At 40.3% G+C, this 72,089-nt stretch overlaps 1 long non-coding RNA gene and 1 pseudogene across 1 annotated transcript; both read left to right on the top strand.

Annotated features, from left to right (window-relative positions):
• Window positions 1–27,656: 27,656 nt before the first annotated feature.
• LOC131239408 (uncharacterized) lies at window positions 27,657–34,461 on the top strand. The gene is made up of 6 exons (XR_009168210.1): window positions 27,657–30,406; window positions 31,156–31,215; window positions 32,092–32,168; window positions 32,806–33,152; window positions 33,242–33,514; window positions 34,363–34,461. It is a non-coding gene; the product is annotated as an uncharacterized LOC131239408 (long non-coding RNA).
• Window positions 34,462–34,493: 32 nt separating this feature from the next.
• On the top strand, window positions 34,494–45,981 carry LOC131238782 (probable protein S-acyltransferase 7; annotated as a pseudogene).
• The last annotated feature ends 26,108 nt before the right edge of the window (window positions 45,982–72,089 follow it).

Below are 72,089 nucleotides of genomic sequence, written 5' to 3'. Positions count from 1 at the left end.
AATCCTCCATCCTAAGGAGGGTTAAGGTCTAAGCACATAGGCAGGTGTTCTAAGGAGAAGAAAAATCTTCTAGTGGGAGCCCGGTACTTTGGGATGACCCACAAGCTAAGAGAGAGTCATGATCTTAAAAAGGAACGGTCCTACCCAGGCCCAAGGTGGACCTTCAACTACTTATAAGGGCCTCTATGGGCCTACCTTAGGGCCACCAAGGAGGACATCCAATGTTAAGCCCCAAACTCGGAAACTGGGCTCACAAAATTTCTGATCACCGAATCCTGTGCCAACAGCCTCCATAGTACCTCATTCTCGATTCCCAGTGTCCATACGCTAGATTCCGATCCTAGGATCCTACCAGGAGGTTTTTTCAATGTACATTTAACTCATAATAAGCATAACCACAAGTTTACCCAAATCACAAAGGCAACATCATCATCACATATCCACTAATATAAATATTTGAATACAGTGCTGAAAGGGAAATACATATGTCAAAAATCAAAGCTCCAAAAGTCCGTTGCATGCTCCAAGCTCAACACTGCTACGCCCTAACGCCACTTGTACGCATCTATCATGCATAAGCTTATAAAAAGCTTAGAGGGTGGTGTAAGTGTGTGCATAAGGTAAGTGTCACATATTTAATAAATGCCATAATAATACAATACCGGAAATAGTGGTAAGATCATGAATCACACAATATCAGAGTAAGCGGAAATACTGACAAGTCCATGAGTAAATCGATATTAAAATACGCGCCCAATACAAATCAGCTATGCAAATGAGGAATCATAAATAGCCAAATATCATATGCCGATAATGTAATGCAATATACAATTCCTAATGAGTTCACGAATAACGTCAGTCGTACCTAGACCACATAAATATGAAAACACAGTAATCTAAAATGCCATATGCTGCGAATGTAATGCAATATACTGTATGAATGGAATGACCATGCTGAAGTGTAAAGTCGGGATGATAGTACGTAGTATCGCAAGCTAAGGGGTCCATCACAAGGGACTTCTATCCAAACTAGTCCCATACCTAAATTTGGATAGTTAAACTCAATGTGGTAAACTCCTGATCTTAGGTTAGTCGCGCGCCCCAATTGAAATTCTAGCCACTGCGAAGGTACACATAACAAATACTTGCGCACCATCAGCCCGAGTGGATAGTGAATGAATGAATGAATGAATATGCAACTTCTGCTCAATAAGTCCACATAACAGTACAATTCATCTTTGGGATCATCACCGGGGTCTAGTACACTCTACACCAGCTTGCTACCCCATCAATCGCACAACTGGGTAAGTGAAAAGGACCTCACTATCTGCCTGGCCAATAGTCGGCCAATATCTACTCGGCACGTTGTTAGCGGACCTATTCATGAGCTAGTCAAACTCAACCTAGCAATGCCTACTCCCTCAGGCGGGTAAGGCCACACCCTCTCTCAACCGACCACGACACAGTGGGAGACGCGGCCTACTAGTATACGACCCTCATGCGCTCATATATATATATATATATATATATATATATATATATATATTCACTCGGTCTCGACGTTGGGGCATCCTCTGGTACCAAGAGGGTTTAGAAATTTTCACCTAGAGCCATCTATGGCAGCCCAATGCTAGTATTAGATTTTCGGTGTCCCCTCTGGCCATCCACAATATGTCTATGGAGGTTACAACCCTGATGTTGCTAGGGTGTACAGCAATCATAATGCAAGATGCATAAGTTATACAATCCAGTCATGCATCAATCCTGCGCATACCGTGCGCTCATGTGAGATAACCTCCACCTATCTGGGAGTCTCATAACAACCTGCCCAATGTCATATACAATGGTCAATCACATCTCATAACAAACATGCAGATGATGCGTATGGGCATGTATCATAATGTTATGCTGTCACATACTTATAATCGGTATCAATAACCGTCATCGACAATCGACCTCAATAATGTGGACATTTAACCAACATTGCCCCCAAGGAATGGCCCACATAGAGCCTAACATATAGTGGGCCCATGACCTCACACAAGGGCCAAATATATAACACCATGGGCCTCACTCAAGAGCTTATTACATATCACGATGGGCCTTTCACATGGGCCTAACATACATTACAATGGGCTCCATTGCCTGGCCCTCAAAGTATCGCAATAGGCCTCATCACATAGGCCTCATATACATCACATTGGGCCTTAAACACGGGCTGAATACACATGACAATGGGCCTCAAATACGGGCCGCATATATATCACATTGGGTCTCAAACACGAGCCGAATGTACATCACAATGGGCCTCAAGTATGGGCTACATATACATCACATTGGGCCTCGACAATCGGCCTCGATATCTGGCCTCAACAATCGGAATCGGCAATCAAAATTAGCATCGATAATTGACCTCGACAATTAGCCTATACAATCGGCCTCAACAATCGGACTCGACCTCGATGATCGGATTCAGTAATCGGCCACAACAATCGGAATTAATCGATAATCGGCCTCGATAATCGGAATCGGCAATTGGCCATGATAATCGGAATCGATCAATAATCGGCCTCGATGATCGGAATCGACAATCGACCATAACAATAGAATCGACCTCGACAAACGGAATCGGCTTATACAATCGGCCTCGACAATCGGAATCGACCTCGATACTTGGCCTCGACAATAGGAATCGGCCTCGACAAACGACATATAAACAAGGCAGGGTTCATAGATGAACAGCCGATCAACCATAATATGAAGATCGGCTCTCGGCCGTGGTCATATCAAATCCGATAGCACAGAGCCGTCTGTCTTTGGTGAATGGGGCCCACTTATTTGGGTTAACGCATGAAAAGAATGAGCCTAACAAGGCCTAAGGGAAGGTCACAATGAGGACATCTAACCGTCATTGCCCATCAATGTGGACAACTAACCAACATTGCTCCCAAGGAGTGACCTACATAAGGCCAAACATATGGTGGGCTTAGGCCTCATACAAGGTCCTAATACACATCACTATGGGCCTTACTCATGGACTGCATATACATCACAATGGGTCTTGGCACAAGGGCCATAAATACATCACATTGGGCCCCAACACATGGGTCGGGTATACATCATATTAGGCCTTAAACATGGGCTTCATATACATCAAGTGGGCCGCATTACATGGGCCGCACCAATGGACCTCATATACACAACAGGTGGGCCCTGCTCATGGGCCTCAAATACATAACATGTGGGCCCTACACATAGGTCTCGGCATCAAATGGGCCACGTATCAGGGTCTCAAATATATCAAATGGGTCACGTGTCATGGGCCTAATACATAGAAAAATGGGCCTTGCCCATGGACCTAATACATATCACAATGGGCCTTGCCCATAGGCCGCGGATACATTACAATGGGCCTTGCCCATGGGCCTCAGATTGAAGTAGGTGCGCCCCATCATATGGGCCACAAATATATCACATGGGCCATATCTCATGGGCTTCAATTACATAATAGGTGGGCTTGATAAAACACATGCCTCTAGTGGGCCTGAAAATTAATGGACGGCAAGGATAAAACAATTATCATACTATCCAAAACTTCTGTACTCCCAGGAGGGTTTCAATGGTAGCCGTTTAATCCCCACTGATTTGGTAGTGTGGTCCACCTGATATATGGATTTGCCTCATCATTTTTTTTAATCTTAAGCCTTAGTACAAGCTCACCAAATGAATGGACGGTTTGGATGTGTATGGGTCTTATCACACCATCCAGATGGCTGGACGATGGGACCCATCGGTGATAAGACCCATACATCATGTGTGGCCCATCCAGCACAAAACAAATGGATAGTATAGCTGCAAAGTATAGACATCACGGTGTGTCCCACAGCACACCGTCCGGGGATGGACGGTGTGGGTTAACATATACATTACAGTGGTACTCACCGTCCAGATTGATGGTGAGATTAAAACATACACATCACGGTCTTCTCACTGTCTAGATGGATGGTGGGATGAAAACAAGTACCATGAGGGACCCTCAGAACTTGTTGACGTCATGTACACCAACTATATAGCTGGTATATGGCACTCCAGCCAATTTGTTACCACGTCAGGTGGGTCCCACGTGGGCCACCACATATAACATATTATATATTATATATATACGTAATATATTATATATATACATTACTATATATATATATTATATTAATATATCTGATGCATATGTATAACACACTCCACCGTCCAGTGCAATGGACGGCCTGGATATGGATATCATCAGGTGGTGGGGTCCACGTCCTTAGCGGACGGACGGTTGGGATATAACCCACACCTCGTGCTAGTTCCATACAACTGACTTACTGACGTCAATACCACAGCTATACGGCCGTGTAACGGAGACTAGCCAATACATTCAAGAAATGTGGGTCTCATTTGGGGCCCACCATAACGTTTATTTGCAATCTAAGCCGTTGATAAGGTCACACAGACCCAGCTGAAGAGGAAAAAAACAAATTTCATAATGATCCAAAGCTACTGTGAGATCCAAAAGGATTTCAATGGCAAACATTCAACCCTCACTGTTTCTTGTGACGTGGGCCACCTGAGCTCCTCATACAACTGATTTTTGGGACGACCCATTCTCTAAAGGGGTCCTATCAAATGCACGGTTTAGATGTTTGAAAGCCATCAAGGTGGGACCTGTGGTGGGGCCCATGGTCCCTGCCCGCCAAACACAACAGCGTCCAACAGCAGCAAGTGCTGCATGCTATTTTTTTTGAAAAAAATAGTTTTTTTGCTGTTTTTCGTATGTGGGGCCCGTATCAGGTGAATCCACTCCAACCATTGCATTTCATGGCTCAAGACCGATCAAACAAGCCCAATATTCAGTATATTTTGGCTCAAGGTGGGTCCTAGTCGATTTTAACGATAAAAATCCATATTCTCTATACTATGGCCCGCCAGAAAATTGGATTGGGTTCATTTTTCAGACCACTGGATTTGAATCAATCTGATCCTTGTGTTTTCCTCCACCATAAGGTAGGGTCCACATGACTTGGACGGTTTGGATAAGAAATACATTAAGGTGGGATCCATCCTAGTGGGCCACACATTACACAAAAATGAAAAGAGAGAGAGAGAAGCACCCACATCAAGATCTTCCCCTTTAACTTCTACCCTTATGCTCAAATGCCCTTATGAAGCTTCCTCAATGGTGGAGATGATGATATAAAGGTTGGATTGGTGAGGATCTAAGGTGGAAGATCGTTGGATTTTTGGGATAGGTATAACGTCCATGGTTCTTGCAATGGAGAATGAGGAAGAAAGAGGGAGGGAGAGAGAGATAAGAGAGAGAGAAGTTATGGCTTGAATTAATGATGTAAGGCCATCATTAATTGCTTGGTAAGGGAGGGTGTTGGCTTTTGAGAAAAGGAGATGAAATGATTACCTAGCACATCACCCCATAATGGCTTAGAAAATTGTACCATTGTATTAAGTGGGTCCCGCAACGTGCAGTCTACAATCATTACAATGTGCGGGTCACAACTTATGATCTAAGCGTCACATTGACGCACGAGACGCAGCGTTGGAACCACTGTGACAATGCGGTTATGACAGTATAAGTTTCAAGTCGAGCCGACTCAGATATACTGGACACGACTCAAGATCACGCGCAAATGCCGATAATAAATCGCAGGTTACCGGATTTCGACCTGGAGGACTGCGAAGCCTAAGGAATGATATAGTATAGGATATGGGTCTTACATCCAACTTCAATTGGGTCCCAAAAGGTAGCCCACTACGCATATAATGTAAGGTCTAAGGCCTAAGTAATGTATGGTCTAATGGGCCATACTCCAAGCCCAATCTCATAAACCATATAGTGGGCCCTCAAGTGAGGTTTGGGCCCAACCATAAGGGTCATAAACCCATATGTTGTGGTGGGCTTCATGGGCAGCCAGGTAGTTCATTTACATGGGTAATTCTCACATTTAACACAAGTGAGTTGGACCTCACTTTTTAGCCCAAGTATAGGGTCAATTTTAATGGGTGGCCAAAGGCCCAACTTCTTGCATATTCTTACCCCTAAGCCCATCACAATAGATGGGAGAGTATAGGCCCAAGATCAATGGGCCTATCCAAAAGGACTTAGTCCACAAGGCCTAATTACCAACATAAAAGGACGGCCATGCATATATATAATATCACATAATAGGCCTTGAGAAAATAGCCTAAAAGCCATTCAATTCATGCTTTATGGTGGACTTAGAGAGTAGCCCATAAACCCAAGAATACACATGGGCAGGGCCTAAACTGACATTGTGAACCTTGCCATACCAGTCCAAAGGCTTAACAAGACCCTCCACAACATGCATCAAGGTGGGCCTTGCAAGTCAGCCCATAATTAAGTACTTCATGAGGGCACCAAGGCCCACAATACACATGATTAGCTTATAGATGGCCCATTGGGCTCACAATTCAATAAGGTCAGCCTTTGAACAATGTTGGTCTCAAGGAAGAGGTTTACAGTCCATTAGGCCTATAAAACTACTTAAAATCTGGTTAATGCTAACCTACAATATCACCACAAAGGTGGGCCTCAAGGGGCACAAATTAAGCCTAAAAATGTCTAAGGAAAGGAGGCTAGAGTGTATGCAATACTCCCTTAAATCTGGTGGGCCACATCAGCCCCAAAAAGGTCGACCATGCAGCAAAATTTTGGGCCCCTTACTGGAATTTCAGCCCACCCATTTCCTGGGCCTCCTGGAGTCCACAAATTTATTTAATCTAAATGGGTTACTGACCCATGGTGACCCACACATATTACAATGGGCCCCACTAGATGAACGGTGTGAATACAACACGTTTAGGTGGGCCCACAAAGTAGGCTGGATGGCCCGCCAAGGTTGGACACCCCAGCCTGGGCGTCCCTATTTGGTGGGCCACTCCAGGCCACACCACAGTCAGCTTGAATGTCTGTTGGGTTTGAAATTTTGCAAAATGATACTTCCATGGGTGAGACACACCCCCACAAAATTTCAGAATTTTAAAATATTCTTAAGTAATTTAATTAATTTAAATAAAACAGTCTGTCTAGAAAATCAAACTGACCTGGATGTCCCAACGTGGTGGGCCAGTCCGGCCCTTGCCACGGTGTGCACAGGGGTCTATTGGCCCTGAAATTTTTTATGTGGGTCCTACCATGAGTGGACCAAACCTCCACAAAATTTTAGAATCTTTATACATCTATAAATATTTTAATTCATTTAAAGAAGTCATTCTATCCTGAAAATTGGACTGATCTACACACCATATAATAGTGGGCCGGTCCAGCCACCACCATGGTGTGTACAGGAGTCCATTGGCCCCAAAATTTTGTAGGTGGGTCCTACAATGAGTGTTACACCTCTCTATAAATTTTCATAATTTTTAAACACCTAAAAGTATTTTAATAAATTTCAGAATTCCAACCTGTCCAGGGTGGATTGTTGCTGGAATTGTATCTGCCCCTATGATTGGGATCACATGGAGTGGGCCTGGACCCACTCAAACCCTTGAAAAATTGGGAGAAAAGGTGGCCCTACATCTAGAAAATAAGTGGGGTCCACTGGAGTGGCCCACTTCTTCCAAAAAGTCAGGTAAATATAGTGTTTTCCTACATACTGTATTGCTGAACTGTCCAGAAATTTCTGGACAGTTAGCCATCTTTGGCCCAACCCATGGGCCTCAAACATGGGAGGTAGGGTGTGCACCCCATAACACATCAAAGTGGGGTCCACACACTAGAAAACTCCTAAATAATTTGGGATTAAAAGGCCTGCAAATAGGTCTAAACAGTAACTCAAAACACATGCTCCAACTGGGCCTGAAATCTGAACAGCAATATAGGCTGTCCATATTTCAACCCATGCAAATAAATCAAGGGGGTCCATAGCCCTGATTCCTCATGTGGGGTCTACCTTGATAGGTTCACAAAATTTCAAATCCATCGGAGCTCTCAAGCCTCTATAAAAATCCATCTTAGAGGTCATCCAAACCATGCATGCATGATTGGGCCTGGACGTCCAATCAAGGTAGGCTTGGACGTCCCATCTTACTGGGGGCCTGGGATGTTGCTGACCTACTTTGGTGGGCCACATATCATCAAAGAATGTACAGAGGAAGATAAGGGACAGGAGGGAGAGATGGAGCAAGATCGGCCATAGGTGGGAGGTCCCCCCACTAATGGGTCACCCACACACAAATCCACATTATCACCATATCATACACTTACATGCAAGCCAAGATGCATTAAAATAAGTTGCTGGATGTAGGGATCCCTTCCCTACATGCATGCAAAGGCCTAGGTGGCCCATGTGATGCAAGAATTAAGAGAAAATCATCATAGTGGGTCCATGGAAAATGGCCCACCATGGAATGGATTGTGAAGGTCTAGGCCCTTGGCCTTCATCTTAGGAGCCATATAGGGCCTCCACCATGGATTGGTGGGCCCTACATGCTTCCATGCATGTAAGAGAAAGAAGAGAAGAAAAGAAAGAAGAAGAAGAGATGAAGAATGTTGATGAAGCACCCACCTCAAAGCTTATCCTCCTTCTTCCACACTTGGGTTCTATAGCTCCAATGGTGAAGTTTTAATGGTTGGGATGGGTTTTTGAGGGTTAGATTGGGAGAGATCTAGCTTGGAAGGGGTTGGAGAATTTGAAGATTTTTGGAGGAAGATTGCTAGCTAGAAATGAGAAGGAGGGAGTGATGGGGTTTTCCTCCTCAGTTCAGAGGAGAGGTAGCGTAGTTTCCTTATTGGACTCTAATTCCTCCGCTTATGTGCAGTTTCCTTATGTGACTCTAATTCCTCCGGTTCTCTATTTAAGGGGTTCCAAAATGTGATTAGGGCATTCTATTCTAAGGTATTGTAAGGTTTCCTAAAGGTTTTCTAGAAGGGCTTAGGGTCATCAAAGGTGAGAGAGAGCGAAAGCTTGTAGAAGGGAGGCTCTGCTCGTAGAGGTGATCTACCATATCTTAGCACTTCTACGTCCTCGTAATCAGTGAGATCTCTCCATTTTTTTATTTCTCTTATTGTTTATCCACTTCTACGTGAGTGAAGAAGGTTGTAACGTTCTACTTCATAGTGGATTGTTGATCTGGACGAGGTCCCGTGGTTTTTACCTCTTTGAGGGTTTTTCACGTAAAAATCTCTTATGTGGTGTGTGGTTTACGCTTTGATTTATTTCATTGCTTTATTATCTATAATTTTGGTTTGTTTTGGGAGGTTAGATCCTAAGATTTTGTGCAAGGCCCCCAACAGGGAGAGATAAGGAAAGAGAGAGAGAGAGAGAGAGAGAGAGAGAGAGAGAGAAACCATGATGGGTTTGTAAGAGAATCTATCATTACCATAGGGAGGAGTTTACAAAGTTGTAGGTTAGACTAGGTGTAGCGTCTCAAAAAAATTCGTATAAAGACCCGAGTACCACCTTAGGCAGAAATCAATAAGGACCAAATCCTTTAGAAATTAGACGAGAATTAACTAAGTGCTAAATGAGATTACCTATGAAATTAGTACTAATCACTTTAAATACGATCTGTAAGATCCAAAATGAGTAGAACCGTTAACGCTACATTACCTAAAAACCTATGATCCATCTCAAAACCCAGTTGCTCTTGGGAGCACATTGAAACTCTGTATCAGTCTGGACCGCGCGTCGAAAGTCTGATTATCGCGAAACTATATGGTTATGACCGCCTTGCTGGACTTGAAAACCATCTCAGAAATCAAGTCCAAACGATATCCTGAAACGCATAACTTAAGCCAGGAGCGAATTGTGTGAGAAACACAAATATCTTTAGGAAATTAACTGGAACTTAAGTGAATTGAGTCGTTCACTTGCAGGACAAATCTAAGGGTTCAGACCGTCAGAATCTGACCCAATTACACCCTCAGATCAGGAAAAATTTTCAACATATGTCAGTGTACTTGTGGCCCTGATTAAGTAACGGTGACTGTTGAACTGAAACTAATCCTCCGTGGTCGATTTATAAATCTGATCGGACCGAAAACTTAACTTGACCTAGATCCAATGTCAGGGGGCTTACTCCAGACCGTACACAGAAAAGGGGCCTCCACATGTGCTTCGTTGGACCGAAACAGCCAACTTTTGACTATAACCTAAGTATACCATGGCCCTGGGGCTAATCTCATCAGTTCTGGGCCTATATAAGGGCCTTAAACCCTCTCTCTCCCTTCACATATGAATTTTCAAATCCTAAGAGAGAGAAGAGAGTAAAGGGAGAAGGAAAGAGAGAGAAAGTGAGAGAGAGTGGGAGAGAGTTCTGGGGATTCGATCCCGCCGCTCTAGGTGCTGAAGTAGCTGTTCACTCCCCAAGTATAAGGTTGTGATGTAGTAATAAACTCGGTGAGACCGAGGTCGAATCCCAAGGGACTGATACCTGTATGTTATCTGAAACTAAGTAGAACTAGAACTAGACTAAGATGAAATCTAAATCGAATGTAATTTGATGAATAATGATGAAATAATTATCTAAATTTTAAAAAATTCAGGGAAAGAAAACTAGGGATTCAGAGGATCCACTTGTAGAGATCAAGGAGATCTTAACTTAGAGAGTGCATTTTCATCTAGTTGAAGGGTGTAACCATCTCTCTCTCTCTCTCTCTCTCTCTCTTCTCTCTTTCTTTTCACGTGCAAAGAATGGCCTCCACGACTGCCCGTCCCCCTTCCCCCACGGCTGCCCTATTTCTTCTCCTTTTATAGAGGCAGCAGGGGCGGTGGCTGGTCTGTTGGAGCTTTTACGCAGCCCTTGCGTGCGTAGAGACAAGGGAAGAAAAACGCAAATCACTTGCGTTTGGAGAACTTTTTCGGACCATGGGCGTTTCAAATGCAAGATCTAAGCCGTTCAGGCTTCTTGGCCCTAGTTGGATCAACCTTGGTGATGTTTTGGACGGTTTATATCTTCAAACCGATCATGAAGTTGATCACCGCACGGACGTGAAGATCCGGCTTTCTCGGACCCGCGTATACCTTACGCAGGTTATGCTGATGTGTTCGATGGGCCCCATAATGATGTCTCTAAAGAAATCCACTCCGTTCATTGGATTCCTGATGAAAAAACAGTCTGGAAGGAGTGGTTTTGGTCAGGTTTTAGTGCGGCCCACTGTATCTTTGGTTCCACTGTTCATTCTGCGTTTGATGGTGATCTTACACGTTTACATTTTCATAAGGACAAAGAGAAAGCTTGGAGATAGTTTTGGCCACTCTCCTAAGTGAATGGATGGTCTGGATCATCCATTTGGATGATGAGTGGGCCCCACTACTGAAAAACTGACGGATAGCGTCCGTCCACTGTTCCTGCGCAAGAAGAAGACGGGTCAGCCCGTCTTTGACCGGGCTGACCATCCGGTGAACGGCGGCTGTGCGTGTGTTGTGCACATGCACCATGTAAGGTGGACCTCATGGTGATGTATATGAGAAATCCACACCATCCATCTTGTTTCTCTTCTACTTTAAGTGGTTGCGACCAAAATTGAAGCATATCTAGATAGCAGGTGGGCCTCAGTTTAACGATTTGTGGGCTGATTTGGCTATTAGGCCTCTTTCACAAGGATCTGAGGGCTGAAATTCAATGTGTACGGTTAATTTGTAGTCCCTTGGCCATGTATGAAGTTTCGAGCCGAACGGATGGTGGGAACCCTGTGATCTTGCATTGTGGATGATTTTCGGGCCCGTTTAACGTGACATACTGGATTTCTCGAATCTCGGGTGTGTAAATCCTTTGATCTCGGTCCCCTGGAGTCTATCCCATACTTTGGTGTCATCAGAGCGTCAAATCCATGCTTTTAGTATCCTTTTTCAATCCAAGCTGGTAAATATACCTTGCAGCATAAACACAGTTAAATTGGGCCATTAAACAGTACCATGTTCGTAAATCCAGATAATAACTGGGGTCTAATATGCAATATTTGACCCTCAACAGTAGCCTGTCTGTATCGCTATTCCGGTGATTCCGACTCCGTTCTTGGGTAAGAAATCCTAAACCTAACCTATTTTAGGGATTCAAATAGAGCAGATAGTGGAATAACTAACCTATTTCATGCTTTAGGTTGTTGTGGTGTCGTAGACAAAGACTTAGTGTTTAAACTGAGTTTGTTACGAGTCTACCGACAAAAGGTGCGGACTATAAATGTTTAGGTTATGGTTTTCAAGGTTTTCAATGTCAGTTAATGATTTATGACTGACTTGATTGCTATCACATATGCTTAGATACGATGTTTTCCATATATTACATATATATATAATCTATGTTGAATAAAATGCATTCTATGTATTTGTTGAAATGTTTAAATGAATATGGAATTATGATTCGTGTTTGTTATGATTGTCGTTAGAGAATACGTGATTGTTGTAGATATGACAACCCCTATGTAGAAGGATTTGCTATGATATGCGTTCTAAACTAATTAAGTACATGTGTGTAATATGTGTAGTCTAAGTGTTTGATAAAATGCCTAAATGAGAAAATGCTTGTTTAAATGTATGTAATGAGGGTGTTGAGATAGGATTCTCAAATCCCTTATCTATAGTTACAGCTTCCTCTATTTAACCTATCTTACTACTATGTGGTTTATGGATGAAATGCCTAAGTGTGGTAACATATGTAGTGTGTGTTTTGTTGAAATACTTAAATATGATGTATATTCAGATTTAGTTGTCACATGCTGTCCTTGGCTATTACATGCAAATGCTATTGTTTGGAGTGTGCTTAGGGCTACGATGTAGTCCAGACAATCGGTAATGGTTTTCGATCGGTGGCCGAACTATTTAGCCCTGTCGACAGTGGTTAGGTCACGAGGAGTGCTTACGCGCTCCATGTCGATCAGCTCGACGTACGCTCGTACCAGTTGAGCTTGTCAAGCAACCCGATTGGCCCAATGTATGTTCACCATGTATGGACGCTACCACTTGAATCTAAGGTACCAACTTACCAGTGAAAGTCCCGTTTAACCTTGGTACCTTGATCCATTAAGACTCATGAGCCAGGCATGGTGGTATGGGATACCGTGGTCGAGATGTCGGCCTACGCTGGGGTGACGAGCCTCCCCGTAGTGTCCAGTGAACAAACGAAGTCATGAGCCGAATATGGTGGTATGGGACACTGTATTCAAGTTGTGGCTCTACGATCAGGTGACGAGCCCATAGTGACCTCGAGTATACACTAGGACTACGCTAAGGCGATGAGCCTTTCCGTAGTTACTTTGGGTATAAACTAGGCCTGCGCTGATGGTGACGAGCCTCCCCGTAGTGACCTAGAACTTGCCTATCGTATGTGATTAACTAGGTTTGACGACCCTAGATGGATCAATGTTGGGTCAATGATATAAAGGGAGGTACCTTAGCTTCCTAATACTGATGTATGAAGAGGTATAATTAAGAACTTGGTTAATCACGCATATGCACCGCATTGCATGTGCCTTTGGCTTTGAGGTGAGCACAGCGGGAGTGTTGCATGCCGCGATCGTGAGATGATGTCTCAGAGGGAGTGCAAGCGAGGGCATATATCATTATCGCATATCATCCTTGCATTAACAAGAGTATTTTGAACATGAGTGTTGTACTGCTTTATCATTACTGCTTGACTGAATTGATAACATGTTAACATTTGCTTTATACCTCCACTGAGTTGCTCACTCACTCCCACGTTCTAAGATGGTGCTTTAAACACCAACTAGACCCTTTTGTAGTTGCAGATGATGGTGATACTTACGAAGTGGAGCCGGACTTTTATGATGATGAGGAGTTCTCCTATATGTAGCTATCATGCGGGTCTATATAGACCATGTTCTAATCGACGGGGTTACAGGGATGCTGATTAGACGCCACTTGTCATTTTACACTTTTGGAACACCCATGTATATTCATTTTGTTTAGTTTTAGAGTATACATGTATATATTTAGCCTAGTAACATGTTCACACTCTGAAGACTTACAACAGTTTATATATCTTATATATCTATCACAGTCTTCCGCTTACGTAATTTAACTGTCTTTGGAATATGATATGTTGTTTGGTATAATCTCATTCATGTTTAAGGCACTAATACAGACAACATTTAATCATCATTATCTATGTTGTATAAGTGATGTGTTAGAACTTGGGAGTTGGGCTCCTGCTCAACCCCCAATTTTCAGGGCGTTACACTAGGCCTCTTGGTGGTGATTGTGGTTGGTGGTGTTAGTTATGGATCTTTATGTAGTGTGTGGGTAGTGTACCTTGGAACTTGTGCTAAGGGTGATGGTAGTCCACATGCATTCCACCTAAGTGGGCCACATGATCAATGGTCATATAATGAAATGTACACAACTTTTGATCTACATATCGGATTTATACGCAAGACACGGCGTTGGAACGGCGGCAATGATGCGGTCGTAATGGCATAGGTCTCGGGTCAATCTGAATCTGGTCTACATGACCAAACTCAAGGATGACCGCAAACACTATCCGAGGGTCGCGGGTCTCCAGAATTTGACCAGTAGGACCGCGGGACCAAAATAAATGAGATGCATACTCACACACACACATGCACACATGCGATCTCGGGTTGGGTCTCATAAAATCTCAGGTTGACCACACCACCGAGAAACAATAGTGATTAGATATCCACCATTAAAATCGTCTTAAGGCCCATTGTACTGTTATTTGACATCCAATATGATGCTAATTATGTTATGTTAATTATTTTAAAAATGATGCTATGTTAATTATGTTATGTTAATTATACTATGTTAATTTGGAATAATTATGCTATGTTAATCATACTGTTAACATCTAACATGACCAAATTAACATAGCAACCGTTGGAAGTAGGGGATTATATTATTTCAAATGATGGCCATGATAGTTAGCCCAGTTGAAGATGATAAGCTTATCATTTGGGGTGGGTATGCTACCCGCGTAGCCAAATCACATGGGTACCGCCTCATACGGGCCGCCCACCCCAAGTGTGTCCCCACATCCCACAGGATACCGCATTTGAGCCCAGTGTGAAATGCGCATTAATCACATCTGGTGAGGGAGTCTTGAACATGAGACCTCCCCCGCGAGCCTCGCCCACCCCGAGTGTGCCCCTGCATCCCACAAGCGACCCCACTCGAGCCGAGTGTGAAAATGCCCCTGCATTATCTAGTTGCTAGCTTTGGTCGTTATCTCATCTTTTGAACACGTTATGCTTGTGGCTGCCGTTTCATCACGACATCCTGCACATTGTTTATAGTGTTGGATTTGAGAGCCATCATGGAGTCTAACCAAGACATAATGTGCATGTAATTGCATTATTTGTTTCACGATGTTTTCAACTCCTGTGTGGTGATCTGTTATGATTTCTTCATGAAATTACTTATAATGCTCTCATATATTTTTCTGTTACCATTTGTCGATTCCAACTTTATGTATATTAAAATTTCTTTTTTAATAGCTTTACATTTGTGGTATACCTCTCAGTATCATACCTCACATGCTTTCGCATTTTCACGTGTCTATTTTGTGGCATTTAATAGATTTTAAAGGTAAACCTGCAAATTGTTCATAACATATTGGCTTTGCAGCCGTATTGTGGCTCCTAAATAATAATCTCATGTGTTATTTAGCCAACAATAGAGTAACTTTATGTTCTTCCACACATTTTCCATGTTGTAATTTTAGGTGATGATAAATGACTAAAAGTCCTTTTTTCTCTTAGAAGTGAGATGTAAAATAATTGCATGAACTATTATATTTAAAAAATAATAGAATTCACTTCTATTTGTCCTTGGGCCCGATATAAATCTCTAATGATATTCGCTCCTCAGGTCAATCTTTAAAAAGACCTTTGCTCCATGCAACATGTCCTACATATCATCTAAGCAGGGAATAGGATACCGGTACTTTAGTAATTCAGTTGATCAAACGACTATTCACACACATCCTCAAAGATTCTTCTTAGAAGATAATTATGTAAAAAAAAAATATGGTGACATATTTTCCTGAATTAAGCTCTTAACAACATGTCAGTGGAACTCGGCATGTAGTATGCAAGATTTAATAGACTCGAACCCAACACTAAATATGGTGTCGAATTTTCTTCATAGGAGGAAGTTCAACTAGGAGTCAGAGCACCAAGTCTTTGTATTCATGAATGAGCTCTTTTATAGGAGGCAGAATATCTGAACGTTTTGTGTAAGGTATTATGTAACGATCTCTTTTTTTTTTTAAATTGAAAAAACCTAAAAACCTGTATCTGCCCCTTAACATTGAAAAATAAATTAAAAACACATGTATTTACCTCATGACAGACCATTACGGGGCTGTTATAGCCTTTATAGGGGGTGTAACGAGCCGTTAACAATAGTTATAGGTTTTTTTTTTTTTTTCCCATAACGGTTGTTGCGACCATTAATACCCCTTAAACGATTGCCACCGTAAAGGTATGACCTTTACAGCGTTATAACGGCCTTTACGGCATACCATGGTTTTGTGTCTTTTTTAGCAATCAAATAAATAAATAATGTTAGTCTCCTTGTGTTCATCTTCAAACTTTTCCACTCACAACAATTTTAAACATGTTGAAAAGATGTTTCATTTGGTGCAATGTGATATTAACACCATTCTTAAGGAATGAATAAGTGTTTGCCCGAGTCAAATGCACCATATCTTTGACCCATAACCATGGTCCCTTAACAAAATGTTGCATGCATCCATGAGGACCATGTCATACCACACGTCATATGTTTACTAAGATCCACTGGGGAGTTAAATAAGCACCTAGAGTTAACAGATACTTCTCCCCCCTTCTTGAACCAACAAATCTAGTATTGGGCGTTGATGCTTATATTCTTTCAGGAAAAAAGAACGAAGTTGACAACGTTCTCACCGATCAAAGAATACAAAGTTGAAAATGTTCTTTAAGTTTTAAATTTATTCACCATTTCTTGTGAGGTAGTTCTCATTGCTCTCTCCATCTACCAAAATTGTATATATCTTCCCATTTGAAGTGCAAGTGATGAGGAAGATATTATGTCACAACCATCACTTGTCATTAATCACCAGAGGAGTTGATAACATGGTCCTTTGGATAACCAACGAGTTGTCCATATCACCATAGACATTTTCTGCATCTTTCTCAACATGCGCCCTATAACACCCTGGAAATTGGTGGTAGTGCATATACTCGACTCCCAAGTTCCTGGGTATCACTTATGCTAATTTTTACTAATTTGCGTTTAACTAGGTTTAAATGCGCAGCATGGAATTTCTTGGAACATGAAGCATAATCACAACTGGTCTACTGAAATGAAAGAGGTCAAATATATATATATATATACACAAGTCCAAAAGAATGTAAATGGGTCGCTCAAAGCGTTGCGCAACAAAATCATAAAAGAATGACAAGTCGAAAAGAATAGTGCGCTGAGTCCACCACTCAGCAATCCAAAATAGGCAGCAAAAGTCTATGATGAGCCGCCTATTAGTTGGAAGTAGGACAGCTCATCCTCCTCGTCAATGCCAATGCCGCTCGGCTCCTCGAACTCATCGTCACCTATAGCTACTGAAGAGTCTGGTTAGTGTTTTAAAACACCATCCCAGAGTAGGAGTGAGTGATCAAGTCAGTGAGTGCTATTAGTCTTAAGTTACTACAGGCACCAATTAAATTATAAATTTAATGAAAGGCAATACATTTAGAAAAACTAACTAAACTTGTTAATGCATGTGCATATATAATGATATGATACATGCCCTCACAACAACACTCCCTCGAGCGACTCCGTCTAACGATCGCGTATGACCAACACTCCCTAATTGCGACCTCAACTGCTGAGTCGCCACCCTAACTAGTGCGATGCATGAATAATGTTAACTAAGTATTTAGTTAATTCCATTAATCCAGCAAATTGGAAAAACTAGTACACCACACGTATCAATGCCCTCAACTAGTTGCGAAGCCTAGGCCCCTCAACGTACGAGGTCAGGGTTCCGCGATCCTTGATCCCGTCGGGTTCTCCATCCCCAACTTCAAGCATATGAAGAGTGCTAAGAAAAGGGATCGCTCGCGGTCACTACGAGGAGGCTAGTCGCCCTAGCGTAGGCCGACAGCTCGGCCATAGTGTCTCATTCCACCATGTCTGGCTCACGAGTCGGTGGATCGGCTCCAATTGGTTATCAATGGGCTACAACGGTTGTAGGGTGTTTCAGGTTTCATAAATATGTGAGCAAATAAGATTAACAAACAAGGTTGGAGGTTGGTCAGTAAGTAGACTAGGCTGCACGAATTCAGGCGAGTACATGACAGACGACATCGGGTACGAGCGACCCATGTAGTCGAACTACTGCCGCCCATACACACTCACCCAAATCGACGGGTTTAGTCTCAGGATAGTCCTACCAACGGGACCACCTACACTCTCCTCATGTTCCTGACCAACCCAAGGGTTTGATGATAATCCACAACATGCCAACGGTCAGGGTCATCAACTAACATAAGCAATACCTTGCATTCATATTTCCTAACATACAATTCAGATTTTTCTTACAAAGCAAGCTAACAATATTATGAAACAAAGGTGCATGTGTGGTGTGTGGGTTAGTGAGGAAGCTAAGTATTTCATATATCTCATAGAACCAAATTGCACAAGAGTTAATGAATCATACATGCCATAAGGCAACATCATATAGGAACCAAACAAGCCATGAACATGCCATCATCCATTTATACCAAATCATGTGAGAGGCAACAAACATTCCCTAACTATTCTATGTAAATTGAGAGGATCAAGGGTAAGGTCTTTCCTAGGTTTCCTCTAAATTCTCCAAATACATCATCCAAGCAATCAAAATCATTAGATTCGTAATAAAATTGGTGCTAGGCCACCTAAGGATAATAGTCTGCACCTATGATCATTGAAGACTTGAAAAACGGCCTAGGAACGCCGAACTCGGTGTCGATCGGCCGAAATCCTAAGACAATGTACTTGCATGTTAGAATCCTATGTGAATCCACCCTCAACATGAGGGATTTCTAAGAGATGAGGGCTTTACCTACTCAATCGGTGGAGAGGGGCTCTTCCAGTTGTGGGTGAAGGATTTGTTAAGGAAGAGGTGAGGAGTTGCAAGAATCGGCCTCCTTTGGGCCCCAGTAGAGCTATGGCCTACCTTCCCTCTTCTTCACTCTCCCTTCCTCCCTTCTTCCTTTCTTCTTTCTCCCTTTTCTCTCTTCTCTCTTTCCTTTTTTTAGGGCAAAATCGTATGGGAAGAGGGATGCCCAAAAGAAGCACCTTTTATGATGCCAGATTTGGTGCAAATGGCTCCAAGTGTTGGGTTTTTACTATACTAGCCCTATGAGAGGATTTTTCTAGCCTCTAGGGCCCACTATGGGGCGTAAATATAGATATACACCATAAGATAGATAGCCCTAATGGTGATCTACGTATGGACATGCTCGGCTCGCCATTTGGATGTGCCGATCGACAGATATGATGAGAAGTCTGTTCAACGATCGCCGATGGTCGATCAGGGCCGTGGCTATAAGGATATGAGTAGGAAAATATTCTCACTCCACGTGTAAGGTTTGGTCATAAACCGCCGGTTCGAAATCCTCAACTTTGCATAAGAGTGGATGACCCACTTCACTTAAGTTTCAGCTTCTTCCTTTAAGGTATTTGCACTTCTCATGCACTCGTCCTTTAGCTCAAGTTGAGTGGTTCTGGACACTACCCAGGTCCGACTCCCACGATGGACGTCAAGCCCAGTAAGACGGACATTTCTCTATAGTTTTTAAACTAGTGGCCCGCCAACGAGCGATATACAGCTTGTTTGGAAATTCGGGGCATTTCTGGAATGAATCAGGTACTGAGATTTCTCGTGGGCAATGATTAGGGTTTGAGTTAACTGTGTTCATAGGGTGGCCTATTTGTAACTAGTGAAAGTGGAGATCTGGTCATGGTTACTCTAAGCCGTCGGTTTTAGATTAAAAGAGTAACGGGGTTGATTTGGTCTATTAGTTAAGATCCGAGCCTTATCTAACTCGGCCTCGGTTAGATTTTTAGTTTAGTTATGATTATCTTGATTGGTTAGCGACAGGTCGGTTAGATTTGGGCCCTATGTGAGTAAATCATGGGGCTAAACTTGATGTTCAAGTGATCGGGCGGATCCGTTGGCTTCCTACGGTAGATTAACTTGTGCGGTTCTTTACTGGTTTCACCCGTGTATAAACTAACATTGAGTGTTAATGGTTAATAAGTGATATGATAGGTTAATTACAAAAAAAAATTAAAGATCTTTTTTTTTTTAGAAATCCAAACCAATGAAAATCTAGGATGTTACACGCCCATCCTCATATATATTAACACATGTTTTTCATATTCTGTGTCATCTTCAACTTTCATATGCATGCTGTTAGGAGCATCTTCACCACATTCCCCTTCCTTGGCCAAATTCACTTTAATTGTGAACTCAAGTTCATGATAGTGAAAGGAGTGTTATTTTGCCCTGTCTTCGGCACACCAATGCCTTGTCTATAACCACCTCCTCTAGGCTGGGGGCTTGACTCCATTGTTGGATTTGGCACATCAACTCTTGACCTATGGGAAGTCTCATGGTTGTCTTACTTGGGAAGTTAGCATGCTGCCCCATCATTAATGATGGTCTTCATGGGGCACCAAATCGTCTCCCAACTCATCAATTAATTATCTCCTCAACTTTTAATGCAAGAACGCATGCATCGAACATTTAAGATATAACTTTAAAAGATAATTCATTTCTAGCATCCAGGTTAAGACCATTAAAATATCTTGAAATCTTTTGGTCTTCATACTTGATGAAACCTTGCCCGTAATGTAAATGTGTGGAACTCCTCAGTATATTCATTTACCGATTTATTCTCTTCATATAGACTGTGACCTCATAGAGGTCACATGCATAAATCACTGGTAAGAACTTTCTTTTTAGCTTCTTTTTCATCTTTTCCCAAAAATATACTCTCCTAACCTTGACAGATTTATTTGGCTTTACGACTGTTCCACTACTTTCTCCATACCTCAATGGATTTGTTTGGCTTGGAGAGTATTCCAAACATATTATTGCATGACTGAAAAAACTTTATAGGTACCAACTTAACATTCTAATTGTCCACAATTTCTTCGTACGGTTATACCTGAGCACCTCTTCCACCTTGCTTAGCCAATTGAGAAGTCATCAATCGGGAAACTACCATGGAATTCTAGAATTTCTACCTTGATTTTGACCTCTCTGTCACGTTCCAACAATTAAAGGATTCGATCATCGGTATCTTTACAAGCCGAGGTCATTCGTTTTTTAGTTAGGACCTTGGTGGGGACCTTTGCCTGTGATTCCACTTGTTCCAACCTGGTCTCACTATGCCAAATTCGCGGATTTGCGACGCATTTTTGTTGCTTGATTTAATGACGGATTATGGTCCGTCGTAAATTAGCGACGGGCTAAATCCGTCGCAAATTTTGATTTTGCAACGGAATATCAGCTGCAATCTGCCCAAAATACCAGTAGGCGACGGTTTTCAGTTGCTTTTGCGACAGATCATCGTCTGTCGTAAAAAGGACTTTTGCCTTGAACATTTATTTTTTTAATTTTTTTAAGAATATTGTGGAAAATTATGTTTTCTTGTAGTCTAATAATTGTTTTTTAATAGAATTTCAGTGGTTTAATTGTGCATATTTTTATATAAGATTATTTTTTAACAATTGATTGAATGCCAAAAAAAAATTATTTTGTTTTTATATCAAATGAGTGGAAATTATTATTTTTTTAATTTAAAACTAATATTTAAATGATTTGTAATATCACATGTAAAAGAATATTGAGAAGTTTAAAAAATTTAACAATGTTTGAGAGAAAAATGAAATTTTGAAAAAATAAAAATCTTGATTTAATAAAAATCTATTTTGTGGAAGAAAAAAAAACGAATATTGAATAAAGTTGATAAATTTGAAAAAAAAAAATATGATTTTGAGAAAAAATAATATCCTGAAAAAGAAAATTAAAAATATTTTAAAAAAATGTGAAATTTTTCACAATGTTGAAAAATGAAAATATTTTGAAAAAGAAAATGAGAGTTCGTATTTTGAAAAATAAAATAAAATTGAGAAGTTCGATAAAAATTGATAAGTTCGTAAAAAATGCTTTAAAAAAAATTGAAGAAGTTAGAAAGAATTGAAAATTTTAAAATAAAACGATATTAAAAAATCAATACTTTATCAAAAAAAACAAACATTTTGAAACGAAAAATAAAGAAGTTGAAAAAATTTGTGATTTTGAAAATTAATTTAAAATGTTCAAAATTTGAAATTAAAAGAAAAAGTTATTTATAAAAACATTAAGATTTTGAATATATATATATATATATATATATATATATATATATATATATATATATATATATCATTTTAAAAAACAAAATTGAAAAGTTGAAAACAAAATGATGCTTTTAAAGAAAAAAAATTAGTATTTTGGAATTTTTGGGAAATAAAATAAAATTTGTGAAATTTTTAAAGATTTTGAAAATAAAAATTCAGAATTTGTATTTTTGAAATATTTTATAATAAAAATGATATTTTATTAAAAGTTTTCAAAGAAAAATTAAGAGAAGAAAAAATATACATTTTGAAGAAAAAAAATGCTATTTTTAAATGGAAATTGAAATTTATCTGTGAAAAAAAAATAATTTAACAAATTGTTAGGCACATCCACTAATTAAGGATTTAACCGTTTTTGGACAATCGAATTAGTCCAGATTGAAGAGTAAATAACTTCAGATGTTTAAATCAAATTTCACTCAAATTGTTGACCAATCTTGTGTGCCCAATATCTTTCTCATATGTAGCTAGCCTGATCGGGGCGATTAACTAGTCAAATTGAGGGTATTGATCAATAAAATATAGTGAATGGACCAGACATATAAAATGGGCCAAATATTCTGGTCAAAATTGTGACCCAACTTATTGACCTCGCGAGAACCTAAGAATTGATGTTAGTAAGTTTTGTGGGCCCCATCATGATGTGTGTCGAACATCAACACCGTGCATTTGATGTGTCTCCTTTAGGCTATGAGATATCTCAAAAATCATCCGTATACGAAACTCAGGTGGGCCATACCATCTAAAACCATGTAAAGACATCCTAAAAAAGATAAAAGCACTTGGTGGGGCCCACATGAGTTTTTGATGCAGTTAAAACTAGGTATGACCCGTCATCCAAGTGGGACACACATAATGAGTGGGTTGGATATGTAAATCACATTTAGGCATGCCCAATATATGATTATGAAATGTTTTAAGGAAACCCTTCTCGACTAAATTTAGGTAAGTTACTCATTATCCTTACCAAAGTAAACTTTGTGGGGTCCACCATTTTTATTTATTTTATCCACTCCGTTCATCCATGTTAACAGATAATTTGAAGTCTAAATAACAAAAAGGAAGCATATCCAAAGCTCATGTGGACCATACCACAGGAAATAGTGTGATCCAACCTCTACCATTGAAAAACTCTTGGAGGCCATAGAAGTTTTGGATCAAGCTGATGTTTGTGTTTTCTCTTCATTCATATCTTTTTGATATTATGAACAGGTTGGATGGCAAATAAACATTACTATGTGTCACGCCATAAAAATCGGAACCCGAGTTGGCCAAGCCCAAACCCGAATTTCAGGACTATGAGTTATATTTAAATAAAATATATATCGCAACCTACATTATTTCATGCATTTTCAAGGAAATCAGAGCAACTAAAAGGATACTAATCATTATCATTAAATACTGTCCACTAATCAATCCTTAAATCTTTAATTACATTGACATTCAAAAATAAATAATAACAACATACATTAAATTTTAATTAATTTCTAAATAAAAAAATATAAAAGTCTTCAATCTTGCCCAACCGGTTCTTCATATACAAATCCTGCAAAACAGTCTATGTGGGTGTGAGCGCGACGGCTCATAGGGTCAAATCATTCCCAAATTTGAAAATTTTACTTTAACACCAATACAACTCAATAAAATAAATAGGATTAATTACGAGTATTGAATCGGTATTTTACTTGACAACAATAACAAATTATTTTTCATAATAACAAAATAAGATAATACAGTTATCTAAAATCCTTTCTGGTTCAATCCAGGGCACAACACCCGTGTGTATTGATCCTTTTAGGGAATGACCTTCAGAAGAGCACCGGTGTTGATCTTTTTAGGGAATGACCCTCGGCAGAGCACCTAGTGAATAAACTTTTAGGGTAAATACCCAGGGCAGAGCACACATGTGTGTTGATCCTTTTAGAGAATTGCCTAGGGCAGAGCACCCGTGCCAATCCTTTTGGATATGACCCTAGGCAGAGCACCCGTACCGTGCCAATCCTTTCGGGAATGACTCTGGGCAGAGCACCCATAAAAATATAATGATCCTTTTAGGGCAGAGCACCCATAAATTCAAATACATTATTCATCATGTAATAATAAAAAATTAATTACAATTTGAGCAGATAACGATAATTAATCGAAAACAATTAATAACTCAAATAAATTACATTTATACTATGCAATTAAGAATCAAATAAAATAATCTGCAACTAATGATAATAATTAAATAAATTGAACACATAACAAATAATCAAATCAATGTATATATATTAACCTAAAATTTCCAACAGGGAAGATCACCTACCTGATTTAGTATGACATATCCCATGTATGGCTGGATTAGGCGAGAAGATCTAAGATCGATATAAATGCGGTCCATTCGGCCCAATTAGATCAAGCTTAACTCAATTCAACACAACGCCACTTGGACTAGTAACACTCGGTAAATATTTTCAATGTAAACAATGTCATCCCTAAACAAATCATACATGCTGATTTATTAAGACCTACACTAAGGTTTCTAATTCTTTAATATTAAAATATAAGAAAATAACACGTTAAACGACTGAGTTGACTTAGTGAGTCGACTCGAATCAAGGCTACTCTAACATATGAGGTCAAAGGATGAAGAATAGAAACTTAGCTCATAAATGGCTCTAAGTCAGAATCTCGAATCAGCTCGGATGATTGGACCAATAGGCCATCGAGTTGACTCGCTGAGTTAACTCGATGAAACTGCATGTTTCTCTTTCTTCTTTTTATTTTTCTCTTTTCTTCTTTTTATAACTCTTTTCTTCTCTTCTCTGATCTCTCTCAATGTTACTCTCTTAATCATCTTTCTCTTGTTGATGGAATGACTGATTTTTGGCGCCGTAAAGAAGACAGGGGTCATCAATGGCGGATTTGCGCAACTAGTGAGTCTTCCTTCATTCCAAGGTTGATGGACGATGTAGATTGGTGTATGAAAGCTTGTGAGTGTATGACAATGGAGGATCAGTGGGTTTTTGCCAATGGGTTCTTAGTTTAAAAGTTCCACACGTCACAAGCTGTCGACATAATCTTCTTGGAGTATTTTATGGTGTTGAGGATAATCCTAATGAATTTTGAACAGCCTGGATGTTGTAATGTGAGAATGATGGAGAAAGAAGTGGGCAATTTGAATCAAGGTCGGTGTAGGACCCACCACGTTTGGCGAAGGAGAAGGGAGAGAGAGTCCAACAAGGAGTGGGGAGAGGTGACGTGCTTTTGCACGTCACTGCAAAAGAAGCTTTTCTTTTTTCTTTTTAACTTTTTTTTTAGAGAAGGCCCCCCCCCCCCCCCCCCGGAATGATGTGACAAATCCACACCGTTCATCAGTCTTGTCGGGTCAAGTTAGGGTGAGGGCCCAAAAATGAGGGCAGTCCAATGCTCAAGTGGCCCATATCATAGGGAACAGTGGGATCAAGTATCCACCATTAAAGAAAAAGTATGGGTGTTACACTATGGGCCCAAGGAAGGTATCAATGGTGGAAATCATTATTCCACATTGTTTCGTGTGGCATGGTTCACTTGAGTTTTGGATTTACCGAAAATTTGGGATCAACCCACACCATTCATCCATTTTTTGATACCATTTTAGAGAATAATCCAAAAAATGAATCATATCCAAAGATTAAATGAATCACACCACAAATAAGGGGAATGGATTCGCTACTTCCCCTAACACCATCTAATGGCCGATGGTTGGTACTCTGTGGGCCCCACCATGATGTATGTGTTTAATCCATGCCGTCCATCTATTTGTAAAGATCATCTTACGACATGAGACCAAAAATGAGATATATCTCAATCTGAAATGGACCACATTATAGGAAACAATGCTGAATGGGCATCAACCACTAAAAACATTTTGGGGGCCATAAAAGTTTTGGACTGAGATGATTTTTGTTTTTCCCCTTCATCTAGGCATGTATGACCTAATAAACAGATTGGATCTCAAATAAACAGTACAGTGGGCCTCAGGAGGATTTTAATGATGGATATCCAATCACTATTGTTTTCATGTGGTGTGGTCCACCTGAGATTTATATACCTCTCATTTTTGGGCCCTACCGTGGTTTATGTTTTGTATCCACACCTTCCATCCATTTGGAGAGATCATTTTAGGGCAATATCCAGAGAATGAGTTAAATCCAAAGCATCAATGGACCCCAGCACAGAAAACCGTGCGACAGTGACGCCCACCATTAAAAACTTCTAAAAGCCACAAAAGTTTTAGATCAAGCTGATATTTGTGTATTCCCTTATTTCATGTTCTTTTTTTTTCCTTCCGAACCGGTTGGATTTCAAATAAACATTACGAAAGGGCCCTAGGATAGTTTCAATGGTGGGAATCACTCTCCCCGTTGTTTTCTGTGGTGGGGTCCACTACAGATTTCTATCTGTCTCATTCTTTGGCTGATGACTTAAAATGATATCTCAGGTCGGATGGACGGTGTGGATATAACAAATACATCATAGTGGGGCCCACAGAACTTGGTGACGTTAGAGTGTATTAGGGCGTCTCTCCTAATTCACGCCATTCCCTCTCTCTCTCTCGCACCCTTTGCTCTCTCTTTCTTTCTCACACCATCTGCTCTCTCAGTCTTTCTCGCACCCTCTCGTCCCTCTGCTCTCTCTGTCTTTCTCGCACCCTCCACCCTACCGTTGCCGCACGCCCTACCCACGCACGCTCTCTGAAGCTCGGTGAGGTCTCTCTCTCTCTCTCTCTCTCTCTCTCTCTCTCTCTCTCAATCTCAATACCGATTTAGGGATTTGGGGATTTAGCAATTTGTGGATTCCTAATTCAATGTGGACCCTCATTTAGGCATTTGGAGATTTTAGGGCGCATTACTTCACATTGTTGAGGATTTGAAGATTTTAGGGATTTGGGGATTTGGGGATTTTGGGGATTTTAGGGATTTAGGGATTTTAGAGATTTGGGGATTTTAGTGCATTACTTCACATTACTTCACATCCATTTTTTTAGTACTCATTAATTTAATTGACATGAAGATGATGCCACTGGTTGGGCCAGTAGTAGGATTGGTTCAACCACTGATTGGAATATTGCAGTCTAAGGCATTTTATTCAGAAGTTTATATTAGCTAGGCTTCTCCTAAAACTATTTTCTTAAACCCATATATGCACAGGTTTTGAAATCACTATGCGAAACCCTAAACCCCGACATAAGGAATGATGTGGATTGGGCTTCTTGTTTAAAGTCTATAGATGTTTGTAATTTAACTTCTCCTTTTGCTTTGTAGTTGTTCCCTTCTAAGTCCTTTGATGATGGTTTTTTAATAAAAGTTTTGTTACCTCCCATTAATAAAAATAAAAATAAAAATAAAAATCCAACATAGTGAACTCCAAGCCAGCTTGCTCATCAAGGGAGTGACCCTCTATTTTTTTTTTTTTTTTTTTTTAAAGACAATCTAGATCAAAATTCTAACCTGCTTGATGGTCCGATTCATTGTATGATTGTAGCCTGCCGTATTAGTGGACCTGCCAGATTTGTGCTGGTGGGGCCACTTTATGCATGACTCAGATGTCCTACATTGGTGATGTGTTGGCAAGTGAGTTGGGCTGCATGTGAAGTTCTGATGCAACGAGAGTTCTTGATGTAGATCTAGTTCTTGTTTGCAACAGCAAGTGAATCCCAGTCCCTCCAAAACACCATGCGCTCATGCAGAAAATAGAAAGCAAGTTTGCATCTCTATTTTACATACCAGACCTAGGTATTGGGGGTTGTAAACCACTAGAGAATGAGGGAGAAATTGAAGAGTGTATTGTGGGTTGAACCAATAGTCCACTATCTGTACACTAGTATTCACTACTCTGTTGTACGGAACATTGGTAGTTTTTTGCGGGTTTTTAGGAAACTGCCCCTTTTTAGTTGCAGATCTTGCAAAATTAAAAAAGCTCATTCTCTGACAAAACAGGCGATTCTCATATAAGTTGTATTATGTATTGTTATTTGTATAATGTATTTATATTTATGTTTTTTATGTCTATTTGGATTATGCTAAAATATGGAAATTGAAGTGTAGGGCTTCCCGGAGAGAAAAGCTCGAGTGCAGCGCTTCATAAGGCAAGCGAGCTCTGGTGAGCGGTAGCAGATTCAGTGTTTAAGCTTCTGTTGTGTTGATCAGTCATCAGTGTCCCACTGTCCGTAGTCTTTGCTAGTCCCTATTTGTAACTGGAAGCTCGGGTAGAGATCAGGCCTTTCCCTGGTGTGCACCCTGGCTTCTTGTATACAAAACAGAATTTTTTTTTTCCATTCAAATTAACTGCAATTTACTGCGCCAGTTGCATTGTTCAGTTTGCTGATTCAGTTTTTAACACGTCAAAACTGAGAGAAAGATAGGCTCGATAGTTGAATGCTCTTTCTTGTGGAACCGAATGCAGTATGGTACAAGTATATTCTGGAACTATCTTATAAAACCCATGTTAAGGAAGTATGTTTGACAGATGAAGCTACCAAGCAATAATTTCAAAAAGGGGGCAGCCACAATTTACACCCACCTTTGTCACTAGCATACAGTCAATTTTTCCATTTGGGAATTGAAATAGTACAAAAGCATAATATTTCAATTCTCACAATGGAAAAATGGTGGGTGTGGATGATATCAACTTCCTTCTTAAAATATATCAAACTCCCTAATTAAACTACATCATTTCTTAATCCATATTCATGCCTAGTCCTATGACAAACTTGTAAAGGCTCCAAAAGCATAGTTCAGCCAAAAAAACTTTCCACCAACACAACTATCCATGTTCATAGAAACTTCTGAGAGATTTAGTGCAGAACAAGTTACCTTTGATGTGCCAGTGACGAACTGCAAGAGACGAGCTTTATCCTCCTCGCTGAAACATTGGACCACCTCCCAAAACCATTGGATTACAGGAGATACAGTAGTGTAGCCAGAGTATTCTATGTTCGCCCTCATATCATCCACTGCAAGGTGGTCAAACATTGAAATATGTATGACACTACATATCATACCACAACATTAATGAGGTTCTTCTCATCTCTCTTACTTGATTCATGAAAATAGGCTACGAGGATTTCAGCTGTTGTCTGCATAGTTGCATGGTTTGCTATTTACTTCTCTCAGTTTTGATATCTACACTAAATGAACTTCCATGGTTAATTAAATCGATTCTAGGAACAAATTTGCGAGATCGTTGACAGTCATCTGGTGGGTCCCACCATGAACGCCCTAGTCCAAACATAAAGCAAATGTACTCATCAGCTGCACCACATTGTATGGCAATTGCAGAAAGTGTAGTCATTAATTTTCCAACCATCCATTTTCATCATACATGTGCAGCCCGTCTGATTAACATACTAAGGGCCCACATGATAGATGGCCAATGATAGCCTAGCACTTCTCTTTCAATTGGAACTATTTCAATTGCTTGCCTTCAAGTGTTCTACTCTTTCATGTCAATGAAACTGAGAAATTCTACAGAATTATGTACAAGCAGTGGAGCATGTGCCAGTGTAGCACATTGCACATTTGTCAGCTGGGGGCTGTCATGAACATGCCATGGTGCAAAATTCGGGTCTCTCCAGTCATCAACCAAAGGAGGTTGGAAAAAAGATGATAAACAGCCTATACTCAATGTATGCTTGTAGCCCACCTGATGAGTGGACTGGATCCTAATATATCTACATTGGCACATGTGCTGCTGTGAGCAAATCATGTCAGAAATTTCTCCACTTTAAGATCTTTTTTTTTTCCAAACTTTTGTATATGGTACTGTTTTTCAGGTTCCGATAACAGCATTGGGTGCAATCCTAACTGATTGGATGGAAGTGATTGATTTTCTTCCTTCATTGCTCGTCCATGATGGGTGGTTTTATGAGCATTATGCTTCCATTCTATGGATTTCTCCTCATGGTGTTTATTTCCTCATGCTTGCAGATAGGATCCAAGGCAAAATGGGTGAAGGTTAGTTTCTACAACCAACGTAATCTCAAGTGATAAATATTTTGTTTGTGTTATGTGATATTTAAAGCATGTTGTAAGTTTTCCTGTCCATGCATAGGCCTTGCATGATAGCAAACACAGTGGGCTTCTATCTCTTAAAGTTAGTGGTTTGACTTGAGAAATTCTTCAGATGTTCTTAGATTGGCAAGATCAGGATCCGTCCGAATCATCTGTGTAGGAGTGGAAAATATTCAAATAATTCCAACATTATTAATGCAAATGCTAACATGAACAGAGGTTGCAATCAAGATCATCCATGTCCAGGGCAGGTATTGCTTGTAGAGGTTTACTAATCAGACACAAGTATAAGGCATGCCATCTACATACACCCATGTGTGTCAATCAGACACAAGTGCAAGATCCAAGCTGTCCACCAATTGAGTACCAGCTTGCAAATGTCCTATCCCAACCTTCATGCTGCTCTATTCTTGTTGACCATAACATTTGAAATAGGGAAATTTAGCCACTTTTTTTTCTGCCCATCCATTTCTTTGTATCTTGAACTCATGTCAATTTGCCATATGTGGTGGCATGAAGGAGCTTGGGTTGTACACACATTTGGGATTAGAAAAACCCTGTTAGCAGAAGTACTAGTTATTAACCTGCATTGAGCTATCTATTTTTTGCCGTCTCTCTTCATCACTAGAGTAATTTTACCCTTAAAAGAGTATTGAAATCCTTGTCATGCTATTTGGGTTCCCTTTTTGCAGGTGCAAGCTGGTCTTTCTGCACTTGAAGATGCAATAGAGGCAGGATATGAAGATTTCAAGGTAATCAACCCAATTTCTCAAAATCTACATTTTTTTTAATTGTAAGATTGATGTCAGCAGAATGTTTTCCTTCAAACAAGAGGTTGGCTAATCCCATATGCTTGTAAGAGGCAGCCAAACATGCATTGCATCTGCCAATGAGGTGCACGGGTGCCAATAGTAATCTTAATAACATTTAGGGCCCATTTGGATACCACCAAATAAGTTACTTTTTCTACTTACAACAGTAGATAAGTAATTTATTTCAGATAAGTAAGTTTGGTTTAAGATTACTTAATCACTTCAGCTTAACAAGTAGAAACCAAGATAAGATACTCGAGGCATAATTAGCTTATCTTAAGTAACTTAAGATCCAAACTATGTTTTCATTATCTCAGCAGCCAATATAAGTTTCTCTTTGTATCCTTTCATGCCTCTTCATTGTTTATAGTCAATACCACCAATGGTTACAAACGCCTTAGCCTACCAACGGGCTAAGGCTGTATGTACATCTCCTCATGTGAGGCTCAAAAGCCCAAAAATTAGGCAGATCCTAATGGAAATGCTCACTGTTGAAACCTTATAGGGCCTATCGTGATGTTCATATGCCATCCAAACCATCCATAAGGTCATTCCCCTTCATCAAAACAAATTCAAGGTATTGACAATAGACATTCCTGTTAACAGCATTATTGATTTTTTTTATTTTTTTTAAAATGAAAAGTGCATCTTTCTTTTTATTGAAATTTCAGTTATAGAAAATTTCTAAGAATCTCTGAGGTGGAGAAATGTGGCAACTCTCCTGAATTTGTATTCATAATGTGACTTCCCTATTTTTATTCTATTTGTCTATTTTTGCATTGATTCGTTTTCTTTGTTGATGGAAAATACATCTAGTTTCTTGAAGTAGTTTGACTCGAAGGACATGCCATCACCCAAAAAGAAGCTATTCTGTCAAGAGATATCCATCTCCTGTAGGTATTTGCTGCTTCTTTTTCAACTGAATTGAACTATGGTTTATGGGCTGGTTTTTCTTTTACATTTTTTTAAAAAATGCTAGGAATGATACGTCGGCCAGTCCCAAGCCCAAATAAGGGAGGACTGATGGCAAGTGGGTAGCTGCTGTGAACTGCACAAGTGGAGATGCTTCTCCAGATTGTCATTGTATACTGAAACTCCATATATCGTGGGTAACAAACACCCTTTCCGAAAATGGACAGTCAAGTAAGTACTGTGTCACATGCACTGGAGAGTACCTCTGCAATATTCAGATTCATGGTAATGTCACTGTGTGTGTGGGAAATTTTCCTATAAGGTCAAGCTTGACACCACGAGTCAGTGGTGAAAATTGGCCCAACTGGAACTTGTCAGCCCCTGAAATGGGCGAGTCATGACTTAATTCATCGACGGAATGAGTTGGTCCCAGTCGGCCTGTCAAAGACCATGCTTGCCTTAAGAGTAGAAAAATGCACTAGCAAAGATTTGAGTTTTATGATATCTCACCAGTTTATTGTTTTGACAGGCTTATAATCCTTTGCTGGATATTCACATTTCTTAAATTTTTTTCTTTCTTTTCTTTTTGGTACTAAGAGAATAAAATTGTGTTTTCAGGTTTGCCAGCGACACATGTACGGCTGGGACTATTAGGAGAAAATAGTCATTGGTGATAGTTTGAAAAATCAACTTCTCTTTTGATAGTTGGAAATTAATGTATGCATGGCTGATCGAGAGGATATATCCACTACAACACAACGAGTGCACTGTCATTATCTTTTAGCCACTTTCTATACAGCGCACCATACTAAAGTTTGAATTGCAATTTGTGCTGCTATGGTCTCTGTTTTCAGTATGGTGTAGGAGGACAGACGAGCTTGTTGATGGCTAGGTTTTCATGTTCATTTGGTTAGGTTTTGGAAGCCTTTGGAGTAGACCCCATCAAGGGGTTTACAGATTCTCAGGTATTGGATTGAGCTGCAGTCTACTTTGTAATTACCGTGACTCTATTCGTCATTTTTAAACTGAGGAATTTGGGTTCTTGATGGTTTAGCTAGAGCTTCATTCTGGATCTCGTCTTTATTATGTTTATGCAGGTGGTGGAAAATGCAAAAATCTAGGCAGAAACGGTATGGATTTTTTTTAAAAAATAAATCCGGTCTTTTTTTAATGGTCAGAGAAAGTTCTATATTACAACGGTTCTTTTAACTGTATAGCTAATTTCATTTTTTTGCTGACATTGTTGTGGGAGGCAGCCATGATACGATTGGATATAAGTGAATATATGGAGCGGCAAAGAAAGTAGTTGGCAAGATTAAAGTGGAAGGTTAGTTTTCAATGGTATAAACTGAATTTCATGATGTTTGGTGAACCAACTGCACCCTAAGCTACACTTATTTTCATTGGTACAGAAATTGTGAGTAATAGTCTATCTTAAATCAGACGTTAAAAAGTCCTAAGCCTTCTTAAAACATCTCAGGTTATGTTTATGTTTGTATGAATCCTGACTTTTGAGTTTTGGAACATCTAAAGTTTTGAAATTCTCATTACAGAAAAGTGTAAAAAGAGATAGGTCATAGTTTTAAAGAGTTAGATCTTGTTTGATTGGTCCAAACAACAAGAACAGTTTCCTAAGGGCCTGTTGGATGCAAACTCTGAAGGGGCTTTTGAGGCCTAAACCCCTTTTTGATCCAAACAACAATTGATTTTGTGCATTTAGATGTACTTTGCAGACCCTTGTCTCATCTCCTGCTCAACAAAAAAATGGTCGGGAACTGTTATTGTCCCAATCACATGTACATTCACCGTCTGTCTCTGTAAATATGGCTACAGTTTATGATCTGCAAAAGGCACACTTGAACATCTCTTACTCGGGTGTGATATTGTTTATAATTGCAGTGTTGAGGCCTGACTGTGCATTGAAACATTTCTAATACATAAAGAGGGATTTTTTTAGCTCCCTAAGATTTGAGTCAGCTTCATTTTTGGATTTACATACATCACTTGTGAGCTCCACAGTTAGGGCTCCCACAGACTAAATGCACTTTCTAAGAGCATTCATATTTTTCAGTTGTACAATAAAGAGCATTCATATTCATATTGTGAGCATTCATATCTCTCTTGCTTTTCTTCTTTTAATATTAGAATTTCTTTCTTCCAATGCCTTTACAACAGTAGCAGCATCCACACTCGGAGAAGTAGAGGCTCTCTTGGAATGGAAAGCCAGCATCTTCTCACCACAAGCTCCTCCATTCATTGTCACTTCCAGCTGCTAATGCTAGTGCCAACACAATCTCTCCATGCAAATGGTATGGGATCTCCTGCAACAGCCTTGGAAGCATAATAGAGATAAGCCTACCGAGTGCGGGCTTGCAAGGTAAGCTTGATAACTTGAGCTTCTCCTCATTTCCAAACCTCTTTCGTCTCAATCTCAGTGACAACACACTCACTAGAACCATCCCATGCTTATATAGGCACTCTTTCCAGACTCGTCTCCCTCAATATCTCCATGAATAATCTCTCTGGAGTTCAACCTCTTTCAATGGTTAACCTTTCTCACCTTTCAGAGCTCGACATCTCGTCTAATGAAATAACTGGGCCCACACCTCCATCTTTAGGCAACTTAACCAGGATGACAATCCTCTACCTCTTATAACAATCAAATTTTTTTGATTCAATTCCTGCACAATTAGGAAATCTCAAGAATTTGGTTTAGTTGTCATTGTTAGATAACAGTCTGATAGGTCCAATCCCTTCTGCTTTAGGTAATTTGAGAAACCTTACACTTTTGTACCTCTACATAAATCAAATTTCTGGTTCAATTCCTACACAAATAGGAAATCTCGAGAATTTGATTTGACCTGTACTTGGGTACTATTGTATTGGAAGTTCAAAGAAATTTGTGTATCTATCAATTTTGTGAATAGGATTCTTATTAAAAAAAATTGTGTGAATTATTTTTTGAATGACTATCAGTTGTAAGATTCAAAAAAATAAAATAAAATCTGCCAATATATTTTTTTTTCACAGATATTTTAGCGACGAACCAAATCCGTCACTAATTTCTGAACAAGAAAATCGACGACGGATTTGCGTCCGTCGCTCCCCATATTAGCGACGGCTCTGGCTCTTATCTGTCGCTAATACTTTTAACGACGAATAATAAATGTGATTTTTGAAATTTTAGTGACGGATTTTTTATTTTTATGTGATGGATCTTATCCATCGGTAATCTGCGACGGACCTTATCCGTCGCAGATTAAAAAGACAGTAGTAAACAACGACAGACCAAGCAACGGACGAAATCCGTCATTTATTTAGTTTTACAATGGATTTGGTCCATCACAAATCCTTGATTTTGGCGTGGTGTCTTTGGATTCCCTCCACACAAGCTCTTTCGCTTGCATATTGATATTGCCTACCAAATGTGTGAGTTGATCTACTCACTCTGTGAGTGCGTCAATCAATTGGGTTACTTGCACAAACTCTTCCTGTATCACTCCTTTTGAAGCCATTAAGAGATGATAAGAGTTGAAAATCCCTAAAGATGACCCGCTTTGATACCAAAATGGTGGAACTTGGTCATCGAGTCAATGAGATCTCAAACACTTGAATCGCAGAGAATGGACAGGAGTAAAGCCACAAGAAATGTTTAAGCAAAGAGAAGAAATAACTTTTCTGATATTCAAACTTCTTTTACAATACTCAAGAAAATTCACAACATAGAAAATGTGGAATTCCTAACTCAAAACAGAGATTGGTAGCTAGAAAACCAAAACCATGTCCAGTCCACTGCCTATCAAAAGGTTTGTTAAGCCGCAATATTACATTATATGTCACCATTAGCACTATATATATCTTCTCTTGTCCATGCATATGCAAAGTGAAAAGGAACCCTTCTATGGATTTGAGAGCTTCATATCCTGTACAGACCATATCACATTCTTCAACAATGAATGTTGCATGGCAACTCATTAACATTGTCGACATACTAGAAACGGCATGAGTAGCAGCAAACTTAATAGCTTGCCAGGTGACACTTTCTATAAGACCCCGTCTATTCCGTACGACTTTCTATGCTTATGTACACAATGATCGACGCTCTTAGCTAGACCTGGATTGGTCATTCATAGTACACACCCAACTGATCGGAACCCCAAGACCTTTAAACCTATTTCATATCGACCACCCCGTCGCCACGATCGCGTAGGTACCACCCATGCGTCTGTACGATACTCCATTAGTGAGATACGTTGTGAAGAATCATTAGTGTATCATGTGCGCATGGCGCCATGTACTTCATTCTACACATGTGCACAACACATGCTATGCACACATGCATATGCCACACATGAGTGAGAGAATCTCTACCCATGTGTGTGATGTCACACACCTATACCTCCCCTCTCTCATGTGCATGCAAGTCAACTTCTCTCCATTCCATACCCTATGTATGACATTATCACACCATGTCATCCCATGCTCCTTTAATCCACCATTAATTATAAATCATGAATTAATTGTCATAATCTTAGTCTAAGCTAACCAAGATTACTTTAATTGAATCTAACCACATTTTAACAATTTCTCTACAAATAGTCCATCCCTTAGCATTTCACCATTTTTCTACACAAGAGAGAGAGAGAGAGGAGTGATCTTGGTGGGCCATCGACTCCATCAATCCCATCCCTTCCATCCATCTCAACCATCCATCTAATCCATTAAGGTGAGTATACCCCTTTTTCACTTAGTCTTTTATTCTTTTATGGTTTGGATAATGATGATCATGATGATAACATGTTGTTGTTATTAATGATGATGATGATGTGGGACCCATTGATCATGGCCCTACTATGATGTTTAGTATACATCCAACATCTATAACATTCCAAGACCTAGATGAAGGGAATACATGAATATCAATTTGACAAAAGGGCATGGACCCACTGTGATGTTTTTAGGCCATTTAAGCCATCCGAATATGGCCCATTGGGCTGGCCACACACACACCCATGCACACACGTGCACACAACACCAAAAACAAAACAAAATAATAATAATAATAATACAGTGGACGCTGCTGCCAACGTCCAAAGGACGCTGCAACAGGCAGTGTCCAGCTGCTTAAATAAAGGGAAGGGGTTGTGGGACCACAGCATGCCCCACCCATGAGCCGAAAAATGAAGCCAATCCAGATCTCTAGTAGGCCACACCATCAAAAATACTATTTTAATAGCATTAAACTGTCAGGGCCCGCTGTGAGGTTTCTGTGCGTCAAAACATGCTGCATATTGGACTTGTTGGATGTGTCATGAGCCAGAGAATGCAACAAACGGACTTGATTATCTTGATGTGCACCCCTCCTATGAAAAACCACAGTAAAACAAAAAAAAATTAGGCAAGGGGCGTCACGTCCAGCGTCCATGGATGCTGCAGCGGTTGTTGCTTGGAATGGGCAGGAACAGTGGGCCCCATCACTAGTCCCACCATGACGCATGTCAACCATCTACACTGTGCTTTCGATGGGTCCCCTCTTAAAAGTGGGGTAGGCCAAAAATCATCCGTACATGGAACTCAGGTGGCCCTCACCATCTAAAATCGTGTGAAGACATGTTAAAACATATAAAAACACTCATTGGGGCCCACTTGAAATTTGGATGCATCTGAAACTTAGACTGACCCCTCAATTAAGTGGGACACACATAATGGATGGGCTGGATTTGTGAACCACATCTCGGTGGCCCAACAAATTATTATGAATGTTTTAATGAAGGTTAACCCTCTCAACTTATGTGTGAGGTGTGGCCCACATGTGTCATAGATGGACTTTGTTTTAAGCCCTAGGCCCACCATGGATGGGTGCATCTGACTGGTGGTATTGAGGGTCAGTGGGCCCCACACAACTTGACCTCATGGGAGATCCCCATGGGCTCCACCATTATATATATATATATATATATATATATATATATATATATATATATATATATATATATATATATATATATATATATATATATATATATATATCTATCTATATATATATATATATATATATATATATATATATATATATATAAAAATCAGGCCGATTAGAAGTTCATGCGGGCCATGCCACTTGGACAGTGAAAATTGTACTCAAAATACTTGAATTTTTCTGGGAGCCACTTTGTTGATGAAAAGTATATCTGGGCCATTCATCCACTCCTTCAGACCATTTTAAGTCATGAGTAAGAGAATGAAGCAGATCCACACCTTAGGTAGACCATACTATAAGAAACAATGGGAATAAAATCCCTACTATTAAATCCTTTGAGTTCTACCGTGATGTGTAACTGGCACCAAAGTTGGGTCAGCCATTAGACCATGGAGCCAACTCGTTATATGTATTTTATATCCAAGTTGTCCATCATTTAGACCATCCACGTGTTATGAGCCCCACCCAATGTATGTATCTTATAGCCATGCCGTTCATCTAGTGGGTGGTATCAACTATGATGTTGTTTGTTGTACAACTGTTCATGGGATGGACCCCACCATGACAATGGGACCCACAATTATACAAATAATAATAATAATGATAAGGAAAGGGAATTGCATGCTTATCAATTAAAACTTCCCTAGACATAACATGATGCATGTGGAGCCCACCTAGGTGCATGTATTGTATACCCACACTACCTATATTTTCTAGTCACTTGGGAAGTGGGCCCACCTCCTGCCCGTGGACACAAGATGAAGTAAAACTCAATTTTAGGTGGGCCACGCTACAAGTAGAAACAGTAGTAATAACCATTGGAAATTCTTAGGCTCTAATGTGCCCCCTATATGTTGGAATGCTTCCTTGACCATGGACTTCACCTTGTAGTATGATGTAGATCCATACCATTCATTGATTTATCCTTATCATTTTAGAGCATGGTCTCATAGACTAGTCAGATCCAAATCTCATGCCACGAGAGCAATATTGATCACTTGTCCACCGTTAAATATTTTCTAGAGCTGCAGTAATGTTTGTGAGAAATCTATCCATCTGTTCTTTTTTTAACTGATCATGGGCCACCTAATATACATGTTTTACCAGCCATTCATCTATTTTGATTAGATCATTTTAGAGTGTGGGGCTGCTTATATATTTACTGGAATCTAAGTCGTTTTCATGGTACCCATTGTAATGGTTATTCCTCATTTAGACCGTCAGTTGGTAGGAATTATGTGGATCACTACACTATAGGAATTTAGAATTTTGGGTGGCCCAATTAGTCGTATGAACTGGTGGAAGTTGTGTGGGCCACCACACCATATGAGTGCGTGATTTTTATAGCCCACCTAACTGTATGAAATTGGGGCAATTGTGTGACTACTTGCCTTAGTGGATTTTTATAGCCCACCTAACCATATGATCACTGATGGGATGAATGACAGCTAGATTTGGCAAAATGGTGTTGAATATGTAGCTCATAAATCTTGTGATCATGCGTGACGTGGATAGCCGTAAATCATGTGGGTATGTGGGGAATGTGTGGCCTAGCCATATGATTATATGGTGCTTAGGTGACTGCTAAACTATGTGAAAGTTTAGTAAAGCGGTTGCCCCATTAGTGCGGCCCATTGATGCAGCCCACTTGATGCATATGAGGCTCATTATGATATATTTGAGGCTCATGTTTATGGTCCATGTGCCGAGGCCCATGTGATGTATATGCGGCCCGTATTTGAGGTCCATTGTGATATGTATTCAACTCGCGTTTAAGGCCCAATGTGATGTATATGAGGCCTGTGTGATGAGGCCCATTATGGTGCATTTGAGGGCCAGGCGATGGAGCCCATTCTGATGTATATTAGACCCATGTGAGAGGTCCATCGTAATGTGTATTAAGCTCTTGAGCGAGGCCTATGGTGTTGTATATTTGGCCCTTGTGTGAGGCCATGGGTCCACTGTATGTTAGGCTCTATGTGGGCCATTCCTTGGGGGCAATGTTGGTTAAATGTTCACATTATCGAGGTCGATTGTCGATGCCAGTTATTGATACTGATTATGAGTATGTGATAGCATAGTATCATGATAGATGCCCATACGCATCATCTGCATGTTGTTATGAGATGTGGTTGACCATTACATATGTCATTGAGCAGGTTGTTATGAGACTCCCTGATATGCAGAGGTTATCTCACATGAGCGCACGGTATGCGCAAAATTGATGCATGACTAGATTGTATGACTCATGCATATTGCATTGTGTGTTGTGATTACTGTACGCCCTAGAGATATCAGGGCCGTAACCTCCACAGGCATATCGTGGATGGTCAGATGGGACGCCGAAAATCTATTATTAGCATCAAGCTGCCATAGATGGCCCTGGGTAAAAATTTCTAAACCCTCTTGGTACTAGAGGACGCCCCAATGTCGAGACTGAGTGGATATATATGAGCGCATGAGGGTCGTATACCAGTAGGTCGCGTCTCCCACTATGTCGTGGTCGGTTGGGAGGGGGTGTGGCCTTACCCGCCTGAGGGAGTAGGCATAGCTAGGCTGAGTTTGACCAGCTCGTGAATGGGTCTGCTATCGACGTGCCGGGTAGATATTGGCTGACTACTGGCCAGGTGGATAGTGAGGTCTCTTCCACTTACCCAGTTGTGCGCTTGATGGGGCGGCAAGCTGGTGTAGAGTGTACTAGACCCCGGTGATGATCCCAGAGATAAACAGTACTGATATGTGGACTTATTGAGTAAGAGTTGCATACTCATTCATTCATTCACTATCCACTCGGGCTGGTGGTGCGTAACTATTTGTTACATGTACCTTCGCAATGACCAGGATTTTAGTTGGGGCGCGCGACTAATCTGAGATCAGAAGTTTACCACATTGAGTTTGACTATCCAAATTAGGTATGATACTGGTTTGGATAGAAGTCCGTTATGATGGGCCCCATAGCCTGCGATACTACATACTATGATCCCGACTTCACACTCCAGCATGGTCATTCCATTCGCACCGCATATTGCATTACATTCACAGCATATGGCATTTTGGGTTACTGTATTTCTGCATTTAGATACGACCGACAGTATTCGTGAACTCATTTGGAATTGTATATTGAATTGCATCATCGGCATCTGATATTTGACTCTTTATGACTCCTCATTTACATAGCTGATCTGTATTGCGTACTCTGATATAATATGATTCATGATCTTATCAGTATTTCTGATATTGTATAATTGTGGCATGACAATATGATGATGATAATATGATTACGGATGCGTGTAATACGGTTATAGCTGTGGAATAGGAGAAATGAAAATATGACTTGTGATGTTGGTAGTATTGATTCGGAGTATTACTATGATGCATATGCATTGCATTGGCATTGACATCATACCTTACGTACTACATGTCTTTCACATATATGATTTCCTTGTAGTATATTTATCTTACTTGTATGTGGGACACACTGTACACACGTGTACACTCACTAGGCTTTTTGCCTAAGCTTTCTATTTTCCATTTTTTCAGGGCTAGAGTAGCTTGGAAGACTTTGCTTTCTCGATACATTGCATCTATTTTTTGATTTGGCAATGTTGACATTATATACCTTTTGTAAAGTATTATACTTGTAACCATCAGGATTTATAATGGAGAGTATTTCTTGGTATTTTGATCATGGATCTTCATGCTCATGTGTGTGTATATATATATATAAAATTTCAGTTAAAAATCTTCCTTGTGGTGCGCCGAACTCGGGACTTGGTGTATGGAAGTCGACTGCCCGATTTGTGGCATCACGGAAGCTGTCCGTCCCCGGATTTGGGGCGTGACACTTTCTAAGTAGGAATCGGGTGGCTCTTGGAAGTACTCCAAGAATTAAACTGTATACCACAATGACAGAATGATTCATGCAATTTATTTATTTATTTTTATAATAATTCATGAAAATTTATTTAGATTATATTTCCCTTTTTTTGGGGGAAAAAAGGACTTTAATCATTTATGATTGCCTAAAGTTATAACTTGAAAAACAACTGGAAGAACATAAAGTTAGTCTATGTTAGTTGAATAACACATGGTTAATTATTTAGGAGCCATAGAATGGCTGCAAGGCCGATCTATTATGAACAATTTGCAGGTTAGCTCTTTAAACGTTTGTGGCAAATTATTGTTTCTCCTCTTGTAGGTTTCCCTTGTTTGGGTGTTCATTTCTCTCTCTCTCTTTCAAATGTCACTGAACCATGCAAGAGGGGAAAAATGGCCAGGGTTCAATTAAGAGGCGTCTTTTGTACTGTCTCCTGTTTATATGGAACCAAAGCTAGCAGGTGTGCTACTCCACCCGAATTCTCTTTTCCAGCAGATTGAATAAAACCTGCAGGAAAAGAAAAACAGAAAAGATTGATTCTGTTTGCTATGCAACATAAAGGTTTTCATTTTCTCTGATCCGGTGCTGCTTTTTTCTTCTCTCTTTTTTTTTTTTTTCTTTTTTATTTTAAGTTTTGGCCAGGTAAGAAGGTCACAAGGCCTTTATTTCTTGGGTAGAGTTTTGGGGCCACAGCCTCGCTAAAACTCAGAAACTGTTCTCAGGGGAATGGTATGCCTCAGGATCTATGTTCATTAACCAAATCAACTATTGAGTTGGAGGATCTATGCTTGGTGCTGTTTTAATACTCAGTGGAAAAAATTGCATTAAGCAGGTAATAAATTGAAATATACCTATTGGAAGACTCATGGTCATGCTGAAAATTTACACTTTAATACATCAAGAGGTGTATTTCAAATTCTTGTCACCTGGTTGATGGATCACAACTATATCACTAGAAATTTAGATGCTGTTTCAAAATTTCTATTTATAGGCTATTGAAACATACCTAGAAAAGAAGTACGTAATGCTTCATCACGCTGATGGTGTAAACATGCCTACCTATTGATCAGTTCTTAAAACATACACATACTCAGGCGGGTCATGACCATATCAATCATGATATTGGAGACTTCCTATCATGACTAGAAGAGTCCTATTATAATCGACCATAACTTTGGTCAAGATACTAGCATCATATGATAAGCTCTCGGCGTCCTTTATTACATTTGAAGTAAGAACCATTATACAAATAGATCTGGCAATGGGCGCCGTAATTAGTACAGATATGCATATGTGGGATCATGAACATTCTGTATTTGTTTCTTATTGCTTCTCTCTGATTGGACCATAAAAGTGCTCGCTGTTCTTGCCCTGAATTTCAAAATCTCAAACTGACCAAGGCTTCTAGTTACTCAGGTTTTATCTCTTCTCCTGTTCACCTCTGGAAGAGATCCTGGTATTATACCACGTAATTTACATCCACCAAAGCCAGAAGGCCATGATGGGAGCATGGAAGTTGGAGGTGGCCAAACTCCGCAGCAGTTGCGCCTACCTTGCATGAAGGATGTTGTTGTCAATGGGATCACTGTGAAGATCAAATACTGTGATACCTGCATGCTGTATTGGCCCCCTCGCTGCTCCCACTGTTCCATTTGTAACAACTGTGTGGAACGTTTCGATCACCACTGCCCTTGGGTAGGGCAATGTATTGGGTTGGTAAGGCACCCAAATGTCTATAATTTCTATCAAGCATGCAGTATGTTCTTGATATACTAACCATACTAAATCACATTCAACTATCATACGCACGTGCCATTTCTGGATTGCTCATCTAGCAGGCCCCCATCTGAATCACCCATGGACCTGAAATTGCACTGGTTGGATAGTCCTTACCATTCTATTGGATGACTTGTTTAGGAAGAAAATTGATGGTTAAAAAGTGGACTAGTGGATCACATCTAATGGACAGGTCTTCTATTTAAGCACTAATGATTTCGGAGGATGTAATTATTGGGCTCTAGCCTATCCATGATGGGGCCCGGCAAAAATGACTTTAGATTTCAGACACGCATCACATTTCAACTTGGGCTGCAGTGAGATTTGCATGTGATATTTTTGCAGTGTTAAATTAGCATTCCCAACCAGATATATTATGTGCCTGCTGAATTTATGGAAAAAAAGAGGGAAGTTTGGGAATTTAAAAGCAGAGGGAAGGATGGAGAATCCAAAAAATTGAAGACAGAAAAAGCAGCAGCTAGCATGTGTTTCTTTGTTACTCCATTTTGTAGGTATTTGCACCAATCTCTTATCTATTTCACTTCTGGTTGTAGCACAACTACCGATTCTTCTTCATGTTCGTCTTTTCCACAACTCTGCTATGTATATATGTATTCGGGTTTTGCTGGGTGTACATCAAGAGGATCATGGATGCTGAACACATCACAATCTGGGAAGGCAATGACCAAGACTCCCGCCTCCATTGTGTTCATAATTTACACTTTCATATCAGTTTGGTTTGTTGGTGGCCTCACTGTCTTCCACTAGTATCTCATCAGCACGAAACAGGTAAACTAACCACTTTTAAGTACTCCCATGGGTATTTGCAAGAGTCAAATTACATATCCCACTCTCCCACATGTTCCAACTTCCAATGTAGCAAGTGTGTATGAGATCTAGGCTCCTCAGGAGGAGGCTGTTGCCATGCATGTGCTGTGGCCCAAAATTCAGGCCGGTCCTGTCATTAGGTGGGCAACACGTATACATAGTCAATTCTTTTAACTGTCCAATTTTCCCTTTCTAAAGCAGCCCGCGCCACAGTTCATGCATGGTGGGCATCTCTGATGAATGATATGGGTCTCAGACGTGCCACATTGACACTTCTTCACAAGTAGCCATCACGTTTCTCACCATGTTCTCAAGTCTGACCCCTGTGAAAAGAGCACGGAGGTCTTCAACATATATTCTTTGATTGATGTATTGTCATTCTTTTGGATTCTGTTTGCAGACAACCTACGAGAACTTCAGATATCGATATGATCAGCGGGCTAACCCATATAATCAAGGGGTGGTGAAGAACTTCAAAGAGGTGTTCTTTACAAGCATTACTCCGTCGAAGAACAAGTTCAGGGCAAGAGTACCACAGGACCCGGGGATGCAACAACGTTCAGTGGGCGGAGGGTTTATGAGTCCAAACATGGGGAAAGCTGTTGGGGATATGGAAGTGGGTAGGAAGGCGACATGGGGAGAGGCAAGAGAAGGGATGGCTGATCTTGAAGCAGGCTTCAGCCACGATGGTTTGGAGAACAAGGATGGTGGGTTCATTAGTGAGGCTTCCCCGGATTTGAGCCAGGCCCTCCCAACAGAGAGCATGGAGGGGCGGGCTGGGGTTCATCACCCGAGGCATTCCAGTTGGGGCAGAAGAAGTGGGAGCTGGGAAATATCGCCTGATGTGCTTGCGATGGCAGCAGAGGCTGGGGAATCGGATAGGATTGGCAGCGGCACCAGCACGAACGGAAATCATCGACTGGTTTGGTTGGATTGGGCTTGAACGTTTTGGTGGCAAGATGCTCTAAGTTATGTTACATGTGTTTGTACTGACTGGTGCATTGGGACACTATTCAGGACCCGATGGATCAGCAGCCTATGGTTTCTCTTTCCTCAGTCAATGAATGTGTTGCAGTTGTGGAGGTGTCCGGTTTGTTGGTTTTCTAGGGTTTTGCTTATTCAAGTACTTTGATTATCAGTACTGAGGCTTGTTTGAATTTGGGTGTACAGGGGCTGAAATCTTGTAGAGGACACTCTGATTTCCACGGATTTGTTTTTCTTCTACCATTTTTAAAGCTAAGCATTTACTTAAATTTGTTTTTATCAGCAATACAACATACCATGGTGCAGTGAGCTAGGCCATTGTCTATTGGGCCGCACCTTGGAAGCCCTTTCTGGATTGGGAAATAGCAGTTGCCAAGTCAGTTCACCATGTTTCTCTCCATCATTAATAAGTTGAAACTGTAGACGTGGATTTTCGGTGTCTGATCATCTGCAGTTGGCCCATATAACAATGGCCTGAATCATTGAAGCCACGAGTCACCTGAACACAACTCCGGATAGGTTATATATAAGCCAAAGGGAGCCTTTTGTAAAAGTGAGGCCGTAGTGGTGCCTGAGAGAGATCTGGGCCATTCATCAGGTGGATCTCAGAATCTCCTTTGAATTACTCCATTCCAATTTAATGCCGACATCAAGTACATTCGAGGAATTTTTTTTTATTTTTTTTACAAAACCTAGGCCTGGACATGAGCCATGGACCTATGTTTGTCTGAGGCTGACCCAGCTCGGACCAGGACCGTTGCCAACCCCAGTAAGTCTTGAAGAAATTCTTTGCTCAGAGATCTTCATATGAACCCAACAATACGAGATTGTTTCATTATTGACCGTCCATCCTCTGGGCCCTAACCTAAAATAGATCATGATCCAGTAGTCACAATGAAACCATATGTGGTAAACATTGATTTATGGGGTTGGGCGTGAATACACTTCCATCTGTAAATCTGTGCAGCATAAGCTCGTATTGTTGTTGCCTGTAGATACCAGAATACGGACGGTACTGATCGTTAGGCCAACTACGTGTGGTTCCATATGGCAAAAGCGTCACGTGACTTTTCTTAAGGAAAAGAAGGGGACAATTAATAAAGAAATATCAAAATACATATTGTTAAAAAAAAAAAAAAAACTCCGCTATTTCTGAACTTATGTAAAGCTTATGATAACCAACTCTCACAAAACATCCTAACAAACTTCCTAATTATTGTTTAAGAAGAATCCTAATTCAGAATACTGGGCTGTGGCGGAGGAGCGGCTAAGATGGTGGTGCCTGGGCTGTGGCGGGGTAGCGGCTAAGATGGTGGTGCGTGATGGGGTTGAGGAGTGAACAGCTCTGATGACGGGAGGTCGGATGCTTGTTCAGCGAGTTTGTGACGGTGGGTCACGCAGTCGTCTGTGTCGGGGCTGAAGCTGAAATTCGAAGAAGAAGAAGAAGGGTTTTGTGGGGGTTTTGATTTGATGAGAATATCATTAGGGAATAAGGGAAAGGAGAGGAGGTTTTGTCTTGGGTAAGAAGGAGGTGGTGCCAAAGACAGTTGTGGGGCCCTTGATGGAGGGCTGAGATTGATTCTAGAAGAAGAACAGGAAGAAGAGAAGGGATGAAGATGATAGGTTTTGGAAGGAGGGAAGAAGGGTTTTGAGAGAGAGTGATTGGCTGACATGGTTTTTGCCCGATAGAAGTTTTGCTTTCTTTCTTTCTATTGTAAAGTCTTGGAACTGGAGATATAAATATAGGAAGCGACAACGCGATTTTCGTTTTCAACGTGTGTTTTTCAAGCGAAAGCGCCGTCTGCATTTTCATCGCGGATTTATTTATTTATTTATTATTATTGCAGTAAGTGGGACCGCGGTTCGGTAATCCATACCGTTGATCTGTTTTGTTCTAATGTGGATTGGCTGTATCTGCAAATTTTGCCTCTGTAGGAGAATATAGACTCTTGATTTGGGTCCAACAGACGGGTCGTGCTATTAGTGGTTGGGATCTCCCAATCTGGGAGATTGTCCCACCTGTATGAATTGAGATGCGTGACCGATTAGGAAACGTATCGTGCAAGTCTTCGGGCGTCAATTGCTTGTGGCCCCAGTAGAGGAACTTTCTGTTGGCGGAGTGCACGTCTCTCCCCCGCAGCCACCCAGATCGTCGGGGACGCGGATTGGTTACTGATACCGTCAGTAGGGATGCGGCTACTGACAGTGCTCCGTGGGCGTTTTCCATCCCTTTTTCTAACTATTTCATGGCATAGGCTTAAAAAAAAAAAAAAAGGTATACCCAAATCTCATACGGACCACATCATAGAAAAGAGTAGTGATTGAACACTTACCATTCAGGTATGCAAGACCTATTTAACAGGTTGGATGACAAATAAGCATTACAATAAGCCCTGGGAAGTTTTTAATAGCAGGCAATCCTTTAATCGAGATGACAAATAACAAATAAGCATTACAGGTTGGAAGTTTTTAATCTAAATTTAGATATCCCTCTTTTATGAGATGGTTATCGGTAATGATTTAGAAAAATAGATAAATCACTTCGATAAAACACATATCATGCGGAGCTCACCTTCACTAATGATGATGTCAATACACAATCTGTGTCCTACAGTCGGAAGCTGTAGGCCATCATGGTTTGCGTAGAAACCTACTCCGTCTATCCATTTTTTTGCTCGTGTGAGCTCGTGAGCCACAAAAAATCGAGGCGTATCCAAAACTCAAGGACTACGCTACATGAAAAATTGGTAAAGGAAATGGCGGAAACGGATTGGCTACTCCCCCTGACACCAGCCAATGGCTAGTGGTCGGCGCTAAGTGGGCACCACCATGATGTATGTGTTTCATCCATGCCTGCCATCTATTTTAACAGACATTTTACGGTATGAGACCAAAAATGAGGTATATCGAAATCACAAGTGGACCACATTGCAGGAAACAGTGTTGAATGAGCGTCGACCATTAAAAACATTTTGGGGGCCATAAAAGTTTTGGATCAAGCTGATTTTGTGCTTTCCCTTCATCTGGGCCTGTATGACCTAATCAATAGATTGGATGTCAAATAAATAGTACAGTAGGCCTTAGGAGGATTTTAATGGTGGATATCCAACTGCTATTGTTTTCATGTGGTGTGGTCCATCTGAGATTTATATCACTCTCATTTTGGTACCAGCCGTAAAATGATCTGTAAAAATGGATGAACGGAATGGATGAAATACATACATCATGGTGGGGCCCACAGAGCACCGACCATCTGCCACGGGGCTGGCGTCAGGGAAGTAGCCATCCGTTTCCGGAAATGGCGAGGTCAAAACTTCCCGAGGTCCACCCTGATGTTTGTATGCCATCCAAACATTTCATAAGGTCAGCTGAAAAGGCTAGGATATTAGCCTGATACAGAACTTTTGTGGCCCCAGGAATGTTTCAACGGTGGGCGTATAATCCCCACCGTTTCCTGTAGCGTTGCCCGACTGAGTTTTGGATCTGCCTAATTTTTGGTTTAGTGCCCTAAAATGATCTGGAAAATTGGATTGACGGGTTGGATTTTTCACAGGCATAACGGTGGGTCCCACCTAGCTTCCGACAGCAGGAACTTCCAGAAGTCGGGGGTCACAGGCAATCAGCGTCTGCCGCACGCTATTTCAAAAGAGGATCATATTATGATACGCGGCCCGCTTTATTGATACACGGGTTTCGAAAGTTCCCGTCCACGTTCAAAGAAAAAAGGTCCCAGCTTGACCGGTTGGATTTTTTTAATCTTGGAAGGTTCAGCCAACCATCGGTCTAATTACCAATCATGGGCGCTGCGGGACCGGATCCTACTCTTCAACACCTTTTTAAAGCAGGGCATACAACACCCCTTGTGAGGCCCACCATGTTGTATATGTAAAATCCACTCCGTTCATCAGGTACTATCCGGTTACAGGGAAAAAATCCATCTAAGATAACCCATTCACAATTTCTAATGGCTCAACTAAACGAATGGTTTAGATAAACCTAGGCTATGAATGGTTCGGTATGTTATGAATGGTTCAGATAACCCATAACCTCTCCCATTCGGCAGCGGATTGGGTGGTGTTGACTTGTTGGTGCTGTAAGGCACATTGCAAGTGTTTTATCCACGCTTTTCATCAGTTTTGCATAGGCCCCACAGAATCCAGAGATATTAGTGGCCATCTCCAAAGGACACGTGGAGTTGGGTGCAGATTGGGTACTAATGGTCGAACGCGGATTTCCTGCGAAAGCCTTTTGCAGGAAGTTCCTGCGCAAGGATGCTGGGTGGGGCCACCGATATGTTTGTGAGAAATCCACCATGTCCGTCCTTTTTGAGAGATCATTTTAGGATGTGTCTAAAATTGAGGTGGATACAAAACTCAAATGGGTCACACGAAAAGGAAAATTGAGGAAAGAAATTCCCACAGTTGAAATCTTCCTGAGCTCTACGTTGATGTTTATATGATATCCAAACCGTTTATAAGGTCATTCCCAATGGGATGAAGTGAAAATACCAAAGTGATAGCCGGATACAAAACTTTTATATCCATACGAATGCTTCAACAGTTCTCACTGAATTGTCACTATTTCCTCTCCTGTGTCCCATTTGAGTTTTGTATCCACCTCACTTTTGGACATACGTCCTAAAATGATCTCTCAAAATGGACGGACGATGTGGATTTCTCACAAATATCTCGGAGGGACCCACCTAGCATCTTTGCACAAGAACTTCCTGCGAAAGCCTTTCGCAGGAAATCTGCGTCCCTATTGGTCGCCACAGGAAAGGAAATGGATTGGCTAGTCCTCCTAACACCAGCCAATGGCTGGTGGTCGGTGCTCTGTGGGCCCCACCATGATGTATTTGTTTCATCTATACTGTCCATATATTTTTAAAGATCATTTTAGTTTATGAGACAAAAAATGAGGTATATCCCAATCTTAAGTGGACCACATTACATGAAACAGTGTTAAATGAGTATCGACCATTAAAAAACATTTTGGGGCCATAGAAGTTTTGGATCAAGATGTTTTTTGTTTTTTCCCCTTCATCTAGGCCTGAATGACCTAATCAACATATTGGATGTCAAATAAATAGTATAGTGGGCCTTTAGAGGATTTTAATAATGGATATCCAATCAGTATTGTTTTCATGTGGTGTGGTGCACTTGAGATTTATATACCTCTCATTTTTGGGATTAAGTAATAAAATGATCTTTAAAAATGGATGAACGGGATGGATGAAACACACATCATGGTGGGGCCTACAGACCATCGACCACTAGCCACGGGGCTGGTGTCAGGGGGAGTAGCCAATCCGTTTCCCACAGGAAAGGATCTGTGGGGCCCACTATAATCTATATATTGAACCACACTGTAGGAAGCGATGGTGACAATAAGATCCACCGTTGAAACTTTCCTATGGCCCACGATGACGGTGATGTTTATTTGCGATCCTGCCCCCACCAAAATTCAAAAAACGCCATGTGTACAGGGTATTTACGTCTTACAAATCGCAAATCACATATATATACTTTATTTCTTCCCTATCCAAAAGAACCAAAACCCTAAAAAAACAGAGAAAGCTCTGAGTGAAAAACCCTTATGAAAGCTCTGAGCGGCTTCTCCTGCTAGGGCCTGCTCTAGAAATGGCAGAAGTCCCCCCCCCCCCCTTCATCGAGGGAGCCATCAATTTTGAGAAATGTAAGAAATGTAAATGTCGTTATCTTTTTTTTTTTTTAATAATCATATTTTTGTTTTTGAAAATGCAAGGATGATTGATGTTGTTAGCAAGATCAATGTTACATTCATCATTGCTTCAGGCGTAGATAATTTTTTGATAGCTAAGAAATACAAATGAGAATGAATTGTTTCGTTTATCATCGCAGCAATTATGACAATTTTCTGGTTGTTATTTGATTTTTATGCAAAAAATTGCCCTACTGGTGGCAATCCAGACCATTCTAGTAATGGGGCGCCGTCTGATGCTCCAGCCGGTGGCAATCCGATGCTAACTGGTGCGCCGGCTGGTGGTAATCCGGCGCCGCCTGATATGCCGCCTAGTGGCAATGCAGACCATCATTTAATTACCTTTTCCAATACCACCCATTCCAAATATTTAAATTCTCAATAATCCTGCATTAAAGAAATAGAGATATTATTAACCCTTTAAAATGAGCATGATGTGAATGCATGAATCATTATGAGTTCAGCACGTTGTTGGCCAAAATGTATGTACCTCTTTTTTTCTTCTTCTTCCGTTGCCCCTTACTGTCTGGTGCTTTTCTTTTTCTTTGACTATAGTTGCTTCTTAGTTCTCTCTATTTTCCCCTTCTTTAAGTCCTATCTTTTCCCTTCTCTGTTCTTTCCACTCCAAACAATCTGAACGCATAGGTGTTTGTGAGAAAGTTGTAAAAAGAGTTTTAATACTCGAATTGTGTATGATACTTGATGCACTTGAGACGTTTGTGCTTTTTTTCCTTACGGTGGGCCCACCTTAATGTTTATGTTCATGCCATCCACCAGTTTTTTCAGTTCATTTTAGGGCATGGCTAAAAAACTAAGCAGGTCCAAATTTCAAGCGGGTTGATGGAATAATCCCAAACTGAGCCAATCCAAAATGACTCAACCCTACCTCAGTGATGTTGAAAATAAAGTTAGGAATTGTGGGTAATGCTCTGCTACCAACCTGGACATATATATATATGCATCTGCTTTCAGCTGCTGGAAACGAACCTCAACCTTTGGGAACTTCAGATCTACTCTGTAGTACTCACAAACAAAGAAACAGAATCAACAAGCAGGTTCAAGAAATTCTACAATGTTTACCAACTACATTTGACATAAAAGCTGTATATGACATTTGCCTCTAACAGAAACGATCATCCTAATTGATAAATGCACTCCCCGCTCTATACTCCCGATTACCAAAAGGCAAAGTAGAAAAGAAACCTGCATCTATCGAGTTCAGGTAAGAAAAATCTCTTTGGGGGCGACAGAGATGTTCGTGTGACATCCACTCCGTTCATCATTTGCTATGGATCATGTTAGGAGGTGAATCCAAAAAATCAGACCAATCATAAACTCAAGTGGGTCACACCATGATGATCGCAAGGTGGGGTCCACCCTGACGTTTATATGCCATACAACCAGTTGGCAAAGTGACCGCTACCCGGAGGAAGGGAAACCAATATCAGACTAATTCAGAACTTCGATGGCCCTAGAATGTTTCAATGGTCGGCGTTCATATTCTCTCGTTTTCTCATGGTGTGTCCCATTTGAAATTTGGATCTGATTGATTTTTGTTCTCATGCCCTAACATGATCCGGTGAAACTGATGGACGGAGGGGATGTCATACAAGAATTACGGTGGACACCACATAGCTTTCTGCGGCACAGGCTCTTCCAACAATGTGCTGTAGGAAATTGGTGTCCCGTTAAGCGAACACGCGTGTATAAGAGAGCCACATACACGCCATCCGATGTGGAAAGGTGACACACATGCGTATGATCCAAGCTGCCCACCAGGTGGGCCCCAAGGTGCAGATGCACCTATCAAACAGCCACGATGCCACCATGAGCAGGATGGCTCAGAAAAGGTAGCCTGAATTTCCTTTGCCATCCATTGTTTCCGTAAAATACAGCCCGTTTGATGAGTAGATAGATTCAACTATCTGTGAAGGACATCTGCATGGTGGGACGTATCTGATGGACGGACTGGATCTTGCACAAACGCGTGGGCTTATGAACAAACTCGATGGCAAATAAACATAGCATCCTAATTTTCTATATCGTTTGATTTTCGGATGTGCGGTTAAACGCATAAGCTTTGGCACACCACTTATGTAATATCCATTCAGTCCATGAGCTTCTATTTTCAAAAATAATAATAATAGTTATACATGCGGAGGTGTTGTTTGACATGTTTGATGAAATGCTTGCTAAATCAACGAGGAAATTTTGAAATCCCACACGAGTTATGGGAGAAAGAAGCAAGAAGAGACGTGGGAATGTGGGAGAGAGCTGGAGTGGTGAGAGAATGAGGGGATTTAAGGGAGAAAGAAGCAAGAAGAGACGTGAGACTGTGGGAGAGAGCTAGAGTGGTGAGAGAATGAGGGGAGAGTGAGGGGTTTATATAGCAAGAAAGAGGGAAGGTGGAGAAAGTAGACAAGTAAGGGTAGGTGAAACATAGTCATTTGATACTCTGGCAGAGTATGATGCTTGCTACACATGCACTTAAAAATTATACAAATGTCAAATACTAATTCAAATTAGAACATATCAATTGTGGAAATAGTGACAATCCTAAAATGGTTTAATCATTAAATCCTAACCTCTCATTCATGGACGCTATTGGATATTTTCAATTTAAACCATCTAATAAATGTCCATCAATCTACTAATTACATGATAAGATAAGTGGTATTTTTTTTTAATCATGATAAAATTTAAAATGATTCTCAAATTTTAAACAGTTCAGTTTTTGTTGACTACTTTGAGTTACGGATCTCTTTAGATTTTAGGATTTAGGCCTAAAAAGGTATTTGATGGATGGGTAAAATGGCACTCAAATAATCTGATGACCAAACCTAATCTACTCGCACGTGATAAAGTACACGTGGTTTGTATGAAACTCAAATCAGACCGTCCAAATCATGAGGCCCACAGTAGATAGGTTATAGTGGATGTGGCTTGGTGCATGGACGAACAAACAATCCTAACCATCTGATCAGTAATTACTTAATGGAAATTCCTTTCAAATCTGGGATTCACATTTCCAAGTATTTATTATCATTTTTTTTTCAATCTTCTGTTTACCTCAACCATGGATTTTCAAGCACTAAACAGCAGTGCTCGACATCAGCCAAAATGACACACATGTGAAATTTGGGCCTAGAGCCGTTCATCAGGAGGCCCCGTGATGAAATGCACTATCCCAGAAGTGAGGCTAGTCTACCTGTCAGCTGGGGGTAGGGATATGCATAAATGGATAGTTAACAGGGATGGATGTGTGCTCCACATGATAAGTAGACCAGTTAGAGTTTTGGGCCAGGGCCCACTCACCACTAGACCTGTTTGATGAACCGCCCAGATCTTGCACACTTCTGTCATGTTAGCACCGGTGGAGCACACATAAGAGAGTTCCTTTGTGGGAAATAATCGGATTTTATGACATTTTTCCTTCAAATATCTCGTCTTTCTTTTGAATGATACAGATTGTGTTAGTTGAAGGTGAATTAGATGTTGAAATCAATGGTTCAAAAGCGGTTATGATTGGGCGCCCGTGAAAATAACAGCTATATATGTTTTTTTCTTTGTAAAACGGCCTTATATTCCATAAGGCAGCATTTTTATACTTTAATAAAAACAATTTCTGTTAATTACGGCCATTGTTCTAATATATAATGGCTATTATTGAGAAAATATTACCAGCATTACATAAAACGATTACTGTTCCCATTATAACAACTGTTATGGCACCTTTTAAGACCTTGGTTATAGGAACAAAAGCATCTTATTGGAGCAGTACTACCCGTTCATAGCTGAAGTACTCATTTGATTTTCTTCAATTAATCTACCAAGAATAGAAAATTCCAATCCAAAGGATGAATTTTATTACTTAAGCTTGGCTATACATTGTATTTGGAAAAATAGATTTATTTATTTTTTTCATAAATCGAGTTGCGTTCGAGAATGTGGAAAGAGAAAAACGTAGCATACCCGTATCATTTCTTTAATCTAATCTATTATAAGTCTAGTCGTTTTTGGGAATGCACGAGTTAAATAAGGACCCACGTTGCATATGCAAAATCCACTCCATCTATCAGGTTCCTAATAATCATCTAGATCCATATTTCAGGTGGACCACACCACGGGTTAAAAAATATGATGGAATGCCAACGGTATGTTTGTGTGTGGACTTACCACGGTGTGTTTATTAAATCAAACCCGTTAATCACGTGCATCTTACAAATATGAAGTGAAGACAAATTTCTCCCATTGTTGGGACGCATCCTAACTTTCTATTTTGTTGATCTTGGGATGTACGATACAGAATGGTTTTCATATGTGGACAGAAATTTTACATAACAACATGGTGGGCCCACTGGTTGTTTTAATAGAGGGTAAAGGGTAGACTGGTCATTTTAAGTTTTGTAGAGACCGCTTATGGAAAGGGTAGTGCAGTAATTAGAAGGGATAAAGAGGGGTTGATGAGACAGTTCATAGACTTTTTTCAGGAGAAGGGTGAGACAGTTACAACTTACAGGCTTTTTTAGGAGAAGGACCTGAAGGTGTGTTGGTCAATAGACACGCGGATCAGGTACTGCCTCGAGCTATTAAAAAACTGAGGCTCTGAGGGGTCAACCATAATATATGGTTTTATCCACACCGTTCATCCATTTTTCCATATAATTTTAACGTATAAGCCCTAAAATGATTAAGATCTAACGCTAAAGTGTAATAAATCTCGAGAAGTAACGACGATGATTACCTCCACCGTTGAAACCTATCTGTGACCAATTGTGATTTTCATTTTCCATCGATCCTGTTATAACGACACATAGACCTGGATGTTTCATTTTCCACCTTACTTATACCCTGTGGGTCTGATCTGATTATGACGTATGTGTTATATCCAAACCGTCCATCCATTTGGTGAGCTTGTTTTAAGGCTTGAGACTAAAAATAAGATAGAACTAACTATAAATTAGACCACACTACAAAAAAGCAGTGGGGTATTGAAGTCTACCGTTGAAACCCTTTTTGGGGTCACAGAAGTTTTGGATCAATATGAAATTTGTTTTTTCTTCTCTTAATTCAAGTATTTGTGACGTTATGAACAGATTGGATTGAAAATAAACATTATGGTGGGCCCCACCGATTGTTTAACAGTGAAAATCATTATCTCACTGCTATCTGTGGTGTGGTGGAGATGATCTTTGGATATGATTCATTTTTCTGTTAATGTTCTAAAATGATCTCTAAAAATAGATAAACGGTGTAGATATAATAAATACATAATTGTGGGGCCATGTACCTTTGATCCCCTTTGAACCGGTCGTACAACTCAGAGCTCGAGTAGCATCAGTGCTCGTCTTCGCACGACACGTACCTACAGCACATATAGCTAGTGTGTGGTACACCAGCCAATCCGCTTCCTGATATTCAGGCGTTTAGAAACTGTACACTTGGCATATTAATTGCAGAACCTGCTGTTATTAAGTTGCAACCAAGAAATCAGAGCCATGTGCCACGTGGGGTGCTAACTGAACATCGCTAGTCCCAAAAAGCCACGATGGTCCACTCATCCAACCAGCCACACACGAGTGTTGAATATGAGCCATTGATGATTGTATCTATTTTCATATGCAAGCATACACGTTTTTCTGAGGCTACCCAGGCCACGTTAACAATGGGACACACGTATTAGTATTAATTGGCCACGGGCCAGGGCATTTTTTTGTGATATGCCTAATCAACTCGTTTTCCATTCATGTTCACGGTGACCACTACCTGGTAAATGGTTTGGATATCTGACATGTGTCCCACCAAATGGTGGGGCCAAGATTTTATCAAAAACCTCAATGGGAAGCCCTGCCCATACTGACACTCTGTCGGTACGAAACACGTGAAGCCCTTATTGTAGCAGTGCTCGCGGAATCAAGGCCACTTCTCCATTAAAATTACAGAAAAACTAAAATTTTCTGTTTCCTATCGGCAGATGGGCCACCTCTACATGGGAGAATTGATGGTTTAAAATGAAATGTCAACGGTCCACATTCAACACAAATAATTCCCCTACCAAATGAGGGGACCGGCTGATCATCACGACAACTTCACATGCACTCCAGCAGGAGGTAATGCCTTATCTACTTCGAACTTTAGGTGTTGGATATGACTCATGTTTATGATCTAATCCGTTCATATGATGGACCTCACCGTGGAATAATAAAAGGCCCCATGAACTACAAAACAGTGACTTTAGGTGTTGGATATGGCTCATGTTTATGATCTCATCCGTTCATATGATGGACCTCACCGTGGAATAATAAAAGGCCCCATGAACTGCTACAAAACAGTGGCAAAAGAGGAAGTCCATATTCGAATTAACAGAGTACACTGGGAGGGAGATATTTGATACGGTTTATACGCTGGCAGAGGAGATATTTGATACTCTGGCATTCTAGAATATTCGTACTGGCATTTGGGAGTCGTGCGCTTACCTGTACGAACGGTTCAAAGGAGATCAAAGCTATATGGGCCAGACTAGGATGTATTTGTTATATCCACACCGTTCATCCATTTGGCGAGATCATTTTAGACTTTAATGCCAAAAATGAATCGTACCCAAAGCTCAAATGGACCACACAACAAACAGAAGTGGTGAGAATGATTCTCACCGTTAAAACATTCATAAGGCCTACCATAACGGTTATTTTGCATCCAATCCGTTCATAAGGTCACAAATCCAGAGGGATGCAACAACCTGAGTGTAAGATGAGAAGATCCAAAGAGTGTGGCCCACCTGATGGAAAGATCAGATCTCACCTAGGTGTGGCCCATTGTCACATGTTCTTGCATACAAGACAGTATGATTAATAATCTGAGTTTGTTTATGGGACACACATGAGTTCGCGGATGGATGATTGTTATTTTACATCTGACAAACACTACAATGGATGGTTACAGTCCAAAAGTCACCCTGAATAGATGATCTTTACCATTGATTTTTTTTTTTTTCAGTGATTTTGGACCGTAAACATCAGCTTCCAAATGTCAACAGATAAGATCACCCACGCACTGTATATTTTCAGTGCCATCAAATGGACGGTTGATTAAACAGATGTCCACAGTTCTCCAATCAATCCTATTTTTGAATCTATCCGCGTCTACGGTATATACTACTATTTTGATGGTTCGGATTGGTGCAATTAGAAAACACGTGTCGGATATTATATGTACGTGTATCGACGGTCTACTCGGCCACGTTCATCCGTGTCTTGGGAAGGGAAGCGGATTGCGTACTGAGTAACTCAGGACGCTTAGCGTACTGTGTAAACTCTGTGGGCCTCACCATCATCCAGGCGTTGTATCAACTCCGTTCATCCGTTTTATCGTATAATTTTAGGGGTTTAACCCAAAAAATTAACGATATCCAAAGATCCAATGGACCACCCCACCTGAAAGAGCGTGAAATGAAGTCTACGGATGAAAAGTTCTTTTGGGCCCACTGAAGTTTCAGATGAAGATGATATTTTTTTTCTCAATCATCAATGTCTATCTGATCTTGTGAACAGTTTGGATGACAAATAAACATCACTGGGGCCGTAGAAAGGTTTCAAAGGTGGAAATCATTACTTCCGCTGTTTCCTCTAGCATGGTCCACTAAAGCTTTGGATTTACCATAATTTTGGGATTAACCCCTAATTTAAAAATGGATGGACGGTGTGGATAAACAACATACATTCACAGTGGCCCAAAATGGATGGACGAGCGTAGATAAAACACATACATGATGGCGAGGTCCACACATAGCACCGACCACTAAGCCACATTGCTGGTGGCCAGTTACAACTACTGGCAGCGTCATTCTGCAGCGAAATCATCAGAAGGTGGATCCCAAATGCATCACTTTGTAAGAAGACGCACTTCCAGCAGACGACGGGGCCAAGGCCAGAAGGTGGGACCCATCTACCATCAGAAGGTAAGATATCGCACTTCCATCGGAAGGTGGGACCCAACGTCATCACTTTTCCGAATTCCCAAGGCCAAATGAAAAAAACCTCTAGAACTAGAAGAGACCATGTTCAGGAGAAAACAAGAACACCTACATGCGACAGCGTAGGCCGAAGGAACAACTGTGTTGAGGTGGAGCGGAAGGGATGCCTGTGTTGAGAAGGGCAGAGTTCCGCCGTACAGTCTTCCACACCTGTGATTATGAAGAAGGGGGTTTGGTTAGATGATCTCTCACATGTCGAGTTCACATGGGAGGAAGAAGAGAAGGAAGCAATGTAGCGTACCTGCGAGGGAGTCTTGGTGGAAGATAGTTCCTGTGTAAGGCCGGACCCGGTCGTATATAGAAGGTGGTGCAGTCCATCCAGTACTCTCGCGAACTACCGAGACCTCAACCCGTCTTGTGTAGTCTTCGAGAACTTCCCAGAGATCCCCGTACAGATCCCTTGGCAATCTCCTTTGCGATTGCAGATTTCCCGCAGTTGGGATTTCACATTTTGCATGATCTAGGTAAATCCTCGGTAAAGAAATAAATATTACTTTTTCACTCGTTTGAAACTGAGTGAGTAATTCCACTTAGAAAATCGGTCCAAAAATATTGCCTTAAATTCATGGACCCCACCATGATGTATATAATATATCTTTGTCATCCATCTGTTTTATTAGAATATTTTATGGTATTATGTAAAAAAAAATGAGAAGATCTAATGCTTAGTTGGCGCACATAAAAGGAAATAATAGACTTAATTTATCCACGGTTGAAAGTTGATTTTTTTACTGGACTCACATTGAGGATATGTAATAAAATACACAATAGAGACTTAGAACGCTAGGAACCACCCCAGACACCTGAATCGATGAATCCCTAGAGGGAAGGTAAGACTTCAAACGAATTCGGATCGGGGAACGAAAGAATATAGCGTCGCTAGAAATTGGGCCCGAGCATCTTACAGTATATCGACTCATTGATAGGAACGATCCGAAAATTTAGTGATTAGAGAGTCGAAACCATTTTCCTATACCAAATGAGCAAATACCGGACTAAACTCGATAGTTCCGACCCAATTGGGGATAGAAATCTAAGGGTAAATGAAAATTTACTGAAAATAGTAGAAATGGGAATAAATTAGATTTTTACCCCTAACTAGGGGGAATCTCATGAAACTAATAAGTTCATTGCGTAGATGAGCTTCTCCTACCCCAAAATCATATATAGTACTTTCCTGGGGGCCTTACCGACGCCCAGGAAATCAAAAAACTAGGAGTCCCAAGCAGGACCCCGGCGTGCCCACACCCACCGGGCGTCCCCACGCCCAAAATACACTGTGGGCCGGCGTGCCCACGCCCACCAGGTGTCCCCATGTCCAAAACTCCAGGAGCCTGGCGTGTCCACGCCCACCGGGCGTCCTCACGCCCAAATCTCCAGGGGCCCGGCGTGGCCACGCCCAACCGACATGCCCACGCGGAAATTTTCTACAAAAATCGGTCAACTTCAAAAATTCATATCTCCTTCGTTATAACTCCAATTTAGGTGATTCAAAAGCCATATTGAAGATTAACAAGTCTAGTTTTATATAAAAATAAAATAAAAATTATAATATAATTATATTTGGAATGAATTGACAACTGTCCAAAAAAATTGTTGGTTTTAGATGGTGGTTACTTTTAGAATTTTTATAATTTATTTACAATTCCAAATTATATGAAATTTGGTGATATGACTTAAAAATTGATGATAAATCATTATAAAAATTTTAAAAATATTTCAATTACTAAAAGTATAAGAAACGTTGCAAAAATTAGGGATATGTAGAGCCCATTTCCTTCTACTCTCACTCCAACATCCTCACTCTCCCATCCTCAAACTCATCTCTTTAAAATCCATCTTCTCCTCCTACAAACTCCCCATGTCCTCTTCCTCATCTCCAAACCACCTTCCCAAACTCTTTCTTAACCATTTTTTCTCTTAACCCCGTTCTTATGTCCATCTACAAAATCTCATTCACAAAGCCAACATCAAACCTACTCTCTCCAACTAACTCCCATCTTTTTTCTTTTTTCACATCCAACCCAAACCTATTTCCAAAATACATTCCCCAAAAACCAACATTACACTTCATTCCCAAATCTCACTCCATTCACTCAGTCACTCTCAAAACCTATTACAAAAAATAAAATAAAATCTCTTCTCCTTCTCCATTTCTTGAACTTTTCTCAAATCTCACTATCCACTCTCTCAAATTTGCATCTTCTCAAATCCTATTTTTCAAAACCTATCTCCAAGACCATTCTTAAAACCCCTTTCTCAAACCCGCTTCTAAAACTCACTCCTAAGAACCGTTCACAAAAACTCATTTCTAAAGGTCATTTCCCAAACCCTTTCCTAAAACTCAATCTCAAGCCCCTTTTCAAAATCCTTTCCTCATATCCAATCCACCTCTAGCTAAGAAAGATGACCTTCCTTGCAACCATTGCCCCTTTTTTTTTCCTCCTGGTGATCCTTTCCCTCATGGGAAAGAAAAGACCGGCTCGCGAGGAGGCGGGCTAAGCCAGGAATCGTCATGTATAATTAAATTAGATTATTTTTAGTATATATATATATATATATATATATATATATATATATATATATATATATATATATATATATATATATATATATATATTTATTTTCAAGTAGTTTCTAGCATGGTTGGATTACAACTCCTTAGAAGGATTGAATTTTATTACTTAAGATCTTCTAAGTTTGTATTCGATACAAACTTCGCTAAAACATTATGAGTTCCTAAAACTTCTTCTTCCTTCCCTTTTTGCATCGTTCTTAGCGTCATCAGCCCTCCAAATTTCTGAGATATCTTAAAACTTTTGATTCTTCCTTTACCCGAAATCAACGAAAGCAAAGTGTGATTTGCTTATAGCCCATGCACATAAGATTAAAATGACAATATACAGAAACATGTTTAGGCCCTTAAGGGGTGTTTAGCACAGGTATTTGATAGGATTAGGTGGAATGAAATTGCATTTGGTCTATGTAATTACATCCAACATTTGAAGAGGATGGAAAGGGTAAGATTAGGTGGGATGGAATTACATTTAGTTCCATGAAATTACATTTGATCCCATGCATGGATTCCATGATTTTGAAATCTACTACACATGTAGGCCCTACATTGAGGCATGCGTTAAACCATGACATCCATCCATATGCACCATTTACATGTGACATTCTGATTATATACATGTACAAATGAATGACATCCGTTGTGAATTTGGTCTGCTGATTACAAATTTCATAGTCCACCGAACATGATTTAGCTTAATCCGGTGTTTTCCGTGGCAAAATTATTATTTTTTTATCCCAAACATGGGATTGGATGGCTGCAATACCATGGTATTTCTAGACATGCAATCATTGTGAAATAATGATGTTAATCCCATCTAATACAATTCAACACCATTCAATTCCATTAACCAAACAAGCCCTTAGGCTTCCAAATTCCACCCTATTTCCTCCCTATTCCACTCACCTCTCTCAAATCCAAGGGCTTCGTGGGGCCAATGTCATATATGGATTGTATCCATGCCGTTCATTCAGTTTTTTCGAATTATTTTAGGGTATGAGCCAGACAAATAGACGGCTGAAGTGAACCACACAGTGAGCACTGAACTCCCATCACTAAAAACATTTTTTAGGTATATGTGAAAAATGGCATGTGAAAGAATGCACTCTACATGTTCCATAATATGAGGAGGTGTGGATGAGGCCTATTTTGAGATCCTGTAACAGTCTCTTCAATAATTTGGTTAGGAGCCGTGAAGCCCGTGTAACGATTCATGTGTATGATCAGATAATTTGAGTGGGGATCATGCCTGATCTTTTCACTTTTACAACGATGGTGAATGTTTGCTTTAAGAATGGAATGATGCATAGGCTAGCTGAGTTTGTTGCAGGTGTAGAAGATAAGGGGTTTGAGCCAAAATGTGGTTACCCGTAATTCATTGATTGATGGATGGTGTGAGTTGGGTAAGACAGAAGTTGCATCAGACATTTTGCTGATAATGGGTGAGAAGGGTGTCTTGCCGAATGAGGTTAATTATACTTTGTTGATTAAAGCCTACTGTAAAGAAAGTGAGATTTAAAATATATGTGTATATACATGGCATAGCTCATTTGACTCTATCGCCTAATTTGCTAGCTCGACTTCACCATTTGAGGTGTGTATGTAATAGTTGTATTGGGTTTAGTATTGGATGGGACCATGTCAAGATGCGAGGGTAGTCAATGTGAGGCTCCGCCATGGCCAGCTCCTGAATCCTAGTGTCATATCTCAAGTACTTCCCTAAGTGCAGACTATGAAGCATTCGCACACACCCTCGTTGCAAATGAGTCAACCTACCACCATAGTGTAGTCACGCTATTTTGGAGAAGAGAGTAACATAAGAGAGCCTTCAAGGTAAGCGAATTTGTTATACTATAACTGAAGAATGAGTATTATTTGGTTAGTTACAAATGAGGACCCGTCTTCCTTATGTAAACCTAAGATCCTTTTAGGTACCTTACATGGATAGTTAAGATAAGGCTTACGATGTCATCTTGCGGCTGTGAAAACTTTAGAAACTATCTAGATAATCCTACGTAGTCTCTACAATACATTCTTTTACCACTCTAGAATTTTCTATACACGTAGGAACCTCTTAACCTACAAAATGTGCCAAAATGCCTAATTTCATGGAATAGCCTCCTTGAAATTTCTGGTATATCCATAACGTCAGTCAACAGATGAAGATTGATGCCCTGTGGGTTGCCAATGTACCAAGTGTATTTTTTTTTTCCTTATTTGGGTTTTAGTATTTTGTTTCTTTTCAAAAAAAAATTACTTCTAACTATGATAGAAATCGTCTTGTATGATTAAATTAGATTATTTTTAGTATATTTTTCTACTTCAAATAGTTTCTAGTACTGTTGAACTTTTACTCTTGAATAGGGTTGAGTTTGATTGTTTAATTCTTTCTAAGTTTATATTCGATGCAGACTTCACTAAAATATTGTAAGTTTTCTTATTCTCTTATGTAATCAAGATTCATACCACATTGAGGAGATGGTGTTCTTCCTCTTTCCATTCCCGCGGCTTTTCTACGATCACCATCCCTTCAACCCTCTAAAATATCTTAGAACTTTCGGTTCTTTTATTCTCTCTCGAAATTAACGACACCTAAACATGGTTTGCTCATAACCCATTAGCCATAGGATCGAGATGATAACATAAAGATACAATCATAGTCCATTGGAAACCTTGTTAAGATAATTGTTTGACCATAAGCATAGTGAAAGATTTATTGATCACTAATTTGGACGTTAATTAAGGCGAGAACTCTCTTTGCACAAGACCTGAATGACAATTTTATGAATAGGAGATTTTAACCTTTTAATGATATGTGAGTTTCCTAAACATTTAGATTGATCGGACTACGGAATTACGAAAGTATACACCTGCGAAGCATTCGTGGCTTGACTCAATTCTCAATCCTAAGCGACTACCAATGGACTCACTACTTTGACCGAGCAGAAGACCAGGATCCACCAGGATGAAGAAGGGATACGATGAGCCTTCTACCCTGGTCAAGTAGATGATCGACGTATCGGGTTCAAACCCACTACAACCGTCTCTCCGTATTCGTCTAACATTGAAAATAAATATTTCACTTTAGATAAAGAAAAACCGTCGCCATGAATCTAAATCTTTATAAATAAATTTTAGTAAACCATCAGGGTGAAAAAGTTTTAAGGGGGGTAGACTAAAATAAGCCAGCCTAGCATAGATAGTATATACCCTACCATGCATATAAACTTGAAATCAACAAACCTAGGCAGATGAAATAATGAAACCTTTACTTACTACTCTTAGGCAATTTCGGGGACGAAATTGTTTTTAAGGGGCGTAGATTGTAACATCCTGGATTTTCACTATTTTGGATTTCCAAAAATCCATCATTTTTTTAAAAAATTTAATTAACCTAAATACTACTTAATAACCATTAGCATTCAATATTAGTGTATACAGGGGTGGTACCAGTAAAGAACCGCACTAGTCCGATTAATCAGCCATAGAAAGCCAATGAATCTGCCTAATCACTTGAACATCAGGTATAGTGTAACGTCCCGCCCAACCAGAACAGTGTCCTGGAGCGTCCACATAAGATTTACCACAGGACCGTTCATTTAAGCCACTTGTAGTGAGGTATCACAAATAAATTAGACTAAGATTAGCCCAATTGAATAGACTAGACGAGCCTTGATAGAACCTGGTACGGGCCTCCAAGCCAAATGGCCGTTTACACTTAGCGACAGCCCGTGCGGGCTGTACTGCGACATGGGAAGGTTAGAAAATTATAAAAATTCAAGAGAGCATAGATCTCACTGGGCTTGGGGACCATCGGGGACCACGGACCCAGTGGACACCCAGAAGTGGAATCTGGCACTTACCAGATGCGCCCCACCAATGTCAAAATTAGAATCTGGCACGTGTAAATAAAACTGAAATGTAAGACATTTCAGCTGTCAGATTTCTTCATAATTTATGATGAGGGTCTAATGTATTTTTCTACACCCGCCCACAAAAATCTGGGTCTCGATCGTGGCACGATGACCGTTAATCGCGAATCAGAGCCGTGCGACCAAACCCCATATCTGATCATTTTCAAATTTTGTATGGCCTTTCATCGGGCCATGGAGCACCTATCCTATAAGTTTCATGGTCAGAAGGCCACCAGAATTACCTCGGTTATCCAAACAAGCTTTAGACCGCTCGTTGGTGAACCACTAGTTCCAAAACTATAGAATAATGTTCGTCTCATTGGGCTTGACATCCATCGCGGGAATCAGACCTGGGTACTGCCCAGAACCGGTCAACTTGAGCCAAAGGACGAGTGCATGATAAGTGCAAATACCCTAAAGGAAGGAGTTGGAACTTAAGTGAATTGAGTCGTCCACTCTTATGCAAGGTTGAGGATTTCGGACCGTCGGTTTGCGACCAAACTTTACCCATGGAGTAAGGATATTTCCCTACTCATATCCGTATAGCCGCAGCCCTGATCGACTATCGGTGACCGTTGAACAGACTTCTTATCATATCTGTCGATCGGCGCATTCAAATGGCGGGCCGATCATATCCATACGTAGATCATCATTAGGGCTAGCTATCCTACGGTGTATATTGACTTGTACACCCCATAATGGGCCCTAGAGGCTAGAAAGACCGTCTCATAGGTCTAGTATAGTAAAAACCCAACACTTGGGGCCATTGTCACCAAATCTGACATTATAAAAGGGCCTTATTTGGGGCACCCCTCTCCCCATACGAATTTACCCTAGAGAAAGGAAAGAGAGAAGAGAGAAAAGAGAGAAAGGGAGAAGAGAAAGAGGAGAAAGGAGGAGAAAGAGAGAGGGAGAGTGAAGAAGGGAGTGAAGGTGGACCCTAGATCGAGGTGGGGCCCAAAGAATCAAACCCACAACTCCCTACCTCTTCTCCAAGAAGAATCCCTCCTCTACAACCGCCCATTCATCCCGTTGATCGTCTAGGTAAGATTCATCACCCCTTTTTCCTTAAAACCCTTGTGATGAGAAGGAATTTCATGAATTTCTAACATGCAAATGGTTGTTTTAGGGAATCCGGCCGTCCGACCCCAAAAAGCCCTCATTCCTAGGTCGTTTCCAAGATCTTAACGATCCATAGGCGCAGACTATTATCCTTAGGTGGCCTAGCACCAATTATAATTGGAGTTTAATGATTTTGTTTGCTTAGTATGTTGTATGGAAGAATCTAAAGGAACCTAGGAATGGTATGTTGTTGGATTGTATGAAATGACATGTTTAGTTCTCCTTGATGTTAAATCTTGCCTCTCATGATCTAGTGTATGGATGATTACATGCTCACGTTTGTTTGATTTCCTTTTCTCTCATATATATTGCTTCTTAGTGTGTTGATTTATTGTTCTTGTGTAATTGATCCCTTGAGGTGTAGGAAGTGCTTAACTTCCTCACCAACCCACACCACACATATACACTTTATTCATGATATTAATAGTTTACTTGCTAGAGAAATTTGAATTGTATGTTGAGTAACATGAGAACATAGTGTTGAATATGTTTGATGTTACATTGGTAGTTGGCATGCTATGAGTCACTATTCCTACCCTTGGGATGGTCAGGAACATGAGGAGAGCGAAGGTGGTTCCGTTGGTAGGACCACCTTGAGGCTAAACCCATGGGTTTGGATTAGTACGTGTGGGCGACAGTAGTTAGGCTACATGGGTCGCTTGTACCCGATGTCGTTCCGCCACATACTTGCCTGGGCTCGTGCGGTTTAGTCCACTGGCTGACTCACCTAGTTTGTTAACCTTGTTTGCTCACATATGTATGGAAACTGGAACACCCCACCACCGTTGTAGCCCATCGATACCGGATGGAATATTGATCCACAGTCTCGTGAGCCGGGTTGAGTTTGATTGTTTAATTCTTTCTAAGTTTATATTCGATGCAGACTTCACTAAAATATTGTAAGTTTTCTTATTTTCTTATGTAATCAAGATTCATACCACATTGAGGAGATGGTGTTCTTCCTCTTTCTATTCCCACGGCCTTTCTACGATCACCATCCCTTCAACCCTCTAAAATATCTTAGAACTTTCGGTTCTTTTATTCTCTCTCGAAATTAACGACACCTAAACATGGTTTGCTCATAACCCATTAGCCATAGGATCGAGATGATAACATAAAGATACAATCATAGTCCATTGGAAACCTTGTTAAGATAATTGTTTGACCATAAGCATAGTGAAAGATTTATTGATCACTAATTTGGACGTTAATTAAGGCGAGAACTCTCTTTGCATAAGACCTGAATGACAATTTTATGAATAGGAGATTTTAACCTTTTAATGATATGTGAGTTTCCTAAACATTTAGATTGATCGGACTACGGAATTACGAAAGTATACACCTGCGAAGCATTCGTGGCTTGACTCAATTCTCAATCCTAAGCGACTACCAATGGACTCACTGCTTTGACTGAGCAGAAGACCAGGATCCACCAGGATGAAGAAGAGATACGATGAGCGTTCTACCCTGGTCAGGTAGATAATCGACGTATCGGGTTCAAACCCACTACAACTGTCTCTCCGTATTGGTCTAACATTGAAAATAAATATTTCACTCTAGATAGAGGAAAACCGTCGCCATGAATCTAAATCTTTATAAATAAATTTTAGTAAACCATCAGGATGAAAAAGTTTTAAGGGGGGTAGACTAAAATGAGCCAGCCTAGCATAGATAGTATATACCCTACCATGCATATAAACTTAAAATCAATAAACCTAGGCAAATGAAATAATGAGACCTTTACTTACTACTCTTAGGCAATTTCGAGGACGAAATTGTTTTTAAGGGGGGTAAATTGTAACATCCTGGATTTTTACTGTTTTGGATTTCCAAAAATCCATCATTTTTTTAAAAAATTTAATTAACCTAAATACTACTTAATAACCATTAGCATTCAATATTAGTGTATACAGGGGTGGTACCAGTAAAGAACCGCACTAGTTCGATTAATCAGCCGTAGAAAGCCAATGAATCTGCCCAATCACTTGAACATCAGGTGTAGTGTAACTTCCCGCCCAACCAGAACAGTGTCATGGAACGTCCACATAGGATTTACCACAGGACCGTTCATTTAAGCCACTTGTAGTGAGGTATCACAAATAAATTAGACTAAGATTAGACCAATTGAATAGACTAGACGAGCCTTGATAGAACCTGGTACGGGCCTCCAAGCCAAATGATCGTTTACACTTAGCGACAGCCCGTGTGGGCTATACCGCGACATGGGAAGGTCAGAAAATTATAAAAATTCAAATGCAATCAAAATTCTACTTCCCTGTGGATTTTATTGAACTAGACATTGAACCATGTATAAATGCTAGCACTCAAGTTCCCATCATTTTAGGCCGCCCATTCCTAGCAACTTCAAATGCAATCATAAATTGCAGGAATGGAATGATAAACTTGTCTTTTGGTAACATGACTCTAGAGCTAAATATTTTCAATCTATGTAAGTAGCCCATTGATAATAATGAGATCCATGAGCTGAATTTCATGGACTGCTAGATAGAAGAAGAGGAATTGGAACCTAGTCTGACCGAGGAATTGATTCAAGTCATTGGAGACTTGAAAAATTATGATTTAGAAAAAGTATTTGTTGAAATTTCTGATGATAATGAGAGCTCTACCACCCAGGACATTGGCATGTACCAATGGAGACCGCGCACTCAAATCCTATCTATCGAGGACTTGTGACCTCTGTTATCACCAACCAATGTTCCAAAGCTTGATTTAAAATCATTATGAAATGAGCTTAAGTATATATACTTAGGTGAAAATAAAACTTATCCTGTGGTAATCTTTTCATTTTTAGACAAGGATCAAGAGATTAAATTGTTGAATGTTCTAAGGGACCACAAAGGAGTCTTGGGCTGGACCATTTCTGACATCAAGGGTATAAGTCCTTCCATATGCACCCATCGGATCCACCTCGATGAGGACGCTAAACCAATTAAACAATCTCAAAGGCGTCTCAATCCAAACATGATAGAAGTTGTAAAAAATGAGGTGATCAAATTATTGGATGTGGGAATCATCTACCCAATATCTGATAGTTTTTGGATGAGTCCAACTCAAGTAGTCCCAAAGAAATCTGGAATAACTATTGTACAGAATTCTAATAAAGAACTCATACCAACACGTGTCACCACTGGTTGGCGTGTTTGCATTGACTATAGAAAATTGAACCAGGTCACAAAGAAGGACCATTTCCCTCTACCATTCATTGATCAAGTTTTAGAGAGGGTAGCAGGTCACTCCTTCTATAGTTTTCTTGATGGATATTCCGGATATAACCAAATAGAGATGGCCCTGGAAGACCAAGAGAAAACCACGTTCACTTGTCCATTTGGCACATTTACTTTCAAACAGATGTCATTTGGATTGTGTAACGCCCCAGCAACTTTCTAATGATGTATGTTAAGTATTTTTTCAGATATGGTTGGGAAGTTTCTTGAGGTTTTCATGGACGACTTCTCTGTATTTGGGAGTAGTTTTGAGGAATGCCTCAACAACTTATCTCTTGTCTTGTCTAGGTGTGAAGAGAAATACCTTGTCTTAAATTGGGAGAAATGTCATTTCATGGTTCAAAAATGAATTGTTTTGGGCTATGTTATCTCCAAAAATGGAATCGAGGTAGATCGCTCAAAACTCGACATTATAGCTAATCTACATATCCCCCGAACTATTAGAGATATTAGATCATTTATAGGGCATGCTGGTTTTTATAGAAGATTCATCAAGGACTTTAGTACCATTACTAGACCCTTGACTAATCTTCTTCAAAAGGATGTTCCATTTAAGTGGACAAATGAGTGTGCAAGTGCCTTTAATAAAATTAAATCATCCCTTACCACTTCACCTATCATGCGTCCACCAGATTGGACACTTCCTTTTGAACTAATGTGCGACGCAAGTAATTATGCCATAGGGGCTATTTTGGGCCAAAGGAAATATAAACAGCCCTACGTTATTCACTATACGAGTAGAATTCTAAACTCGGCCCAAGTGAACTACTCAACAACTGAAAAAGAGTTACTTACAGTAGTTTTTACTTTGGATAAGTTTAGGTCCTACTTGCTGGGATCCAAAGTGGTCATTTTCACGGACCACTCAGCTTTAAAATATTTGTTATCTAAGAAGGATGCAAAGCTGAGACTTTTGAGATGAATCCTCCTACTCTAAGAATTTGACTTAGAGATAAAAGATAAGAAAAGAGTAGAAAATGTAGTGGCCGATCACTTTTCTAGATCGGTGTTAGATGATTCCACTGAGGAATGCATATCCAGGACACTTTCCCTGATGAACAATTATTTGCGATCTCCAAATTGCCTTGGTATGCAAATGTAGTGAACTATCTTATAACAGGAAAAATGTCATATCATTGGAAGTCACAAGATAGGAAGCATTTTGAAACCGAGGTTAGGAACTTCTTCTGGGATTACCCGTATTTATATAAATATGGGACTAATCAGATTTTTAGACGTTATGTCCCAGAGGATAAAGTTCAAAGTGTTATTTCTTTTTGTCACATGGAAGTATGTGGTGGTCATTTTTCTGCTAAGAAAACCACTACAAAAATCCTGCAGTGTAGTTTTTACTGGCTCACCATGTTTAGAGACACTCATGCTTTTTGTGTTGCTTATGATAGATGTCAAAGGTTGGAAAGAGTGTCCCGGCCCAACATGATGCCTTTATCCCCAATTTTACCATTGGAGATTTTTTATTGTTGGGGTATTGATTTTATGGGCCCATTTCCATCTTCTTTTAGATTTCTTTATATATTGGTTGGTGTGGACTATGTTTCCAAGTGGATTGAGGCAGTTCCAAGTAGGACCAATGACAACAAAGTAGTCATACGATTCCTCAAGGAAAATATTTTTTTTTAGATTTGGAACTCCAAAGGCCATTATTAGTGATGGCAAGTCTCACTTTTGCAATAGGGCATTTGAGGCTTTGATGAAGAAATATGGCATCAAGCATAAAGTGAGTACCCCATACCACCCACAAACGAGTGGACAAGCTGAGATTTCTAATCGGGAAATCAAACATATTTTAGAGAAAACTATAAGGCCAGACAG

Source organism: Magnolia sinica, chromosome 3, assembly GCF_029962835.1.
Source record: "Magnolia sinica isolate HGM2019 chromosome 3, MsV1, whole genome shotgun sequence".
Taxonomy (NCBI): domain Eukaryota; kingdom Viridiplantae; phylum Streptophyta; class Magnoliopsida; order Magnoliales; family Magnoliaceae; genus Magnolia; species Magnolia sinica.
This window is presented reverse-complemented; position numbering and strand designations above follow the sequence as displayed.